Source organism: Nerophis ophidion, linkage group LG02 (genome assembly GCF_033978795.1).
Source record: "Nerophis ophidion isolate RoL-2023_Sa linkage group LG02, RoL_Noph_v1.0, whole genome shotgun sequence".
Lineage (NCBI taxonomy): Eukaryota > Metazoa > Chordata > Actinopteri > Syngnathiformes > Syngnathidae > Nerophis > Nerophis ophidion.
In genome coordinates this window covers 44,447,769-44,519,857 of record NC_084612.1, presented here as the reverse complement: position 1 = coordinate 44,519,857, position 72,089 = coordinate 44,447,769, and the positions used below count along the sequence as shown (strand labels likewise).

General features: G+C 41.4%; 1 pseudogene; it reads left to right on the top strand.

Moving 5' to 3' along the window:
- The first annotated feature begins 46,960 nt into the window (after positions 1-46,960).
- Positions 46,961-68,797, top strand: LOC133548242 (uncharacterized; annotated as a pseudogene).
- Positions 68,798-72,089: the final 3,292 nt, after the last annotated feature.

Genomic DNA, 72,089 nt, shown 5'->3' with positions numbered 1-72,089 from the left:
CCCGCGCTTTCCCCGGGCGCACCAGCTGACCGTCCACAAAATCGAGCTGATCCCAGGCCTCGCGCACAGTTTCATCACGGGCCTGTTCGAGGGGAAAATCCTCCATAGGTTGCCATCGGGGGACCGGGGGGGCCTCCCGCGAAGCCCCCACCGGTTCCCGCTCGGCTTTCCCGGATGAAACCGCGTCGCCGCTGAGAACTGCGCGGATACTCCCCTTGCCTACTGTCCCGTGAACGCACCCCCACACAACGTGTCACCAATTGATTGAATCCCGGCCAATTTGTTCCCAAAATTATAGGGTGCGCAAGTTGCGAGCTTACTGCAACCTTTACTTATGCTTTTGGGTTTCATATATAATTTCCAGTGGCACAGTTGGATATTCGTGTATATCCCCATGCACACACTTGATTCTTATCCGTGTTGCATGCCTCAACGCCTCGGGATTAACCAGGTTCGGGTGGATCATGGAGTGCTCTGCAGCCTGAATCCACCATTGCCCGGTATGTACCCCCTTGTATCCTTACCGGTACGTAGTACGTCTCTCCTTGATCGGGGGCGGGTGCTGGAGGCCCGACAACCTGCAACACCTGCCCCACCTCCATCACGGCGCACTCCCGGCGTACGTGTCCAGGTTGTCCGCAGCCCAGCACACCGGCCCTGGCCCCTGAGGTGCAATCTGTGAGGGAAGCCCCTGTTAGCAGCACTGGAAACCTGGAATACACGGAAAGGCATTTCATTATTACCCCGTGTTCCCCCCCGTGATGTGTGTGTGTGTGTTGTGTTGTTGACTGTTTGGGTGAAAAACCTGCTCGTTGGCCCCGGTAGTCCGGTCATGGGCCTTGTTTGGTTGATGGATGTCCTGTTCCCCGTCCCCCATAACGGGGCGAGCCGTCGCCGGGGCCCCGGGGTTTTTTTTTTCCGTCGATGTCGTCGCAGTTTCTCGGTGGACCGCCAGGTGCTCCTCCGCCAGCTTTACTGCTGCCTTCACGTCAGGCGGGCTGTGGTACCGTACCCACGCAGATGTTCTCGCCGGGATGCCGTCAAGGAACTGCTCCAGGACGATCGCCTCCAGCATCTCCTGGTCCTGCCCGTTGGCTGAAGCCATCTGATCGCTGCATCCCTTAGTCGATGAGAGAACACGAACGGCCGGCCCTCCGGTCTCCAATTTCATGGCCCGGAATTGTCGGCGGTGGTCTTCGGGGCTGCTGCTTACTCGGTCCAGGATGGCGTGCCTTTGGTTGATGTAGTGTGCGCGGGCCGACGCTGGGAGACTCAACGCCGCCCGCTGCGCCTCCCCCGCCAAGAGTGGCAGCAGCCGCGCGCCCCATTCTTTCTCCGGCCACTTGCTAGAGGGTCGCCCGTGGTCTCGAAGACTTCCAAAAAAGTTTGTGGGTCCTCCCCCTCCACCATGCGCTTCATGGCAGATGACCCACCAGCTGTCTCCGCTCGGCCCATCCAATGCCTGCAGCACTTTGGTCTGTTGTCGGCTCGCCACAGACACTTCCGACAGGACTTGGCCCAGCGCTTCCAGGGGGTTGGTTCCGACATCTTCGTGATCTGTGTGGGGTGCCACTGTAGCAAGATCCTGCTTGTTCTTCTGGGAGCACAGGGAAAGGAGCAGCACACTCGAGCAGGTTTACACTTTTTAATTACTGTTTGTTCACACAATTGTCAGTTTTGGCTTTCAGCCCGTACTTGCAATCCACAATGTTTTTAGTTATTTCTTCACTTCGGCTTTTCAGTCGATCGTCCTCCGCTCCGCCTGTGTCCTCTCTCCCTCAAGGTTTCCCGCGCCGCTAATAAAGGAACAGGTGATTAGATAACTCGTTCCAGCTGAGCTCATCTACTCACCTGTCAACAGCTTCATGGCCGATTCGCTGCACACACCCCGCCCGTAGGGAACGCGTGGACACGCCCCTGCCACAGCATTCCACTGTGTGGTGGCAAAATGTAGAATGCATTTTTTCCATGAGAGTTTTGAATTTGGGGGGACAAGGTCCTGAGGAACTCCCTCTTGTGTAGTATCTGTGACCAACACTTACCATATTTTTCGGAGTATAAGTCGCTCCGGAGTATAATCGCACCTGCCGAAAATGCATAATAAAGAAGGGAAAAACATATATAAGTCACACCAGAGTATAAGTCGCATTTTTGGGGGAAATGTATTTGATAAAACCCAACACCAAGAATAGACATTTGAAAGGCAATTTAAAATAAATAAAGAATAGTGAACAACAGGCTGAAAAAGTGTACGTTATATGACGCATAAATAACCAACTGAAAAAGTGCCTGGTATGTAAATGTAACATATTATAACAGTAAGAGTCATTCAAATAACTATAACATATAGAACATGCTATACGTTTACCAAACAATCTGTCACTCCTAATTGCTAAATCCCATGAATCTAATACGTCTAGTCTCTTACGTGAATGAGTTAAATAATATTATTGGATATTTTACGGTAATGTGTTAATAATTTCACACATAAGTCGCTCCTAAGTATAGGTGGCAACCCCGGCCAAACTATGAAAAAAAATGCAACTTATAGTCTGAAAAATACGGTACTCTGGTGAAATAGTTTCGACAGGTACTTGGGGACAGTTTCTCTGAGTATTTTGAATACCAGGCACATTGCAATTTGCATCAAGCTTAGAGCGCAGTTTGTAAAGTGGAGCCTTAATTATCAGTGTTTTCTATCAGGCATTCATAATTTCTTTTCATGGAACATTGCAACATTACCTAGCAGCAATCCGCTACAAATACGCCTGTCTGTCTGCCAGGTCTTTGAGACATACATTCTGTGGTCACAACTGACAACGTGCAAGTACGTGACACAAGCACAAATTTAGTATTTTTAGGGCACGGTGATGCCTCGTTTAAGGAATTCCCCGTTTGAAGTTTATTTTTTGTTAAAACGAAAAATACTGCCAACATGATGCTTTGGTTAAAGTTTGTTTTTCGGTTAGTGTTCAAAATTTTGTATAATAAACTGTTGTACTTTACTTTTGTGCTTAACACCATCACTTATTTATTTGCCATCTTGAATCACTCACCCAGCACCAAATTAAGCGCTTAACTCCCATCTTGTAAGACACATTGACTTAGGAAAATAGTCCCTTTATTACTGTATTAATCCGCCATATCAAAACAAAAAAAAGTTACTTGCCTGCTGATGCACTGTCCGTGCATTTTTCTATGGAGTGGACTGCTTGTCATCAAGCATTGGGACCGAATAAAGTTTTGAGTGGCAGTGATTTTAATAATGAGAAAGGCTGAGGAACTACTGTAGATAGCGCCGAGTTGTCCATCTTGCTCAGATGTACAGAATAGGACCATAACTCTTATCCTGGCAAAGAAAAGGATTGAAGTTGTTGAGGAGTTACATTTTGATGTTCAGGCTACCTTTCCATTCTACTCTCCTATTCAAACTTACATATATTGCTATGTGTTCATTCTGCCATTAATTCCATTGTATATACAAAAATATATTAGTGTCAAAATAAGTCTGTTTACCGGTTTGTGTCCACAAGTCGAGATGTGCTTGTGCCATATCGTGTATTTAAAGTGTCCTATTTGAGAAACATTATGACACTTTTTAAATGGGTTTTGCGTGAAGAAGCACATTAAAATGTAAACTATTGAATGACAAGGCACTTCATTTAATATTTTATCCCAAACGTATTCCTGGCCACATCATGCTCTGTCACTAATCAGAATATAAGGGCTAAACATAAAATAGCAAGAAACCCATCAATAATGGATTAAGGCAGAATATGTTCTGGACCTAAAATCACTTCATATTCTCTACTGCTCGCGAGTGTTACCATATCTAAGTTATTGTGTAGAAATATGGGGAAAAAACTACAAAAGTACACTTCATTCATTAACGGTGTTACAAAAATTATCAAATAGAATAATACTTAATGTTGGCTATAAAAGAACATACAAACCCTTTATTATTAAATCACAATTATTAAAATTCGACGATTAGGTGCATTTGCAAACAGCTAAAAGTATGTATAAAGCAAACTATAACCTGCTATTCAAGCATGTACAACAATTCTTCACAACAATAGAGGATAAATATAACCTTAGAGGAAAAAACTAATTTAAAACATTTGTATGCTCGTACAACACTCAAACCTTTAGTATATCAATATGTGAAATTAAATTATGAAATGGATTAACCGGCAGCTTACTATTTATTCATTATTATTTGTTCACTGTTCTGTTACAGAGAACAAGGAAATTGGAATAAAATGGCTATGGTATGAAAAGGAGTAGAATTAAATAAGCTCTGCTTCTCCCTACTCCTTTCGGACGTGCTGTATTGAAACAACTGGAATTGTGTGATGCAATACATTGTATCGTATGCATGTTCAAAATAAACTGAAACTGACTGAACTTCTGCGATGAGGTGGCGACTTGTCCAGGGTTTACCCCGCCTTCCGCCGATTGTAGCTGAGATAGGCGCCAGCGCCCCCCGCAACCCCAAAAGGGAATAAGCGGTAGGAAATGGATGGATGGATGGAACTGAACTTAATTGAAATTTCCTTCATTACGTCTGTCGTCTCCATGGTCGACTTCATTAGTGCCTACATTACAAAGTAGAAAGTTATGGGTTCAAATCTCTGGAGAGGATGAAAATGTGTTATGTTGAAATTGTTTAATACGCTAAACTGCAACATTATAAAAACAATTAATTGTTCATGCTTATTACCAAAGATGTAGCCGAGTAATAGATAGTTCTACCTCAATGAAAGGTTTTGTTTTTCTGGCATTTAATTGTGTTGCTCTAGGTCAGCGGTTCTCAACCTTTTTTTTACAGAGATAAAGAAGTAAAATACAGCACTATGTCATCAGTTTCTGATCCATTAAATTGTATAACAGTCCAAAATATTGCTCATTTGTAGTGTTTTTTCTTGAACTATTTGAAAAAATATATATACAAATAACTAAAAACTTAGTGAAAAATAAACTCGCTAAATCTAGCTGTCAACACTGAATATTGCATTGTTTTATTTCTTTTCACAGTTTATGAACTTACATTCATATTTTTTAAAGTATTATTCAATAAATATATTTATAAAGATTTTTGAATTGTTGCTATTTTTTAGAATATTTAAAAAAAAATATCACGTACCCCTTGGCATATCTTCTAGTACCCCCAGGGGTATGCGTACCCCCATTTGAGAACCACTGCTCTAGGTAATATAATTTATATGGTGCTGGGATACCCATGATTTCAGCATTTCAAAGTTCCTCTCGGACAACCAATTTTTGACCTCGGTATTTGTAAAATCCTAGTTATGGCCCTGTGAGTCATTACTATAGTAACATACCCAGCAGCCCACCGGTATGGTCCTGCACTTTTAAAAGGTTTAATATTAAATTTGGTGCCGCAGGGCCGGCTATAAATGTGTTATCAACAGAGCTCAACTGGCATGCTGCAAAGTCTTGTAAGCATGTTTAGTTAATTTGTTGGACTGCCTGGTGGTGGTTTGCATCCAGAGTTTACGCCAATGTTTTGCTAATGCTGCCAGAGCCATCTCACTTCTGTATTCCCCGTTGGATAAAAAAACATGTTTCACTCGGAGACAGATCAAAGTATGGGAGCTTGGATCAAAGCGCAGCATCACGCCGCTTTGGTCACATCTGTGTTGTTTACATGAATGCTAAAGGCAATTATATTAAATATTACTAACTTTGAAAGATGTATGTCTGAATCAAAGTATTTCCATGTCACTTTTGAAGTACATCAGTGCATTTAGGGATATCTCAATTTCACAACAATTTGGTAAGCCCTCGACAAGATGTTGCCCCCCTTTAGGTATCTCTCCAAACAGCTTAACAGCATTCATAGCAGTCACACGATGGACTGAACTCCACCGGATCAAACATTTTCCATCACTCCTTCTTCACATCAGATAGGAAAATATTGAAATATCAGTCCAAAAGGATAAATGCTATATCTCTCTCAGGCTGTTGTTTATCTTGACCTCAGCTATCACCTGCTTGAATTTTCCCAAAGGGGTCTGCAATGCGGGATGGAGAAGTAGGGGTTCAACGACCTGTAAACTGGCCTGCTGTTACTGGCTGGCGGCTAAACACCCACACTTTTACCTCCAACCAGTTTTAGACTCAACTTGCAAGATCGTCTTTCCAACATCACTACCTAACCCAACCAGGTCTATTGAATCCTTAAAGTCCAATCATAGAAGATGTGTTCCAAACCACAACATTTAGTGTTTTTTTTTGTTTTTTTATAAAATACAGTGGGCTGTCATACGCCTCACTTTTCATATTATTTGAGTTTCGCCTCAAAATTTCCCCAAAGGTTCGCCCCGTTTTCGATATACCTTGATGGTTGTCTACGACCAAACAAATATTTTTGCCCGCATATCTGTTCGAGGAATGGAGCGAACAAACAAAAAATTCCACTCATTGGGGACTCAGTTGCTGCCCATTTTATATTGCCTACGACTGAACAATAATCTGCCCTAAGACCAAAAATAGTTATTGAAATGAATTTAAATCAATTTTGAACCATTTTAACACTTAACATACCTTTTACAAAGATATACCAACTTTCAGATAAGAAATGTTGTATCATAAACTACAGTAAAATGTACTATACCAACTGGAGTAGTTTATAAAATAATGTAATAATAATGTACAGCATATAAAGGGGCTGTATGCAACTTACTCAAATTTTTAAAAAGCAAAAAATATAACAAGAACACCATTGCCTATCCAATCCAATCCAATCCACTTTATTTATATAGCACATTTAAACAAAAAAATGTTTCCAAAGTGCTGCACAACAATATTAAAAACAACATTCAAATACTATCCTGAGCTCCAACAGTGACTGAATAAAAACAAAAAATAAAAATAAATACATATAAAACCAATATGAAAACAATATAAGATAAATACGATTAAAAACAATTTTAAGGATGAAGCCAATTAAAACAGTAAATAGAAATCAACATTTTAAAACACAGAGGGCAACAGAGGACCACACAACTTACGTAGTGTTAAAAGCCAGAGAATAAAAGTGGGTCTTAAGACAAGACTTAAAACACTCCACTGTGGAAGCAGTTTGAACATGGAGGGGCAGAGTGTTCCACAGCTTAGGGCCGACCACAGAGAAGGCCCTGTCTCCCCTGGTTTTAAGTCTGGTCTTGGGCACCAAGAGCTGGAGCTGGCTCTCGGACCTCAGAGCACGCGCAGGATTGTAAGTTTGGATGAGGTCCGACATATAATGGGGTGCCAGTCCAATTAAAGATTTAAAAACAAAGAGCAAGGTATTAAATCTATTCTAAAATGAACAGGGAGCCAGTGCAAACTCTCAAGGATTGGGGTTAAAAGCTGGCGTTTCGTGGCCCCTGTTAAAAGTCGTGCTGCCGCGTTCTGGACTAACTGCAACCGGGAGAGAGCTTTTTGGCTAATGCCAGTTAATGCCTAACCTATATTACCATTAGTTTAACAGTACACATACGTGTTAAAACGGGCTATATTTCTCACAATTACTAAGTTTGTGTAGTAAAAATTTTACCGGCCCAAATAAAATGGTTGGTGTATACGACGATCACTCACCCAGTCTCGTCAGCATGTATGTGCAGAGAGCGTGTGCACACATACAAAACAGTCCAAAAGAAGCAATGAACAATATACATTCAATGACAGCTAACACTCACTATTCAAATTGCTATTATTAGCTAACAAGACCCAAGGATACCCAGAAAAGGGTGGAATGCCATCTCGGGGTTGGGGAGGAGACCTTGCCCCAAGTGGAAGAGTTCAAGTACCTCGGAGTCTTGTTCGCGAGTGAGGGAAGAGTGGATGGTGAGATCGACAGGCGGATCGGTGCGGTGTCTTCCGTAATACGGATGCTGTATCGATCCGTTGTGGTGAAGAAGGAGATGAGCCGGAAGGCAAAGCTCTCAATTTACCGGTCGATCTACGTTCCCATCCTCACCTATGGTCATGAGCTTTGGGTTATGACCAAAAGGATAAGATCACGGGTACAAGTGGCTGAAATGAGATTCCTCCGACGGGTGGCGGGGCTCTCCCTTTGAGATAGGGTGAGAAGCTCTGCCATTCGAGAGACGCTCAAAGTAAAGCCGCTGCTCCTCCACATCAACAGGACCCAGATGAGGTGGTTCGGGCATCTTGGTCAGGATGTCACCCGAACGCTTCCCTGGGCAGGTGTTTCAGGCACGTCCGACCAGTAGGAGGACACGGGGAAGACCCAGGACGCGTTTGTAAGACTATCTCTCCCTGATGGCCTGGGAACGCCTCGGGATCCCCCAAGAGGCGCTGTAATGCTGACGAAGCCGTATTAATGGTAAGAAGTATTTTATTTATTGTTGGTTAGCTTCAGAATGATAATGTTATTAAAAAGAATAAGAGACTTATTATACTGTAAACATATTGGTCTTACTTAAAAATGCACGCATTTAGTTGTATTCAGTCTTAAAAAAAATATTATATGGCTCTCACAGAAATACTTTAAAATATTTGGCTTGTATGGCTCTCTCAGCCAAAAAGGTTCCCAACCCCTGCCTTAACTCAACAATGAGTAGATGAGTGTTATGTGTGTAAATAAATGAACACTGAAATTCAGGTATTTATCGTATATATATATATATATATATATATATATATATATATATACATATATATATATATATATATATATATATATATATATATATGTATATATATATATATGAAATACTTGACTTGGGGAATTGTAACTGTAAGTTTACTCCTCCCCTCTTAACCACGCCCCGCCCACGACCACGCCCACCACCCGGAGGCTTCAAGGTTGGCAAGTAATGAGGAGAGGGAAGTCTGGGCTTCCCTGCTTATGCTGCTGCCCCCGCGACCCAACCTCAGATAAGCAGAAGAAGATTGATGGATGGATGAACACAGGGGCATCACTAGACCTAATACTGTACTGGGGCACACCTGGGGCACAAATAATTCATGTGAGCGTGCAAAGCGTGCAAGCAAAAACATTTTTAGCACTTATTTATCATAAAAAATACATAAATAGTGCTTTAAACTATGAAATCATATCAGATTATGTTGTATGGATATTTGATTAACCACCTGAAATTAACTAATGCATTTGACCTACTTGTGCACTTCTAAACTGCTACTGGTAAAAGCAAAAAGGAAGAGCAATGAATCTTTTTGAAATATTTATTGCAGTAATCATCTGCAAATTTAACATCTACAAAAGTAAAACAAAAAATAAAGCACCCCTACATCTCTGGGTTCTTTTAGATTATTTAATTTCCATTTATGGCAATGTGGCTAATCCTATTTCAGATACACAAAACTATAAAATTTACACAAAACAATAAAGCCACAGTAGTAGAATAAATGAACAACTCTTGTGTGTCTGTTCAGGGAATCATTTTCTGAGAAGTAAACTGTAACGTCTCCTTTTCATTTTTGCAAAGTGGTCAATCACTCTGGACAGACATGGAAATATTACAGTAACTGTTATACAGTTGACCAGTGGTTCCCAACTGCTGGGTCGTGACATAAAAGTGGATTGTGTGTCATTTTCAGTGAGTCGCAGTCAGATGTGTGCATGAAAAAAAAAAGTGTAAGGAGAAAAAAATCTAATTGTGGCAACAAAACCTGATATTTTTAGCCATTTTTCTAGTGACTATTAGTGAGTATTTTAGCAAAAGGCAAACCGACTAACAAGTTGGAGGACGACTCAGGACAGACATGGAAATATATATATTTTTAAATCTAAATGGGGCAACAAAACCCGATATTTTCAGCCATTTTTCTGAAAACAAATACAGAAATGTTACTATTTTTTCTGGAAACAAAACCAGATGCTTTAGCTGTAGCCATTTTTCTGGTGACAAAACAAGATTATTTTAGTCAAAGTCGCACCGATTAACAAGACAAGTCTACTGTGCTATTTTTCTGTGAAATAAACTTGAATGATTTAAAAATGTGGCTCACGACTTGATGATATGGAAAAATGTTTTTCTTCCTGAAGATAAACCATTTGAAAAGCACTCAACTCACACATGCTTACTCCAAATCATCATTGATGCAGAACCAGCAGACAATAACCAGCATTATGTTTCATGTTCATTGGAAATTCCCCCGACAGCTCGTACAGCAAATGAATATGTTTGTCTTGATAGAAGGAATAACGTTATCTACCTTAGCATCAACTTAAGACAATGATGTTGCCTAGCTAGCTAGGACTTCACTTACATCTCTCATTCCTGCTGCTTCTTCTCTGCTGCGGGCGAATAACTTTCTGATATCCATCTAGGAGTTACAGTTTGAGTCAAATTAAAATCAAAATAATGTAATTAACAAATTGTTGTTGGCTAACGTTACCTACCTCACGCAGTGATTTGCAGCCCCTCTCTCTCTCTCTCTCTCTCTCTCTCTCTCTCTCTCTCTCTCTCTCAACCGAAGTCTCGATCCACACATGAATAAATTACCATATTAATCAGCCATGTGCTCATTGTTAGTGGAGTGAATACAGTAGCAATCAATTACCATACTAAGTAGAATGAACGCTGTTGTCTATGTTATGTAGACTTAAAACTCTGAAGCGTTTTTTTTTATTGGTGAATTTTTTACTGGGGCACTGCAGATCAACAGTGGGGCACGTGCCCCAGTGAAATATGTCTGGCGACGCCCCTGGATGAACACCCAAGGATAATCGACGTTCATGTGTTACGTACGTTTGTAGTTACATGATTACGTCCAAGAAGCAAGAAGACAGCGAGATATAAGGTGTAAAATACATTGGAAAGTTAGCACCCTCTGAACATCTGTATAAATGTTGCAAACAGCCCCATCACCTTGAAAAGCTGCCTCACGCTTTTCCGTCAAACACACAAGCAGCAGCTTTTCCATATTTTCATGGATAAACGTCCGCTGCCTCGATATTTCTTCAACATTGTTGGCTAGGGTTATGGACTCATTCTGCTTTAGTATGGTACAAACCTGCAGTCCTATGCTCCAACTGCTTCACCACGTCATGTTTTTGATGAATAAATGAATATCATCCATTAATTCTCCTCAGAACTGTCCCTCACACTCACTTTCTTCCTTCCAATGATTGGAATACAAAGTTATGTCAATTTCTAGCTATAAGCTAATTTTAGCAAGTAGGACCAGGGGTCTCATGTATGAAGCATGCGTATGCACAAAAACCAGGCATAAGCCCTTCGTCACGGCAAAGTTAAAATGCATCCAGAGTGAACTGAACGTGAAAATGTGCAGTGCCTCACGCCGATGTCATGGCACTTTCTACATTCTGTGGATTATTTGGCGACACACAGAGGTGGTCGTTCAGGCTTTGCCAAAATGTGATGTCAACAATGTAAAAGGTTGAGGTAAGGACTAAATTTAACTTTTCTGGAAATGCATTTAATGCTTTATATTCATATTCATATTGGTTACTCCGTTACGTCTACTTGAGTAACTTTTGGGATGAATTGTACTTCTAAGAGTAGTATCAATGCAATATACTTTTACTTTTACTTGAGTATATTTATAGAGAAGAAACTCTACTTTTACTCCGCTCCATTTATCTACATTCAGCTCGCTACTCGCTACTGATTTTTATCGATCTGTTAATCCATGCTTTGTTTGTTTTGGTTTGTCAGACAGACCTTCAAAGTATGATCTATCACATGCCTGTGTTTCACCAATCAAATGCAGTCACTGGTGACGTTTGACTCCGTTTCACCAATCAAATGCAGTCACTGGTGACGTTTGACTCCGTTTCACCAATCAAATGCAGTCACTGGTGACGTTTGACTCCGTTTCACCAATCAAATACAGTCACTGGTGATGTTTGACTCCGTTTCACCAATCAAACAAGCAAACAAACAAATTAACTGCACTTTTTTTTTTTAAACCTTTATTTATAAATTTCAACATTTACAAACAGTTGAAAATAATAATCAAAGTAAGTACAAAACAGTCTAAAAACCGTACAAAACAGCTGCAGGGGGTTGTAAATTCAAAGTAACTAAAATAGAATGCAAAAAATATACATATATAAAATAAACAAAGTGCAAAGCCATAGGCTCACTCAATCTCAGTAAATAACTTAAATTTGGAACACGGCATCATCGTTTTGACAGATTTTTGGTTGTTAGAGGTAGAGTGTTTTAATATGGAGTTCTAAATCTTTTTTAAAGGCACAAAAAAAAGGTCGGGTATTGAGAAACTTACATTTATAAATATAAAACTTAGCTAATAGTATAATGAGGTTGCTGTTACGTTTGCGCGGCATCGTGGATGCGCGGGGAGTGTCGCCTCTCGATGCGCAGGATCACAGCAGGCAGGAATGAAGGTATGAACAGCCTTTTAATATGAAGTTACAAAAGAACACTGGTACAAAAGAGCAAATCAAAGGCGTGTCTGAGCACAGAAAACTAAATGCTAATATACACAGAAGACAGAGTTCGAAGTCCATAAAGCGCGAGCCAAGCGCGCGGAGGCAAGCTACATTTAGCAAGCAGAAAAATAATCAGAGACCACTCACGTAACGGTTGCAGGTGCAAACAAACTGGCGAGAGCGAACTAGGTAGCAGAGGGGCTTAAATACAGAAAACATAATTACAAACCGGTGTGTGAATGAGCCATGCAGGAGGAGCAAATAAGTTGTCATGGTGATGAATGTAAATAAGGAAGTGCGCTAACAAACGGGATCGGTAGAGTCCAAAACATGATCAAAACATAGTAGGACAATACAAAAAAGACAAACATGCTAGAGATGTGTGATCCGGAAGCCGGATCACAATAGTTGCAAAGGTAAAATTCATTTTCAAATTTTTTTTCAATACAGTGTAAAACCAAATATATATTATTTAATATATATTATTGTTTTAGTTGCTAAAGAGATATTCCTGGCTCTGAATTTGTTCGTTGCTATTTTTATGTTTTTGTGCATTACTTGTTGCCGTCATCATTAAACGAACAGGTTACTCATCAGTTACTCAGTACTCGAGTAGTTTTTTCACAACATACTTTTTACTTTTACTCAAGTAAATATTTTGGTGACAACTCCTTACTTTTACTTGAGTAATCAATCTCTAAAGTATCAGTACTCTTACTTGAGTACAATTTCTGGCTACTCTACCCACCTCTGTTGGTGAGGACTCCTATCAATTCATCCAAGCAATCATTTTACCACCTGTAGCTGTCACAATGTGTTCCTGAGACTCCAGCACAGCCTGGCCAGTCGGGCAGACAGCTGCAGCTGGTGGTTGCGGCACATTGATGGCACCGGAGACGGTTGAGTAATGGTCTGACTTTGTGTCACGTGGCTGCTACCACATGTAGCTCTCTGTGTTGAGTAATCAAACAAAAGTCAATGTATTTTTGAAATGCTGGCATGTTTAAATTTAATATATTTAACTGATTTTCACGTGAAACTATTATCTGGCTGTGAGCAGGCTACTGTAGAAACACATTCTGTGGTAAGTTACACAAATCATATTTAAATTGGTGGTAATTAGAGTCACCCACGTGCTCCCACCTGTTCCAAAGTTTTACATATCAATGCGGTGACTATCTTTTCAAACGGGGTGAGCACTACTTCATTTGTGGTACTCTGGCCTGTTTTGGCCACAACCATCTTCTTCTTCTTCACCTTCTTCCTGATGTACTACCACTTATTCATTATTTGTTGCTGTATGCGGTTCTCTGATTCAGCACTGACAGCCTTGCGCACTTTATCCCACTAAACCCTTTTTTGCTCTCTGAAAAGGCAGGAGGACGCCCTTCACTTCACCAAGAAGCACCTCCTACTCCTTGTCTGTAAATTCTGATTGTACAAAGTGTGGGATTTCAGGCGCATTGCTAATTTATATACAAATTGTGTATTTGAATGTGGGTGGGAACAGGGAAGGGCAGGCTGCATTCCAACTTGTGCGCTCAATTCCACGTTAATTGGGATGTAAAAAAGAAATGCATTTTGGATTTGAGTGTACACCATTTTTCTCTAGGAAATCCATGCAAATCTTAATACTTGACGCCCGAGATGTTTTGGTCGGGACTTGCGCGGTTCATTGTGACATTTGCTAAACCATCTAATTGCAGGGATGCTTGTAACTCAAATTTCTGCTCACAACTTAAAGCATAACAATTACCCGAGTCACAGCTCTTACCTAAAAACACTACTGTTAAATTAAGGTGTATTTCCTATGAGAAAATGTATTTGATTATGTAAAGTGAAACCCCACATACTTGTGATATAGTGTTTGCTTACCACCACTTCCTTCAATCCATCGTCTTTCATTACCATTTATTAGTGGTGAGTACATAAACATGTTATCATTTAAAATGTGTTTAATACGTGTGTGAGGCATATTTTGGGCCTGTCTATTTCAAATTAGAGGAGAACATTAAACTAGCAGGATATTTTGGAGGTGGAGGATTGAGATGATCAAAAAAATAAATTTTTTGAATGTTTCAATTAAATGCTTGTATTGCAAGGGTAGTATCGGATTGCAACCCCCGTGAAGTGCATTCAAATAGTGAGCTGGTTTACCTGACACACTGCCATTTTGGGGGATATTTTGGGATAGTCACATGACTGCAAACCTGTCCCAAATGTTTTCTATATGTCACTTAGGGCAGTGGTCCCCAACCTTTTTGTAGCTGCGGACCGGGAGGGTTCATACAGAAATACAATTATGTGTGCTTACGGACTGTATCCCTGCAGACTGTATTGATCTATAATGATATATAATGTATATGTTGTGTTTTTATGTTGATTTAATAATAACAAAAATAAAAAAATAAAAAAATAAAATATATATATATATATATATATATATATATATATATATATATAATTTATTTATTTATTTATTTATTATTATTTCTTGTGCGGCCCGGTGGTTGGGGACCACTGACTTATGGGACTTAATGGGTTCGGGTGCAAAAATACATTGATCTTGTTAAAATACATACAAATTTTAACAAGTGGCAGCACGGTGGTGGAAGAGGGGTTAGTGCACGTGCCTCACAATACGAACGTCCTGAGTAGTCCTGGGTTCAATCCCGGGATTGAGATCTTTCTGTGTGGAGTTTGCATGTTCTCCCCCTGACTGCGTGGGTTCCCTCCGGGTACTCCGGCTTCCTCCCACCTCCAAAGACATGCACCTGGGGATAGGTTGATTGACAACTCTAAATTGGCCCTAATGTGAGAATGTGAGTGTGAATGTTGTCTGTCTATCTGTGTTGGTCTTGCGATGAGGTGGCGACTTGTCCAGGGTGTACCCCGCCTTCCGCCGGATTGTAGCTGAGATAAGCGCCAGCGACCCCAAAAAAAGGGAATAAGCGGTAGAAATGGATGGATGGATGTGAAAACACTCCAGGTTACTAGAAAACGTCCTCCTTTCGAAGTTCTTCTCCCTTCCCTCCAGAAAGAGTGCACTTCATAGGAATGTCTACTCCACCTCCCCTCTTTTAACCCGAACCTCCATGTCCGTTTCTCTGTCCCTCGGCCAGCAGCTGACCCCTGACATAGTTGAATGTGTTGGAGATAAGTATGTCAGGACTCGGGAGGAATGTGCGCCTGATCAGCAGCGTCTGGCTCAAGTACAGCTGTAAGAACTCACCAGCAGGAGCAAAAATCTATCTACACAAAACAAACGTGAATGTGCACATACATGCGTACACTTGGGGTGGGCGAATCCATCCAAATGATCCAGAAAGAAACGATATGACGGTTTTTAAAAGTACTGCATCGATAGTACTGTGGTGAAAGGATGATATAATTTACAAATTAAAGGAAAATTCCAAATTCAAGAATCAAGAGTCTTGAAAATTATCGGTATCGGCAATACTGGCCCGTGTATTTACTTATCAAAAAAACCCTAGTGTGCACAGATGAACTACGCTTTTCAATACACTTTAATTAGGTGCAGTGCATGGCAGATACAGTTCACCTCCATCAGACCTGAACCTCTGCATTTAAATTACTCACAGACATAGGGATGTAACGATACGATAATTGTGATTATTGGGACCAAAAGCGTCACAGTTATAAATATCATGTATGGACTATGGTCAAAAAGTACACACGCTTTTGACCAAGTTTTATATTATTTAATTTTTTAATTTTGGAATTTTGGAAACCTTTTGGTGCTGTCTTGTGCTTTTTCCTATGAAGAACACTGTACCAATAATGAAAAACTGCGTATTTGTCTCTGAAAAGTGCTCCTCTTTATTATAGAGGCATTTGTGGTGTTGGGGGCATTCAATGACCTTGCCACAGGGCTGTTGGTCTGAGCTTCACATACTCTACGGTTATCAATGGGGTGGTTACTGGTTTTATAGGGGAACTGCATTTTAGGGGGAATTGTGCCTATTTTTCACAATCATTATAAAAGACATGACGTTGGATGGATTTTTTTTTTTCAATGTATTTTAAATAATAAATAAATGCGATCAAAAGTCCGCTTACAATGGAGCTTATGGGAGCCGTTTAATTCTGCCTATACAGCCCCTAAAAAAACATTCAAAAACCTCCATTAGGGTTTTATTTACATGATTTAAGTATATATGTAATGTAAAAATTGGCATTTTTTATCATACAATTTAATATTTATGCATGTTATAATTGTATGTATTTATGTAATTTATAACACCATAATGTTTTAGTTTAACAAAGAAGTAAATTAACTAAAACTCATCAAACAACTCGAACAACTCCTAAAAACTCTCGTATACAGGTTGTGTGCAACGTTCTAAAACATGTTGTTATTTAGTTTTAAGCTCCTGCCTACTTGTATTTGTTTGTTGTTTAAATCTTACTTAGAAGTGTCTTTTTATCAATTATTTATGTTGTAAACTTATTCAGCCATTAGTAAATGCATTGATTTTTGTTTCTTTTACAAAAAAAACTTTGATGTCTCTTCAGTTGAAGGTTTAGCAGTTGTAGACTACATGAATGACTGCATTTCATCATTTATTCAGTAAAAATTCAGTTATTTTTTGTTCTTAATTTTTTTTTAAAAACTTAGGCTTTACTTTCACCATGTTCTATTACATTTTGTTTAAATAATGTTCTGCTCTAAAGTAATTTTCTCTTTTTTTCATTAAAGGCATTTAAAATGAACACATTTTAGAGCTGTAATTACAATACCACACCGTGAAACTGTAATATTTCTGCCAAAAGTTATTATTCCCCATACCGGCCCCTTCCTATATCCACATTACTGATTGGATATTAATGAATACACTAATACAATTCACTTTTAGTAATACACTGTCAATGCATGATATAATTGATGTTGAAGCCGGTGGAGCAAATTATATATTTTTCAGTTTTTTTTATTCATTGTAGTCTTTGAAATTTGGAGAAATCAGAAAAGTTGAATAGTCAGATCAGGAAGAAGGGGTGAGCTCTCGGAGTGATAGGTTTATCGTGTAACATGGAGGCAAGAAGCAATAATGTATGTGTTGACGATATATTGGACAAACGGTGGGGAAGAGGGCAGTGCAGTACAGTTCACCAAGCAGGTCAGTACTGGAAGGTCCTCTGGTGGCTGACTGACAGTTTGCTCTCACAGGGCTGAGAGGCCGGAGCATTTCATGTGTGAACCACAGCTCGTCTGGATAGTTTCATACGCCATCCAGAAGAGTTAAAACAGAGCGACCAGCCTCAACAGATGCAATACGACACTTCCAGGCCCTGCAGCCCAAGACCCAATCCAAGTGCTTGTTCAGGCAGCCGGAAGAGGTGACAAAACGCATCAGGTAACGTTGTCTTCCGGATGGTACCCACTCTATCTTGCTACGGCTGTAAGAGTCCTGTACGTGTTCACATCAGTAACAGTCATTGAAAGCGACAGCACGCCGTGAGTACGTAGGACATGTTGTGTAACACATTACTGGTGTTAACTGGTCCAGCAGATGATAACTGGGAGCTGGAGAAAAACATCTGTAAACACTGGTGTGGTAGCCTCATTGAAGGACATTCCCACAAATACTGAGTGCTGAACTGAACTCAAATGCTGTATGAAACATGGGGAATTACAGGACATTGATGTCTAGAAATTTTTAGCCAAAATGTTGTTGGAATTTTTTGATGATATAAAGTATGTATTTGTATATATATTCTGTGTAAACAGTGGGGCAAAAAAGTATTTAGTCCGCCACCAATTGTGCAAGTTCTCCCACTTAAAATTATGACAGAGGTCTGTAATTTTCATCATAGGTACACTTCAACTGTGAGAGACAGAATGTGAAAAAAAAATCCAGGAATTCACATCGTAGGAATTTTAAATAATTTATTTCTAAATTATGGTGGAAAATAAGTATTTGGTCAACCATTCAAAGCTCTCACTGATGGAAGGAGGTTTTAGCGCAAAATCTCACGATATATGGCCCCATTCATTCTTTCCTTAACACGGATCAATCGTCCTGTCCCCTTAGCAGAAAAACAGCCCCAAAGCATGATGTTTCCATCCCCATGCTTCACAGTAGGTATGGTGTTCTTGGGATGCAACTCAGTATTCTTCTTCCTTCAAACACGACGAGTTGAGTTTATACCAAAAAGTTCTATTTTGGTTTCATCTGACCACATGACATTCTCCCAATCCTCTGCTGTATCATCCATGTATCCATTTTGGTATAAACTCAACTTGCATCCCAAGAACACCAAACCTACTGTGAAGCATGGGGGTGGAAACATCATGCTTTGGGGCGGTTTTTCTGCTAAGGGGACAGGACGATTGATCTGTGTTAGGAAAGAATGAATGGGGCCATGTATCGTGAAATTTTGAGCCAAAACCTCCTTCCATCAGTGAGAGCTTTGAATGGTTGACCAAATACTTATTTTCCACCATAATTTACAAATAAATTATTAAAAATTCCTACAATGTGAATTCCTGGATTTTTTTTTCACATTCTGTCTCTCACAGTTGAAGTGTAGCTATGATGAAAATTGCAGACCTCTGTCATCATTTTAAGTGGGAGAACTTGCACAATCGGTGGCTGACTAAATACTTTTTTGCCCCACTGTGTATATATAAATATATATCTATATAACATCGTCATATGTATGACCCTATGATAGTTTTGATTTGAAATGATGCATATATTTTTCTTAAAAGTGTAAACAAATGTTTTATGTATACCGTATTTTTCGGATTATAAATCACTCCAGAGTATACGTCCCACCGGCCAAAAATGCATAATAAAGAAGGAAAAAAACATATATACGTCGCACTGGAGTATAAGTCGCATTTTTTAGGGGAACTTTATTTGATAAAATCCAACACCAAGAATAGACATTTGGAAGGCAATTTAAAATAAAGAAAGAATAGTGAACAACAGGCTGAATAAGTGTATGTTATATGACGCATAAATAACCAACTGAGAACGTGCCTGGTATGTTAACGTAACATATTATGGTAAGAGTCATTCAAATAACTATAACATATAGAACATGCTAAACGTTTACCAAACAATCTGTCACACCTAATCGATAAATCCCATGAAATCTTCTCCCTCGATGTCGCTTCTAAACAACTCTGCCAACTCCAAAGGTATGCGCCGCTTCCTTTTGTCGTTTTCTGCTTCATATTTCACTACGTCCATCTTGTAATCTGCAGTACATGATTTCCCTTTCAGTGCCATTTTTGTTCAGCCCTTCTCAGTTTTTATAAGTTACGGCCAACGTTTAAATGATCCATTTTAATAGCTACGGCAGTAGCATATAGCATATAGCATTCCATGACCAACAATGAATTTCTGCCATGACCCTACTCCGCCGAATTCTTATTGGCTGACGTGTGTGTGACGATTGCTGACAGTTTCTCCATCTCTTCCACAAATTAGGTAGATAATATTATTTGATATTTTAAGGTAATGTTTTAATAATTTCACACATAAGTTGCTCCGGAGTATATGTCGCACCCCCGGCCAAAATATGAAAAAAACTGCGACTTATAGTCCGAAAAATACAGTATTTAAAAAAAATATTATTGTTATTAGTTATTAATAAAAACATAAATAAAAATAATAATAAAATATTATTTCTTGTATTTTCAGACGAAGAATCACAATCAAATTAATTGGCCAAGTACGTTGTTACTTATTGGCCTAAGTAACACACAATGAATTTGACCTGGTAGACTGCTGTGCGCTCTTTGTTCAAAGCAATTTCAATTGTTGCTGCTTCTTGTAAAAGGTAACACAGGCTACACTATATTCTGCCCTACCTGAATGTTGCAATTTAGTTTGCCAAATATGTAAACAATCCTTTTACATGGATATGAAAAAAATAACTTAAGGAGTTCTCCACACTGTACAACTAAGCACACTGAAGAAAGTACATTACATACACACGTGAAGTGCACAGAACATGTAGGAATCACTTTAAATAATTAATATAGTTTGGAATATACTAAAAAGGCAATACAATTTGCCAGGATTAAGTTTGAGCTCTAATGCAAATAGCTTAAAGGCCTACTGAAATGAGATTTTCTTATTTAAACGGGGATAGCAGGTCCATTCTATGTGTCATACTTGATCATTTCGCGATATTGCCATATTTTTGCTGAAAGGATTTAGTAGAGAACATTCACGATAAAGTTCGCAACTGGAGAAAAGCCCTGCCTCTACCGGAAGTCGCAGACGATGATGTCACATGTTGATGGCTCCTCACATTTTCACATTGATTTTAATGGGAGCCTCCAACAAAAACAGCTATTCGGACCGAGAAAACGACAATTTCCCCATTGCTTTGAGCGAAGATGAAAGATTTGTGTTTGAGGATATTGATAGCGACGGACTAGAAAAAAAACAAAAAAACAAACGCGATTGCAACCGGGTTGCATTAAGACGGATTCATATGTTTTTAGAGACATTTACTAGGATAATTCTGGGAAATCCCTTAACTTTCTATTGTGTTGCTAGTGTTTTAGTGAGTTTAACAGTACCTGATAGTCGGAAATGTACGTCCACAGCCGGGTGTTGACACGCAGTGTCTCAGGGAAGTCGACGGCAGCTGTACGGGAGGCAGAAACTGAGCTGATATCCGGTAAGAGGCAACTTTTTAACCACAGTTTTCTCCTGCTGGTTGACATTCGGTTGGGATCCATGGCTGCTGTGATCCATAGTAAAGTTTCACCTCCATGAATTTTAAACAAGGAATCACCGTGTGTTTGTGTGGCTAAAGGCTAAGGCTTCCCAACTCCGTCTTTCTACTTTGACTTCTCCAATAATAATTGAACAAATTGCAAAAGACTCAGCAACACAGAAGTCCAAAATACTGTGTAATTATGCCGTTAAAGCAGACAACTTTTAACTGTGTGTGTGTGCAGCGCTCATATTCATAACAGCCCCTGACGTCACGCGTACACGTCATCGTTACGCGATGTTTTCAAGAAAAAAGTCCCGGGAAACTTAAAATTGTAATTTAGTAAACTAAAAAGGTCGTATTGGCATGTGTTGCAATGTTAATATTTCATCATTGATATATAAACTATCAGACTGCGTGGTGGGTAGTAGTGGGTTTCAGTAGGCCTTTAAAGGGGAACTGCACTTTTTTTCAGAAGTTTGCCTATCGTTCACAATTGTTATGAAAGACATGACGATGGTTGTATTTTTTTGTAATACTTTGTAACTCCTAAATAAACGTAAATAAAAGTCAGCTTATAACGGAGTCAAAGGGAGGTCCTTTATTCCAGTGTTTTTCAACCACTGTGCCGCGGCACATTAGTATCCCGTGAGATGCAGTCTGGTGTGCGTGAGAGATTATCTAATTTCACCTTCTTGGGTTAAAGATATTTTTTACAAACCAGTAATTATAGTCTGCAAGTGATGAAACTAGTGAGCATCCTGGATGATGCCAGTCACCCTCTGCATAGCGTTATCAGTAGCCAGAGGAGCCTGTTCAGTGCTAGACTGCTTCATCCCAAGTGCAGGCCTAATAGACTCAAAAACTCCTTTGTCCAACACGCCATTAGACTGTACAACTCCTCTCTGGGGTGGGGGACGGGGGGTATTAGAATGACAGGGGATGCAAAACATTAACAGTACAATACGTTCTCATAACATGGTCACTACTGCCTACTTTGTCTTGTTATATTCTTATTTTACTGTTATATTGTTATTCCCATTGTTTTTATTCTTTTTGTAATATTTCTCTATTGTGTTTCCTTTTAAACCCCCATTATTTACTATTTACTTTTTTAAATTCATCTCAACTCTGTACACTGCTGCTGGAATTTTAATTTTCCTGAAGGAACTCTCCTGAAGGAATCAATAAAGTACTATCTATCTATCCATCTATCTATCTATCTATCTATCTATCTATCTATCTATCTATCTATCTATCTATCTATCTATCTATCTATCTATCTATCTATCTATCTATCTATCTATCTATGTGTTGTTGTTGAGTGTCGGTGCTGTCTAGAGCTCGGCAGAGTAACCGTGTAATACTATTCCATGTCAGTAGGTAGCTGGCAGTAGCTAATTGCTTTGTAGATGTCGGAAACAGCGGGAGGCAGAGTGCAGGTAAAAAGGTATTTAATGCTTAAACCAAAAAAAAAAAAAAAGGTGAGTGCCCTTAAGAAAAGGCATTGAAGCTTAGGGAAGGCTATGCAGAACAAAACTAAAACTGAACTGGCTAGAAAGTAAACAAAAAGAGAATGCTGGACGACAGCAAAGACTTACTGTGGAGCAGAGACGGCATCCACAATGTACATCCGAACATGACATGACAATCAACAATGTCCCCACAAAGAAGGATAAAAACAACTGAAATATTCTTGATGGCTAAATCAAAGTAGATGCAGAAATATCGCTCAAAGAAAAACATGAAACTGCTACAGGAAAATACCACCAAAATAGAAGCGCAAGACAAAAACTAAAACTCTACACACAGGAAAACAGCAAAAAACTCATTATTTAGGGCGTGATGTGACAGGTGGTGACATTACACCTACTTTGAGACAGGAGCTATAGTGATGCATGCTTGGTTATGCTTTAAAATCATATCCATCAATTGCGACAACGACTTTTTACTGTCAACTGAGTTAAATTGTTTTAATGATTTCTGCTGGTGGTGTGCCTCTGGATTTTTTAAACGCAAGAAATGTGCTGTGGCTCAAAAAAGGTTGAAAAACACTGCTTTATTCAACTCACACATTCCTCTAAAAAACATCCAAAAAGCGGAAAAATACTCCACTTATATTTTGTGACTGACTATTGACCAAGTATTAGCCATATTGTTATTATAAGCGCTAACACAGATTAACTATTTTTAGAGGCCCTGTGATCAGAGGGAGCTAACAGCGTGTGCTGTTCTATAAAAATCAGCGGCTGCGGTGAGCGGCGGCTCTGGGTTTAAAAGTGTATCGTGGATCATAAATAATACCTCTCACCTGGATAATAGAAGGATGAAGACATAATTTGGCTATTTGGTCAACTTTGGCATCCAATTTAGACCCAAAAAAAGCGTGAAAGACAGAAAAGACTGGTGGGAGATTGATTAATATAGTAATTATTTATATCTGTCATAACAAATATAAAAAACATTATATCTGTTATAGTGTCGTTGTGGCTTGTGCAGCCCTTTGAGACACTTTTGATTTAGGGCTATATAAATAAACATTGATTGATTGATGTGTGAATGTGAGTGTGAATGTTGTCTGTCTATCTGTCTTGGCCCTGCGAGGAGGTGGCGACTTGTCCAGGGTGTACACCGCCTTCCGCCCGATTGTAGCTGAGACAGGCACCAGCGCCCCCCGTGACCCCAATGGGAATAAGCGGCAGAAAATGGATGGATGGATGATTTATTGAAAGACGTTTGGTCTGCGCTTGGTTGCACCTTCTGTTTTCTTTGCGAGGATTATGAGTAATTTTTCGTCTAAATGACGACTTATAAATATGCAAGCAGTCGGCATCCTAATGACAGCAGACATAGTACAGTAAGTGAAGTTTGATTATGTTTGTTGGCTCTCATGAAGTCTGCGGTGAGTGTAAATCAGTGACGTTGAAAAAAAAATTACATTTTGATGCATTTTTCTTTAAATTAATGCGCCGCAGAATGCTTAAATTGATCAAAATAGGTAAATATGACATGTTATTGTAAATGTGCCTGTTACTACATTATATATATGCTTACAGTGTGTACATAAAACCGTGATGGAAGAGTTTGGATGTTTTTTAGAGCGCTTTATAGGCAGCATAGAGCGACTCCCATAGGCTGTATTGTGAACTGACTTTTGATAGCATTTATTTATTATTAAGAATGCATAAAAAAAGAAAAACATACATATTCTTGTCTCACATAAGGATTGTGAATTATGGACAAAATTCCAAAATAGCGCAGTTCCCCTTTAATGCTAACGTACAATGGACTAGCTCATAGATAAGCACACTCAAATTAAGTGAGGGCACATATAGACAAACAATCATTCACACTAACATTCATCTGTACGGATAATTTGCAGTCTACAATAAACCTAACATGCATATTTTTGGAATGTGTGAGGAAACTGGAGTGTTCGGAGGAAACCCAAACATGCACGGGGACAAATGCACATTCCACAGAGTCAAAAGCTCTAAGACGCACACGGCTTAAAGTTAAACGTTATTGTCGGTAGTAATGTCAAAAGAATTAGGGTGGTTTACAAAGGCTTGAACAAAACATTTAATAATCAACCCAAGAAATACATTCATTCACGGGAAATACCTTCCTCTTCAACTTTTTTTCCTTACTTTTGCTGGGTGTCAACTCCGTTTCGGTGTGCGACCAGCCTTCGCGTCCCCTACAGGCGATTTGGATTAACATTTTAGTTTTTCAAAATAAAGCAGTGGGGAACATTTTTATGATATTTGAGATGTTGTTGGAACTTTTTATAGCCAATAGTATGCATATAATAGACCAGGGGTCGGGAACCTTTTTGGCTGAGAGAGCCATGAAAGCCAAATATATCACAATGTATTTCCGTCAGAGCCATATAACATTTTTCAACACTGAATACAACTAAATTCGTGCATTTTTAAGTATGACCAAAATTTGTAGAGTATAATAAGTATCTTATTCTTTTTAACAACATTGTTATGATAAAAGTTAACCAATAATACATTTAATACTTCTTACCATTAATGCGACATCTTGAACAGGTGCAGTAGAAAACGGATGGTTGGATTAAAATGCATGACAATGTTTTATAATTTTAACATTATTTTTGAAACTGTGATTACCAGCGGAATTATTCATTACTTATCGTGTTAAGCAATGTCAGCTAAGATTTATCTGAGAGCCATATGCAGTCATCTGGCTCTAGAGCCATAGGTCCCCTACCCCTGGAACATGTCCACAAAAATATCTAGCTGTCAACACAGAATAGTGCATTGTTGCATTTTTTTTTTCAGTTTTTGAACTTACATTAATATTTTGTTGAAGTATTATTCAATAAATTTATTTATCAAGGATTTTTGAATTGTTGCTATTTTTCTTGTTGTTGTATTTTACCATTCATAATGCGCCACACATTTTCGATGGGAGACAGGTCTGGACTGCAGGCGGGCCAGCAAAGTACCTGCACTCTTTTACTACGAAGCCACGCTGTTGTAACACGTGGCTTTGCTTGTTTTGCTAAAATAAGCAGGGGCATTCATGATAACGTTGCTCGGATGACAGCATATGTTGCTCCAAAACCTGTATGGACCATTCAGCATTAATGGTGCCATCACAGATGTTGTAGTTACCCATGCCTTGGGCACTAATACACCCCCATACCATCACAGATGCTGGCTTTTGAACTTTGCGCCTATAACAATCCGGATGGGTATTTTCCTCTTTGTCCAGGAGGACACCACGTCCACAGTTTCCAAATATAATTTGAAATGTGGACTCGTCAGACCAAAGAACACTTTCCCACTTTGCATCAGTCCATCTTAGATGAGCTCGGTCCCAGCCAAGCCGGCAGCATTCCTTGGTGTTGTTGATAAATGGATTTCGCTTTGCATTGTAGAGTTTTAACTTGCACTTACAGATGTACCGACCAACTGTAGTTACTGACAGTGGTTTTATGAAGTGTTCCTGAGCCCATGTGGTGATATCCTTTGCACAGTGATGTCGGTTTTTGATGCAATACCGCCTGTGGGTTTAAAGGTCCGTGATATCATCGCTTACGTGCAGTGATTTCTCCAGATTCTCTGAACCTTTTGATGATTTTACGGACCGTAGTTGGTAAAATCCCTAAATTCCTTGCAATAATTCGTTGAGAAACGTTGTTCTAAAACTGTTCGACAATTTGCTTACAAATTGGTGACCCCCGCCTCATCCTTGTTTGTGAATTACTTAGCATTTCATGGAAAATGCTTTTATACCCAATCAAGGCACCCACCTGTTCCCAATTAGCCTGCACACCTGTGGGATGTTCCAAATAAGTGTTTGATGAGCATTCCTCAACTTTATCAGTATTTATTGCCACCTTTCCCAACATCTTTGTCACGTGTTGCTGGCATCAAATTCTAAAGTTAATGATTATTTGCAAAAAATATATATTTATCAGTTTTAACATCAAATATGTTGTCTTTGTAGCATATGCAACTGAAGATGGGTTGAAAATGATTTGCAAATCATTGTATTCCGATGGGCTTCACGGTGGCAGAGGGGTTAGTGCGTCTGCCTCACAATACGAAGGTCCTGCAGTCCTGGGTTCAAATCCAGCCTCGGGATCTTTCTGTGCGGAGTTTGCATGTCCTCCCCGTGAATGCGTGGGTTCCCTCCGGGTACTCCGGCTTCCTCCCACTTCCAAAGACATGCACCTGGGGATAGGTTGATTGGCAACACTAAATTGGCCCTAGTGTGTGAATGTGAGTGTGAATGTTGTCTGTCTATCTGTGTTGGCCCTGCGATGAGGTGGCGACTTGTCCAGGGTGTACCCCGCCTTCCGCCCGATTGTAGCTGAGATAGGCGCCAGCGCCCCCCGCGACCCCAAAAGGGAATAAGCGGTAGAAAATGGATGGATGGGATGTATTCCGATGTAACACAATTTCTCAACTCATATGGAGACGGGGTTTGTAAATTTGTACTCCACCTCTGTTTGATAGCTTTATTTAATGTCTAAATAAGTGTTTCTACTGGCGTAGCTAGACTGCAACCAGAGGCATCTAAAACGGCGTGCGAGCTCATGCTGAAATGCATTAACCTTATGATTTGACGGTTTGGAAATGTTTATCATGGATATCCAACTTTGTAACAACATTTATAAATCAGAAAATACTTAGTTCATCATACTGTAGGTCCCCATTAGCAGTTTGTTCACTAGAAATGATCTTTTATTTCGCCACTTTGCAGCTATAGAAATGAATGCATTTGGTTTTCAGGTTCCACACCCCAAAAGCGCAGGGAGCGACCCTGCTTTGCATAGCCCAAAGACAGCCAGGGGCCCAACATACGAATCATCTCGCATTTGTTCTTATCTGAGACGTGAACATCAGTATTTCATCGTTGTCGCAGTTGGTGGCATTAGACTGAAATATGAACGACTTCTCTGCCGTATCCGGATTTTTATGCATTGCGGCATATTTTGTGTGCGTGCTCAGAAATATTCTAGCATAATTCATATTTTAGAGTTTGACACCTTGACATTTTGGCACCACTGTATTGAATTTCAGCATGCGGTTTGACATGTTTGTATTAATAACATTGTGATCTCAGAGGGCCATGGCCTCAGGCTACTTGAACAAGACTACTAAAGGAAGGGATTTCAAAAGGAATTGTAGAGCAGCCTTGGGACTCGTCAAAATCTGCCCTGATGCTGCTGCCCTGATAAAAATCCATTACCCGCAAATGTGAGGGGGGATGGGTTGTGTATGTGTGTGTGTGTGTGTGTGTGTGTGTGTGTGTGTGTGTGTGTGTGTGTACGTAAGCGCTGCGTTGTATGCACTTGTGTGCTTTCCTTAGAAGAATGTGGCATCACAATGTGCTCCTGATGCTGCGTCATTATTTTACATTATCCAAATGAGTTTAAAAACTCTCGCTGTATTTGCCATTGTAACTTATGCTTACATTTTTATATTTATAAGAATTCAAATATTGAAATAATTATTATTTCTTTCATTTTGATCAAAGTAAAAATCCACTTTACTGACTAAATTGTATGATTAATTTGTGTCATGTGTGGAATTTGTGTAATTTGTGTTAAATTGTATACTTTTAAAAGGCTTTAGTAATTTAATAATCAAAATCGCATTTAATTTGAATAACATACTTTTATATTTGACAGAAGTTATTTTATTTCAAGAAGATTGTGTACGACAGGGGTGTCCAAACTTTTTGCACTGAGTGCCACACACAGAAAAACTAAAGCATGTGGGGGCCATTTTTATATTTTTATTTTCAAACGATAACAAAATATATGTATTTTTTAAATGTATTTTACCTTTAGGGGTCCCGAGGACCATAAAGGGTCTCAGTCATTAAAATGTTAAGAATAAGTCAAAATATTGTTATTTTTTTACTATTATTTAACACTTACAGTAAATCTTTATATTAACTTCAAATTGACATAAATAATAAAAAATAATTTAAAAAAAAGGTTTAATGGCTTTTTTTGTCAAAAACAACTTTGTTTTTTATAGTAAAACTGAAATATGCAGTGTTTAGTAATTGGAGCCCTAAAAGATCAATAATGCAGGACACAATTGATTTTAATTATGTAATATTTTCGAGTAATCACAGTGAAAAGATTAATAAAATACCACTAAATATATTTGGGATCCAAAAGGTGCCCCATTCATAAAGTGATACATTTTTATTAGGTTTTTCTTTTACTTTCAACACTTAAGTTACGAGATCAATTTAGGATATATCTGTCGATTTAACGTTTGAACTATTATTTTGTTTGTTTTATGCGCTTTTGTCAAAGAAAACGTATATGTTTTTATATGGCAACTACGCAATATATGCAATATTTACCACATAAAACATTTTAAAGTGAAATATTTGAAGTAATTGGAGCCCTGAAAACAATTCATTATAACATGGATTTTTTTTGTCCTTATTTTTTTGGGAGCCATGGGAAAAAAAAGAAAAAGAAAGTAAGACAAAAGGAAAAAAACAGCTTGCATGGCAGCTTTGTCAACATTGCAACTTTTTCTCCTTAGATTTCACCTAATTCCACTTTTTTTATTGTTCTTTTTTATTTTTGCAATAGCATTTCCAGAATGTAGACGGGCCGGTAAACAATTAGCTGCGGGCCACACTTTGGACACACCTGGTGTACGACAACTGAAGTAACGAAGAAACAAACAGTAATAATTCTATTTTGAACTAACAATATTCATAAGACATTTTCAATGATTTTTGGGAAATTCAAGTACTTTGAATGCCTTGTAAACTAAGCTTGGCATTTGTACGGCCCTACGTGCGTTAATTAAGATACTATTCATTTGCGGCACCCTATTTTGTTCCATGGAAGGAGGTCTACAGTTAACTGAAATCTATTTTGTGTTAATTTTGTTCATTTGTAAGATGTGAGCTTACTCATCTTTGCTCTGGACCCCATCATCAAGTGCTATTGTACTCTTCTTTTGATTCAAAACCTTTCTTTATTGTTTTGTGTTTTAAAGGATATTTCTCACCTGAAGTCTCCAGACAGATGGTATAAGGCAACTAAATAATAACAGTCAAATGCATAGCCTAAAATTAGTTTTGAGCAGCACAGTGGTGCTTATTGTTGTTTATTGCTAGCAGGTCTCACAAGCAGGTAATTATGGTTTTTGACATACTACTCCCCAAACTCAAATTCACAGTCACAATGTATTCCGAGAAGAAAATTTAAAACAGTCTTATGGAAAGCAAATCGGTATAGCACAAAGAAGCCACTTCATGATTACATATTGGTATTAGCACTACAGTGAGGGTGGGAACGAAACCCTTGACTTCTGGTGCCAACATAAGCGGCAGTAGTCAGGCCGTACATAAATCTCTTCCTCATATTGCTGCTGCAGTCTGAACGCAAATAAAAAGGTGAAAAAATTTGAATATGCTGTATTTCACCTGAACCCACAAGTTTCTGGATGACATCTCTAGCATCTGAACCATGCCGCCGCATATTACATTACACATTATGCACCAATGACATCAGGGGGGAACAAGGTTGCATTCACGAAAACCCCAGAATTTTGAGCTGCAAAATTACAAACCAAGCAAGACTCCCGGTTGAGTATAGACGGTGGTTCCCGTTGCCCCGTGTTGGGCACTCCTCTGGTGGCCTGGGGCGGGCCTCATCGTGCTCTCCAAGGGGAAGGGGGGCTGTTGGGGCCTGGTTGCTGGTGGAGCGGGGGCGAGGCATCCCGCCTTTCTGCCCGCGTGGATTGTGGTCTATTGCTGACTTAAGGGGCTGGCTGTCCCCTGCTTCTCTTGTGCCTTGTCCTCTGCCAGGTGCGTCTGTCTATGGCCTGCTGCTGGCCCTTCCAGGCAGCACTGGCTCTGGGGTTCCTGTCGCTGTACACTGTACATATACAAGTACATATACATACATACACTCATGCATATAATCACGTTTCATCAAACATATATTAACGTTGTTTCCCTAAGGCAGGGATCTCAGACAAGCGGCCGGCGGGCCAATTGCTGCCCGTGGGACGTTATTTTGCGGCCCCCACCTGAAGATGAAAGTTTAATGTTAGTGCGGCCCACAAGTTTTATATGAATGGCGCTTGACAGCGTTGTGTTATTTGGGTCCAAAATGGCTCTGTCAACGTTCTGCAGGGTTTCCCACACATTCATTTATTTGTAGCGGCCCGCCACGAAATAATTACTGCCGCCACAAATAAAAATAAAAAAATAAAAATGTTATTTTTTCTTTTGGGCTTTGTACTCACTAGACCGCTCATAAAAGCAATGAGACTCTGTTTGTGAATGGAGTTTGTAGTTACATATTATACAAATATGTAAATATTATATAAATACGTACATAAAGTGTTATAATTATATTCCAACTCCGCGTTCTTCTTGGTCATCGCCCCCCCATTATACAACTAGACATGCTGAGGAGTATGCAACATTCTTTTTAAGAAATCTTTTCTGGCGGCCCAGCCTCCCCCTGACTCTGCGTCCAGTGGCCCCCAGGTAAATTGAGTTTGAGACCCCTGCCCTAAGGGAAACTGAGTAACACATGGCACACTGACAAAACTTAACCTATTGTTACTATCACAATTGACAAGGTTAATACAGTTTGTTTCTATTTGTTCCCCTCCATTTGTCTGCTTTATTTTATATTTCAAGTTATCATCACATATACCGTAATTTCCGGACTATAAGCCGCACCTGACTATAAGCTGCACCAGCTAAATTTAGGGGAAAATACAGATTGCTCCATATATAAGCCGACTATAAGCCGCAGGCGTTTTAATGTGTAATTACCGTAGTATATAGGGGTTCCTGCTACCACGGAGGGAATTGTCGGGACAGAGATGATTGTTTGGAAACGCAAACATTTATTAACAGTAAATCTTTCAATCATTCAATCAAACTTTCACATCTTTGACATGGCGAACAGCATTCGTGCAGAGTACAAATAATACAACAGTGCAAAGTAATACAAAGTGCTCGCCTGTAACACGGCAGTAAAAGTGCAGTCCAACGGCCGTTTACGTCATCAAAATAACATATATGAAAAGTCAGTCTTTAATCATTGTCATCGTCTTCCTCCTGCGTACTAAAACCACCGAAATCCTCTTTGTGATGGTCCACCTCTAAAATCTTCAATATTCATTTATTTGGCGGTTGTTTGGGCTTTCAGTCGGATCTGCACGGTGGAAACACCCCGGCCGTATGCTCCCTGTGTGTTCACCCAGTCCTCAAGAAAGTTTTCATGTTCCGGCCATCTGCTTTTATTATCTCTGAAGGATTTTTTTGTCTTTTTGCATTGAATCAGTTCTTCATGCTGCCGTCTCCAACGTCTCACCTTTGATTCATTGATGTCAAAGGTACGTGCAGCAGCTCTGTTTCCTTTTTTGACTGCCAGTTTGATTGCCTTTAACTTAAAAGCAGCATCATATGCACTTCTCCGTTTATTTTCCATATTGAGGGTGTTTGCATGAACACTTCCTTCGCGCAAACTGTCGCTGACGCTCTCTTACTCTTTGTCTACTTCCGGGGTCATGATTAATACAGACGTTTTGTCAACGCTATATTATAAAAATACAGACGTTTTGTTAACGCTATATTATAAAAAATGAGAAAAAAATTATAAAAACAATTTACAAACACAAGCTACGGGATGACGCATTTACTTCCGGGGTCACGTTTCCTCTTACGTCATCCCATAGCTTGTGTTTGTAAATAGTTTTTTTTAATTTTTATTTTTATTTTTTATAACATAGCATCTGTATCAATCATGACCACGGAAGTAAATGGGGGGGAAGGTTTTTGTAGGGGGGAAAAAATTTGGCGTGACAGCGCCAGATGTCTACCTCGGTCTCGCGCATCCTCGGTGGTGCGCGCCCCTGGTTACCGTAAGCCGCACCGTTTTATAAGCCACAGGGACCAGAACGAGGGAAAAAAGTAGCGGCTTATAGTCCGGAAATTATGGTATATATATATATATATATATATATATATATATATATATAATGATAATGATAATGAGCATAACTTCCGGTTCCGGGTCAACGTGAATGACTGCTCGCTGACTGCTCTTGTTGCAAAAAAGCTAAGTATCGTTCTATCTGTGTGATTTTAACTGTTTTGCAGCTTTATTTACAACTTATCGAACATATTTAATAGTTCAATTTAACTTGCAAATCACCCGATCTCTGTCTCACCACTTCGCCCTCAGCTAGCTAGCTGCTAAGCTAACGAGGCTAGCGGAGAAAGGCAGCGCCGGTCTGAAGGAAGCTACTCCCCCGCCACCGTGACCACCACTTCCCGAAGACAGCTGGCACTCCACTCGGCGACGGAAAGTTTCTGTGAGTATGGCTTCCTGCGCTTCGTGCACTTTACTCATGGATAGGTTGGCTTTGCTAGAGAGCCGTGTCCGCCAGTTAGAGCAGTGTAATTTCGTAACTTTAGATGTTGCGGACACATCTGCTAGCGTTAGCTGTAGCGAGCTAACTAGCCCAGCTTGTAGCAGCCCTAAGCGGCCTACAAGCTACGGTGTACCGGTTGAGACGCATAATAGATTTAGCCCTTTAGCTAGTCCCACACCCCAGTCTACCGGGCACCACACTTTAGTTATAGGGGACTCCATCACCCGAAACATAAAGCTTAGCAAACCAGCCACAATTAAGTGTATTCCCGGGGGCAGAGCACCTGACATTGAAGCTAATCTTAGGGAGCTAACTCGCAACAGGTCTAGTAAGCACGTACGGCAGGCTAACCGCACCACTATCCATCCATCCATCCATCCATTTTCTACCGCTTATTCCCTTTCGGGGTCGCGGGGGGCGCTGGCGCCTATCTCAGCTACAATCTAGTTATGCGAATATAGTAATACACGTTGGCTCCAATGACGTTAGGATGAGACAATCAGAGATTACAAAGAGAAACATAGCCAGGGCTTGTAATCTCGCCAGAAAGATGTCCAGGCATCGAGTAATTGTCTCTGGCCCCCTGCCTGGGAGAGGCAATGATGAGAGATATAGCAGATTAGTCTCTCTTAACAGGTGGCTGGATAGCTTCTGCAGACAACAGGGATTTACGTTTATTGATAATTGGCCCTCTTTCTGGGGCAAACCTGGCTTGCTGAGGAGAGACGGCCTTCACCCTAACCAGGAAGGCGCTATCCTCTTGTCTCGGAACATAGACTTCGCATTGAGCCACATTTGACTAACTGCACTAGAGCAAGCCCGGTCACAGGCAATTACAGAGCCTGCTAGCCTGGGTATGGAGTCAGTTAAGTTAGAACTAGCCAGCGCCAGGCTGGATGATCCCTGTACACATAGCAATTTTCGTAGAATAATACACAACTCACAAAATGTTTTTTCTACTGTGTCTATGACTTCGTCAGAGTTAGACATGCGTTCTACTGAGGTGGCAAATTATGATGCGTTCAGTTTATCGCAGCGCCAAGTAGATAATCTGAAAATTCCCGTCATATCAATTCCTAGATATGGTCGTAATTATTTTAAGTACACTGCGCATAATAAACGCAACATTATTAATATTGCTACTACGGATAATTTTATCAACAACTCCTTAAAACAGCCCACTACCTATAATATGGGCTTTCTAAACATCAGATCTTTGTCTCCCAAAACGTTATTAGTCAATGAGGTCATTAGAGACAACAACCTTAACGTCATCGGTCTTAGCGAAACCTGGCTTAAACCAGACGACTTTTTTGCGATAAATGAGGCATCCCCTCCTAACTATACGAATGCGCATATTGCCCGTCACCTCAAAAGGGGAGGGGGTGTCGCACTAATATACAACGAAAACTTTAACTTTAGTCCTAACTTAAATAATAAATATAAATCGTTTGAGGTGCTTTCTATGAAGTCTGCCACACCTCTGCCTCTGTGCCTGGCCGTTATCTACCGCCCCCCAGGGCCCTATTCGGACTTTATTAGTGAATTCTCAGAGTTTGTTGCTGATCTAGTGACGCACGCCGATAATATAATTATAATGGGGGACTTTAATATCCATATGAATACCCCATTGGACCCACCGTGCGTGGCGCTCCAGACTATAATTGATAGCTGTGGTCTTACACAAATAATAAATGAACCGACGCATCGCAGCGGTAATACGATAGACCTAGTGCTTGTCAGAGGTATCACCGTCTCAAAAGTTACGATACTCCCGTATACTAAAGTAATGTCCGATCATTACCTTATAAAATTCGAAGTTCAGACTCATGTTCGGCAAGCTAATAATAATAATAACTGCTATAGCAGCCGCAACATTAATGCTGCCACAACGACGACTCTTGCGGACCTACTGCCCTCGGTAATGGCACCGTTCCCAAAGTATGTGGGCTCTATTGATAACCTCACTAACAACTTTAACAACGCCCTGCGCGAAACCATTGATAGTATAGCACCGCTGAAGTTAAAAAAGGCTCCAAAAAGGCGTACGCCATGGTTTACTGAAGAAACTAGAGCTCAGAAATTATTATGTAGAAAGCTGGAACGCAAATGGCGCACGACTAAACTTGAGGTGCACCATCAAGCATGGAGTGATAGTTTAATAACTTATAAACGCATGCTTACCTTAGCTAAAACTAATTATTACTCAAATCTCATCCGCATTAATAAAAACGATCCAAAATTTTTGTTTAGTACAGTAGCATCGCTAACCCAACAAGGGACTCCTTCCAGTAGCTCCACCCATTCGGCAGATGACTTTATGAAGTTCTTTAATAAGAAAATTGAACTTATTAGAAAGGAGATTAAAGACAATGCGTCCCAGCTACAACGGGGTTATAGTAACACAGATACGATTGTATATACGGCGGATACTGCAAATATCCAAAATAGTTTCTTTCGTTTTGATGAAATAACATTAGAAGGATTGTTACAACGTGTAAATGGAATAAAACAAACAACATGTTTACTTGACCCACTTCCTGGGAAACTTATCAAGGAACTTTTTGTATTATTAGGTCCATCAGTGCTAAATATTATAAACTTATCACTTTCCTCGGGCACTGTTCCCGTTGCATTCAAAAAAGCGGTTATTCATCCTCTCCTTAAAAGACCTAACCTCGATCCAGACCTCATGGTAAACTACCGACCGGTGTCTCACCTTCCCTTTATTTCGAAAATCCTCGAAAAAATTGTTGCAGAGCAGCTAAATGAGCACTTAGCGTTTAACAATCTATGTGAAACCTTTCAATCCGGTTTCAGGGCAAATCACTCGACTGAGACAGCCCTCGCAAAACTGACTAATGATCTATTGCTAACGATGGACTCTGATGCGTCATCTATGTTGCTGCTCCTCGATCTTAGCGCTGCTTTCGATACCGTCGATCATAATATTTTATTAGAGCGTATCAAAATACGAATTGGTATTTCAGACTCAGCCCTGTCATGGTTTAACTCTTATCTTACTGATAGGATGCAGTGCGTCTCCTATAACAGTGTGACCTCGGACTATGTTAAGGTAACGTGTGGAGTTCCCCAGGGTTCGGTCCTTGGCCCTGTACTCTTCAGCATCTACATGCTGCCGCTAGGTGACGTCATACGCAAATACGGTATTAGCTTTCACTGTTATGCTGATGACACCCAACTTTACATGCCCCTAAAGCTGACCAACACGCCGGACTGTAGTCAGTTGGAAGCGTGTCTTAATGAAATTAAACAATGGATGTCCGCTAACTTTTTGCAACTTAATGCCAAAAAAACGGAAATGCTGATTATCGGTCCTGCTAGACACCGACCTCTATTTAATAATACAACTTTAACATTTGACAACCAAATAATAAAACAAGGTGACTCTGTAAAAAATCTGGGTATTATCTTCGACCCAACTCTCTCCTTTGAGTCACACATTAAAAGCGTTACTAAAACGGCCTTCTTTCATCTCCGTAATATCGCTAAAATTCGCTCCATTTTGTCCACTAAAGACGCCGAGATCATTATCCATGCGTTTGTTACGTCTCGTCTCGATTACTGTAACGTATTATTTTCGGGTCTCCCAATGTCTAGCATTAAAAGATTACAGTTGGTACAAAATGCGGCTGCTAGACTTTTGACAAGAACAAGAAAGTTTGATCATATTACGCCTGTACTGGCTCACCTGCACTGGCTTCCTGTGCACTTAAGATGTGACTTTAAGGTTTTACTACTTACGTATAAAATACTACACGGTCTAGCTCCAGCCTATCTTGCCGATTGTATTGTACCGTATGTCCCGGCAAGAAATCTGCGTTCAAAAGACTCCGGCTTATTAGTGATTCCTAGAGCTCAAAAAAAGTCTGCGGGCTATAGAGCGTTTTCCGTTCGGGCTCCAGTACTCTGGAATGCCCTCCCGGTAACAGTTCGAGATGCTACCTCAGTAGAAGCATTTAAGTCTCATCTTAAAACTCATCTGTATACTCTAGCCTTTAAATAGACCTCCTTTTTAGACCAGTTGATCTGCCGCTTCTTTTCTTTCTCCTATGTCCCCCCCTCCCTTGTGGAGGGGGTCCGGTCCGATGACCATGGATGAAGTACTGACTGTCCAGAGTCGAGACCCAGGATGGACCGCTCGTCGGGACCCAGGATGGACCGCTCGCCTGTATCGGTTGGGGACATCTCTACGCTGCTGATCCGCTTGAGATGGTTTCCTGTGGACGGGACTCTCACTGCTGTCTTGGAGCCACTATGGATTGAACTTTCACAGTATCATGTTAGACCCGCTCGACATCCATTGCTTTCGGTCCCCTAGAGGGGGGGGGGTTGCCCACATCTGAGGTCCTCTCCAAGGTTTCTCATAGTCAGCATTGTCGCTGGCGTCCCACTGAATGTGAATTCTCCCTGCCCACTGGGTGTGAGTTTTCCTTGCCCTTTTGTGGGTTCTTCCGAGGATGTTGTAGTCGTAATGATTTGTGCAGTCCTTTGAGACATTTGTGATTTGGGGCTATATAAATAAACATTGATTGATTGATTGATTGATATATATATATGTATATATATATATATATATATATTGATTGATATATATATATATATATACATATATATATATACATATATATATATATATATATATGTATATATCTATATATATACATATATATATATATATAAATGTATATATATATAAATGTATATATATAGATATAGATATAAATATATATATATGTATGTATATATATATATATCCATCCATCCATCCATTTTCTACCGCTTATTCCCTTTTGGGGTTGCGGGGGGCGCTGGCGCCAATCTCAGCTACAATCGGGCGGAAGGCAGGGTACACCCTGGACAAGTTGCCACCTCATCGCAGGGCCAACGCAGACAGACAACATTCACACTCACATTCACACACTAGGGCCAATTCAGTGTTGCCAATCAACCTATCCCCAGGTGCATGTCTTTGGAGGTGGGAGGAAGCCGGAGTACCCGGAGGGAACCCACGCATTCACGGGTAAAACATGCAAACTCCACACAGAAAGATCCCGAGCCTGGATTTGAACCCAGGACTGCAGGAACTTCGTTTTATATATATATATATATATATATATATATATATAGGGGCTTCACGGTGGCAATATATATAAACCCCTCTGCCACCGTGAAGCCCCTATATATATATATATATATATATATAGGGGCTTCACGGTGGCAGAGGAAGCCCCTATATATATATATATATATATATATATAGGGGCTTCACGGTGGCAGAGGGGTTTATATATATTGTTGTATTTGAAACGATTGAATTGTTGACAATAGAGGTAATTATTGTTATTATTCATTATCAATATTGCTATTGGTGTTTGTATTGCGCCATTTGTAGCATAATAATGTTGCTTGTCATTTCTGTGTTATTAATATCTACTTCACTAACTGGTTCTATGCTATAACTTTTCCTATCATTTTTGTACATATCGTAGTTGCTGATACTGTTCTCTTGTCCCCACAATTTCTCCCCGTGTGTCCAGTGGAGTTATCCCAGATTTGATCTGGGAGGCATGCTTGCATGCTAGCTGGCCACAACATTTTTGAGCTTGAGGACTACAAATCCCACAAGCGTGAGATGTCTGGCCTTTTTTTCATCGATTATGTTCTACCTTCGGCAGCACGGTGATAGAGGGGTTAGTGCATCTGCCTCACAATACGAAGGTCCTGAGCAGTCCTGGGTTCAATCCCTGGTTTCAGATCTTTCTGTGTGGAGATTGCATGTTCTCCCCGTGACTGCGTGGGTTCCCTCCGGGTACTCCGGCTCCCTCCCACCTCCAAAGACATGCACCTGGGGATAGGTTGATTGGCAACACTAAATTGGCCCTAGTGTGTGAATGTGAGTGTGAATGTTGTCTGTCTATATGTGTTGGCCCTGTGATGAGGTGGCGACTTGTCCAGGGTGTACCCCGCCTACCGCCCGAATGCAGCTGAGATAGGCTTCAGCGACCACCCACGACCCCAAAAGGGAAAAGCGGTAGGAAATGGATGGATGGATGAATGTTCTATCTTATTCAGAAGGTATACTTCCAGTGTTCTGTCAAAATTACTACTCTGTATTTTTTGTATTACGGTATCTTTTTGGGCTTCATGGTGGAAGAGGGGTTAGTGCGTCTGCCTTACAATACGAAGGTCCTGAGCAGTCCTGGGTTTAATACCGGGCTCTGGATCTTTCTGTCTGGAGTTTGAATGTGCTCCCCGTGACTGCGTCGGTTCCCTCCGGGTACTCCGGCTTCCTCCCACTTCCAAAGACATGCACCTGGGGATAGGTTGATTGGCAACACTAAATTGGCCCTAGTGTGTGAATGTGAGTGTGAATGTTGTCCGTCTATCTGTGTTGGCCCTGCGATTAGGTGACGACTTGTCCAGGGTGTACACCGCCTACCGCCAAAATGCAGCTGAGATAGGCTTCAGCGACCACCCGCGACCCCAAAAGGAAAAAGCGGTAGGAAATGGATGGATGGATGGATGGATGTTTTACCTTTTTCAGAAGGTATAGTTCCAGTGTTCTGTCAAAATTACTACTCTGTATTTTTTGTATTACGGTATCTTATTGGGCTTCACGGTGAAAGAGGGGTTAGTGCGTCTGCTCCTCACAATACCAAGGTCCTGAGTAGTCCTGGGTTCAATCCCAGGCTCGGGATCTTTCTGTGTGGAGTTTGCATGTCCTCCCCGTCAATGCGTGGGTTCCCTCCGAATACTCCGGCTTCTTCCCACTTCCAAAGACATGCACCTGGGGATAGGTTGGTTGGCCCCAACACTAAATTGGCCCTAGTGTGTGATTGTGAGTGTGAATGTTGTCTGTCTATCTGTGTTGGCCCTGCAATGAAGTGGCGACTTGTCCAGGGTGCAGGGGCACATTTTTGATAGGAGACAGGTCTGGACTGCAGGCGGGCCAGGAAAGTACCCGCACTCTTTTACTACGAAACCATGCTGTTGTAACACGTGGCTTGGCATTGTCTTGCTGAAATAAGCAGGGGCGTCCATGATAAAGTTGCTTGGATGACAACATATGTTGCTCCAAAATCTGTATGGACCTTTCAGCATTAATGGTGCCTTCACAGATGTGTAAGTTACCCATGCCTTGGGCACTAATACACCCCCATACCATCACAGATGCTGGCTTTTGAACTTTGCGCCTATAACAATCCGGATGGTTATTTTCCTCTTTGTTCTGGAGGACACCACGTCCGCTGTTTCCAAATATAATTTGAAATGTGGACTTGTCAGACCACAAAATGCCTTTCCACTTTGCATCCGTCCATCTTAGATGAGCTCGGGCCCAGCGAAGCCGGCGGCGTTCCTTGGTGTTGTTTATAAATGAGTTTGGCTTTGCATAGTAGAGTTTTAACTTGCACTTACCGATGTAGCAACCAACTGTAGTTACTGACAGTGGTTTTATGAAGTGTTCCTGAGCCCATGTGGTGATATATCCTTTACACACTGATGTCGGTTATTGATGCAATACCGCCTGAGGGATCAAAAGTCCGAAATATTATCGCTTACGTGCAGTGATTTCTCCAGATTCTCTGAACTTTTTGATGATTTTATGGACCATAGATGGTAAAATCCCTAAATTCCTTGTAATAGCTTGTTGAGAAATGTTGTTCTAAAGGTGTTTGACAATTTCCTTACAAAGTGGTGACGCTCACCCCATCCTTGTTTATGAATCACTTAGCATTTCATGGAAGCTGCTTTTATACCCAATCATGGCACCCACCTGTTCCCAATTAGCCTGCACACCTGTGGGATGCTCCATATAAGTGTTTGATGGGCATTCCTCAACTTTATCAGTATGTATTGCCACCTTTCCCAACTTCTTTGTCACGTGTTGCTGACATCAAATTCTAAAGTTAATGATTATTTGAAAAAAAAAAAAAGGTTTATCAGTTTGAACATCAAATATGTTGTCTTTGTAGCTTATTCAACTGAATATGGGTTGAAAATGATTTGCAAATCATTGTATTCCGTTTATATTTACATCTAACACAATTTCCCAACTCATATGGAAACGGGGTTTGTATATCTATGTGCAAATAAGACACAATTGTTATCACTGATCATGGTGCCAGTTTCAATAGATTTACTCTTTAAAAACCTGACAACCTCACGTGCGCTACGGCGTCTAAATATATAATTACTTTTAAATGAGGACTTTGTGGATTTTGTTTCACGTCAAATAGATTTTTTGTGCTCTTTAACAAAAATCCTGGGACGTTGGCCTCTGTACTCTGGGAGGCCCCGAAGGCATACATTGCGGGAAGATAATATCCTACACAAGTTGAGGAAAAAATTAAGAAGAATAAATTGACTAGTTTGACACAACGCATATCTCTGTTGGATTACTTGTACTCTGCCTTTCAAAACAAAGACACTTATTAGGGAAAGGCTCTCTCCACACGCAAAACTTCCGACAGACCATGCTACTGAACAAATGCTCCGTTCAAGATCTCATTTCTGTAAACATGGTGATAAAGCTAGTAAACTATTAGCTCATCAACTACGCCAGATAACAGCCCATCCATCCATCTTCTTCCGCTTATTCAAGGTCGGGTCGCAGGGGCAGCAGCCTAAGTAAGGAAGCCCAGACTTACTTCTCCCCAGCCACTTCGTCCAGCCCTTCCTGGGGGTCCCGAGGCGTTCCCAGGCCAGCTGGGAGACATAGTCTTCCAAACATGTCCTGGGTCTCCCCCATGGCCTCCTATCGGTCAGACGTGCCTCAAACACCTCCCTAAAGAGTCATTCGGGTGGCATCCTGACCGTTTGCTCGAACCACCTCATCTGGCCCCTCTCGATGTGGAGGAGCAGCGGCTTTACTTTGAGGGCCTCCCAGATAACAGAGCTTCTCACCCTATCTCTAAGGGAGATCCCTGCCACCCAGCGGAGGAAAATCATTTTAGCTGCTTGTACCTGTGATTTTGTCCTTTCGGTCATAACCCAAAGCTCATGATCATAGGTGAGGGTGGTAATATAGATCGCCCAGTAAACTGAGAGTTTTGCATTCCGGCTCAGCTCCTTCTTCACCACAACGGATCGCTACAGCGTCCGCATTACTGAAGACGCCGCACCAATCCGCCTGTCGATCTCACAATCGACTCTTCACACACTCGTAAACAAGACTCAGAGGTACTTGAACTCCTCCACTTGGGGCAGGGTCTCCTCCCCAACCCGGGATGGCACTTCACCCTTTTCCGGGCGAGAACCATGGACTCGGACTTGGAGGTGCTGATTCTCATTCCGGTCGCTTCACACTCGGCTGCGAACCGATCCAGTGAGAGCTGAAGATCCCGGTCAGATGAAGCCATCAGGACCACATCATCTGCAAAAAGCAAAGACCTAATCCTGCGGTTACCAAACCGGAACCCCTCAACGCCTTGACTGCGCCTAGAAATTCTGTCCATAAAAGTTATGAACAGAATCGGTGACAAAGGACAGCCTTGGCGGAGTCCAACCCTCACTGGAAATGTGTTCGACTTACTGCCGGCAATGCGGACCAAGCTCTGGCACTGATCTTACAGGGACCGGACCGCCAAAATAAGACGATACCCCATACTCTCTGAGCACTCCCCCACAGGCCTTCCCGAGGGACAGGGTCGAATGCCTTCTCTAAGTCCACAAAACACAACTAGACTGATTGGGCAAACTCCCATGCACCCTCAAGGACCCTGCCAAGAGTATAGAGCTGGTCCACAGTTCCACAACCAGGACGAAAACCACACTGTTCCTCCTGAATCCGAGGTACGACTATCCAGCGTAGCCTTCTCTCCAGTACACCTGAATAGACCTTACCGGGAAAGTTGAGGAGTATGATCCCACGATAGTTGGAGCACACCCTCCGGTTCCCCTTCTTAAAAAGAGGAACCACCACCCTGGTCTGCCAATCCAGAGGTACCGCCCTCGATGTCCACTCGATGCTGCAGAGTCTTGTCAACCAAGACATCCCCACAGCATCCAGAGCCTTAACGAACTCCGGACGGATCTCATCCACCCCCGGGGCCTTGCCACCGAGAATATTTTTAAATACCTCAGCAACCTCATCCCCAGAAATTGGAGAGCCCACCACAGATTCCCCAGGCACTGCTTCCTCATAGGAAGACATGTTGGTGGGATTGAGGAGGTCTTTGAAGTATTCCCTCCACCGATCCACAACATCTGCGGTTGAGGTGAGCAGAACACCATCCTCACCATTCACGGTGTTGACAGTGCACTGGTCCGGAATCGCTTCGATGCTGTCCGGAAGTCATTTTCTATCGCTTCCCCGAACTCCTCCCATGTCCGAGTTTTTGCCTCCGCGACCGCTGAAGCCGCATACCGTTTGGCCTGTCGGTACCTGTCCGCTGCTGCCTCCGGAGTCCTATGAGCCCAAAGAACCCAATAGGACTCTTTCTTCAGCTTGACCAGATGCTAGAACCTGTCCACCAACAGGTTCTAGGATCACCACCACGACAGGTGCCAACTACCTTGTGGCCACAGCTCTAATCAGCCGCCTCGACAATAGAGGTGCCAGACTCGATGTCCAGCACCTCCCTCGTGACATGTTCAAAGTTCTTCCGGAGGTGGGAATTGAAACTCTTTCTGACAGGAGACTCTGCTAGACGTTCACAATGCGTTTGTACCTGCCAGGTCTGTCCGGCATCCTCCCCCACCATTGCAGGCAACTCACCACTGGTCGAAAGCTCCGTGCCTCTTTTCACCTGAGTGTCCAAAACATCAGGCCGCAAATCCAATGACACAACTACAAAGTCGATCATGGAACCGTGGCCTAAGGTGTCCTGGTGCTAAGTGCACATATGGACACCCTTATGTTTGAACATGGTGTTTTTTATGGACAATCTGCAATGAGGACAAAAGTCCAATATATCAAAACACTGCTTGGGTTCAGATACGGGCGGCCATTCTTTCCGATCACGCCTCTCCAGGTTTCACTGCCGTTGCCAACATGAGCGTTGAAGTCCCCCAGTAGGACAAGGGAATCCCCCGGGGGAGCACTTTCCAGTTCTCTCTCGAGTGTACCCAAAAAGGGTGGTTATTCTGAACTGCTGTTTGGTGCGTAAACACAAACAACAGTCAGGACCCTACCCCCCACCAGAAGGCGTAGCGAAGCTAACCTCTAGTCCAGTGGTCCCCAACCTTTTTGTAGCTGCGAGGGGGAATTATTTTTTTTTTTGGCATGAAAAAAGTAAAATAATAAACGTGAATCCACTGTGTACTCATATGGACCTTTATTAGCACATTACGCCAACAACTATTTGTAAGTGCATCTTGTGTTTTTTATGTTGATTTCATAAAAAAAATAAAATAAAAAAAATAAATAAAATAAATAAATATAAAATATCTATAAAAAATTATTCCGCGGCCCGGTACCACTGCTCTAGTACACTGGGTTGAACTCCAACTTGCAGGCTTTAAGCCGGGGGGCAACAAGAATTTCTACCACAGCCCGTCGCCTCTCACTGTGTGTATCGCCAGTGCGGAAGAGAGAGAACTGGTTCCAGAGCCCGTGCTGTGCGTCGAAGTGAGTCCGACTATATCCAGCCGGAACTTCTCCACCATGCGCACTAGCTCATGCTCCTTCACCTCCAGCGAGGTGACGTTCCACGTCCCAAGAGCTAGCTTACGTAGCCGAGGATCGGACCGCCAAGTGCCCTGCTTTCAGCTCCCGCCCAGCTCACAACGCACCCGACCTCTATGGCCCCTCCCATGATTGGTGAGCCCATTGGAGGCGGGACCCATGTTGCCTCTTCGGGCATGGGGACAGGCTTGGCCACCAAGCACTCGCCATCGTGCCCCAACTCCAGGCCTGGCTCCAGAGGGGGGCCCCGGTGATTCGCGTCCGGGCCAGGGAAATCTGAGTCTCAGTTCTTGTAATTCCATAGATGTATGATCCCTCACCTCGGACCTGTTTGTCTTGGGAGACCCTACCAGGGGGCATGGAATCCCCGGGACAACATAGCTCTTAGGATCATTGTGACACGCAAACTCCTCTACCACGATAAGGTGGCAGCTCAGCGAGGAGGCGGGATAACAGCATTCCAATATATTCCGCAGATTCAATCCGATTCAGGTATAGTTACGGATTATCTTGAGATCAATAATGTATTCAAGAATTATATGCGTCCCTCTACTCATTTGCTTATTGTTCTACCCCTGGGCTCAACATTTTTTTTGCCAATCTGGACATCTCCTTGGTTGATCAGTCTGCTGCGGTAGAGATAGAGAGAGCAATTACTGCTGCGGAATTAAAAGTTGCAGCGTTAGCACGACAACACTGAAAATTTATAGGACCAAATGGCTATTCTCGCAAATTTTAAATTTGGCATAAGATAGCCCCCTATTACAGGACATGTACATGACATGTGTCTGGTGAGCCACAACGAAACCTATCTTACATCCATGCCACACCGATGCAGTGCAAGGCAAGCTCTATTATCCATAACTGCACACATCATCCTCTACGCAGTGAATTCCAGCTCCTTTGCTCTTTTCGGCAAGTCGTTGTTCCTGTTTGTAGGACTAAACAACATAAGAATACTTTTATATATATATATATATATATATATATATATATATATATATATATATATATATATATAATGCTGCCATCACACTTTTAAATAAGGCTATCACATGGTGATTTTATTTAATCAATTATGCCGTAGCACTTTAATCACAATGATTTCATTGGTTTGTTTGGTGTCATGTTTTTTTTTTTTGTTCTACCGTGTGCCTGTATATTAGTGATCATTTGTGATTTCTTGTAATGTTTCTATGTTTTATATGATTTGTGTTTGCTTGTTTCATTCTGTCTTGATGCTTAATTACAAATGTCTGCATAACTATTTTACCTCTGGGTACCATAAAAAAAACCTTGACCTTGATGTACAATTAATTGTTTAAATCTGGCCCCCTCCTGCAAATGCTCAAACAAGCTTAAATTTCTCTCTTCTTGAAAAAAGGCAAGGACCCCTTTGTCTTACATTTTGTATTGTCCTATTAGCCTGTTAAATATGTAGTTTACATTCTTATCCAAACTGCTGGTTTTACGTCTGGACTATTCTCCCATCTAATATTAATGCAGATCAAACCGGGTTCATTCGGAATAGGAACTCTTTTTGTAATCTTCGATATATTTTCAACATATTGTTCGATTTGCTTGCTCTTAAAACTGTAGCGGCAGTAGTATCTATGGATGTTGAAAAGGCATTCGACCAAGTGGAGGGTAATTATCTATTAAATGTCCTGGAGAGTTTTGGGTTTAGTAGCAGTTTTATTACACGGATTAAGCTCCTTAATTAATCTCCTGAAGCCTCTGCCAGGGTAGGTAATATTCAATTTGAATATTTTCGCATTAACCGTTCCACACTGCAGGGTTGCCCCCCGAAATCATTGCTTTTTGATCTTGCTATTGAGTCTGTCAATAGTGTTTTATACCAACCTGCTTACTACGTGCATTTGTAGACACAATGTGCTCTCACTGCAGATGACCTTCTTCCATAATTGTACTCTCCAAGATTTTGGATATGTGTCTGGTTATAAATTTAATGTGAGGATAAGTAAAATATTTTCTATAAATTCTGCTGCTCAGAAATATCCACTGCACAATTGTCCTTTTAAAATTGCCTCGCAAAGTTTCACATACATGGGTGTCCAGGTCACGCATGAGCTTAGAGAGCTTTATAAAGCCAACTTTGTGTCACTGTTGTCCAGAATCTGGGGAAATTTTTGATCATTGGTCCCTACTTAATGTATCTACAGCAGGGGTGTCAAACTCACTTTAGTTCAGGGGCCGCACGGAGTAAAAGGTATTTCCACTGGTATGATTGTATTACATCCGGAGATGCTTTCCTCTACATTCACCTTAGGTGAATGGAGCCTTGGCCAGGAGGACTTGATATCATCAGACGGTATCCAGCGGTCATTGGGTGTTTCGACCCTGAACCGCAACACCCTACTGCTGGTGGGCCGGCGGTGGTGGCCAAGTCACTGCCTATCTCCTCCTCCTGGCTTCCAGCTCATCTCTTCTCTCCTGCTCCATAACCAGCAAGAGGCTCTCTCTGTTGCCTCCCCCATCCTGCGAGCTGCTGTTTTTCTCTCCTTTCCTGTTATTCCCAAGGCTGTGAGCATTCTCCATACCGACTGGGCAGGGAATCCTCTGCAGCCGACCTCGACCGGGAACAGCCATGCCTGCCATCCTTTTCCCCTGCAGTCATTCAAAAGGTCCTGGTATTTAGAAATGTTTCTTTCAAAGGCTTGGACGCAACCTTCTTCCCATGGGACTGTGAGTTCTATGAGAATTATCTTCTTTGCCTGTAGAATTATGGCATGATAATTTAAAAATGAAGACAATTTCAAAATTGTATTCTGTGTCGGACTTCATCAAAAATAGAACAAGCAAATTCTGAAAATGTGCGACTTACAAAAAACACTCTTGGCAAAACACAAAATTGGTGCAGTTTCTCTAACACTTTGAACTTAGACTTTGTCTTATTGTATTATAAAGCCATTAAAATTTAAGCACTTCTTGTCTAGCATTCTCATTTTAGCAGTTCGCCATTAAAGAGGTGTCTGGAAAAGCAACAGAGTGTTTTTGCAAACCGCCACATTGGTGACATCTACAACTGCCACAACACATCATTCAAATCTTACAATTATAGTCAAAACAATCGTCAAAATGACACCATCATAGCCAAAATAAAGGTAACATAACAACAAAAATAACCAATGTGAACATGGTAAATTTAAGCATAATATAAAATAGAACAAACAGTAAACGTAAAAGCACACATTTTTACAATGGAGTTCAAAGTGCACATTGTGCCATCAACAATTTGCGACCGGTGCACGGAATTTTAACTACAAAGATGATGGTAATGTCTACTTAAGTCTTTGCATCTTACCATTTTTTTATGTTATTCATTGAGTGGATAAAAGATAAAAGAAGGTAGTGTGCATCGCTGTAGCATTAGTCTGCCGCCAGCAACTACAGAAGCAGCTGTTTGTTTGCACCTGCGCTATTTGGAGTAGCGGTAGCTAATCCAAAGGGTGCTTAAAATCAGCCTACATGTCATCTTTAAACAGTGCGATGTGGATGTGGATTACACTGGAATTTCTATTGTGACATCCAGTGGACACATTTAGAAAAGCAAGGTTTTCTTTGAAAAAATTGCAGCTCATTTTTATACTCAGTTAACTCATTTTGTGGGCTAAACCTGTTTTGGTGATCTACAGAGTCTTGTGTCAACTCTGTTCAAATTAATGTATTTCTGCAACTTACACGTTTTCCTCCCTCAGTCCTTGTTTGGTAAATTAGTCAGATTTTAAACTTCAATTGGGAAAAAAAGACCTAAATCATCAGGAAGATGAGCACTACCAAATCTTAGGTTTTACTATTAGGCCACTACATTAGAATTCTTGAATATTGGCTGAAATATGAAGCATTTGATCCTCTTCCGTTATGGCTGGTTATGGAGGCAAACTCAACCAAACCAGAATCTCTTTGGGCTCTGGTTCACTCATGCATGCACTTATCAACATTCGCTTTTAAAAAAAATCTAATTGTAAAAACCTGCTTCAGGATTTTGGTTTAGTTTAAGCTTTGCATTGGCTTGTAGACTATTTAATAGGGGTGTGGGAAAAAATCGATTCGAATTTGAATCGCGATTCTCACGTTGTGCCATTCAGAATCGATTCTCATGTTCCAAAAAAATCGATTTTTTTTCAAATTTGTATTTTTATTTTTATTTTTATCAATCAAACAAAACAATACACAGCAATACCATAACAATGCAATCCAATTCCAAAACCAAACCTGACCCAGCAACACTCAGAACTGCAATAAACAGAGCAATTGAGGAGACACAAACACGACACAGAACAAACCAATAGTGAAACAAAAATGAATATTATCAACAACAGTATCAATATTAGTTATAATTTCAGCATAGCAATGATTAAAAATCCCTCATTGACATTATCATTAGACATTTATAAAAAAAAAATAAAAAAAAAAGAACGATAGTGTAACAGTGGCTTACACTTGCATCGCATCTCATAAGCTTGACAACACACTGTGTCCAATATTTTCACAAAGATAAAATAAGTCATATTTCTGGTTCGTTTAATAGTTAAAACAAATTGACATTATTGCAATCAGTTGTTAAAACATGGTCCTTTACAATTATAAAAGTTTTTTTTTTAAATCTACTACTCTGCTAGCATGTCAGCAGACTGGGGTAGATCCTGCTGAAATCCTATGTATTGGATGAATGCAGAATCGTTTTGAATCGGAAAAATATCGTTTTTGAATCGAGAATCGCGTTGAATTGAAAAGAATCGATATATTATCGAATCGCGACCCCAAAAATAGATATTGAATCGAATTGTGGGACACCCAAAGATTCGGAGCCCTACTATTTATAGTCTTGCACCTATCACTGCTAATCATGCTTTCCACCCCTCTCTTGTCAATAGTGCCTTTTTAAGATAGTCAAGTCTGGGGATCAACAACATTAATGATTTATACATTAATGATTTATACATTGACAACACTTTTGCCTTTTTCCAACAACTTTGTGATAAATGTTCATTCCCTAATCAATACTTTTTAGATATCTACAGTGATTTAAATATGTGCACAAGATGCAAGCACTAGACGTATTAGCCAGAACACAGGCTTTTATTGGCAGCATTGCAATTTACAAATCCCACTCTCCACAACCCTTCCTGCAGTCCATCCAGGCTGGCCTCAAATGAGCTTCCATGCACTAACAGGTCGTTGACGTAGACCAAGCACTTTTGACTAAGGACCCCAGCTAAAACACTGTCCATCAACCTCTCAAATGTGATAGGGGCATTACACAGGCCAATGCTCATTACCTTAAACTTTCAGTGGAGAAGAAGGCCGTCTTTGGCTTGGACTCGGGTGAGAGTGAGATTTGCCAGTACCCACTCCTGATTCAAGTGAGGAAAACCATGCAGACTCTGCCACCAAGTCCAGGGACTCGTCAATCCTGAGCAGGGGATACAAGTCCTTTCTAGTAATTTTGTTCGGCGGTCTGTAGTTGACACAAAAACGCATCCTCGAACTGTTACGGCATTCAGGGGGTTTTATCATGCCGGCTTTCAGCATCTCGTCCAGCTCCCTGTCAGCAGCCTCCTGGCCAGCAAGGGGAAGACAATGCAGACACTCCTTCATGGGCTGAGCCTCTCCAGTGTACAGTATATGGTGTGTTGCACCAAGTGAATCAAGCCCACTTCACTTTCTTTCAGAGCAAAATATTATGATCCGTTGCCCGGATCATAGTTTGTTTCTGTTTTATGTCTTTTGTTGACTAAGTTCTGTTTCAGCACACCTGTTTTGTATCTCCTTGGTTGCCATGTTTTTTTATTGTTTTCACCAGCCTGATTAGCGTTCAGCATGCTCACCTGCTGCCAGGTACTAACTTACCCATTCTGGTGCTTTTGTTTGTTTTACTCAACTGCTAACATTTGTTCCTTGTGTGTCTCAAGTTAAGCCTTGCCTTATGCTTTCCGTATTTGCTATTCTGTTTGCTCCCATTGCTATAGGCATTCCCTGTATGTTTGGCACGCTCTCCTTGTGTTTGCTTGTTTTGTTCATTGATCTTTTCGTGAAGGATTTATAGGAATAAATCATATCCTACCTGCACACTGTCTCCGTAGTTCGTGATGCATCATCTCGGAAGGACAGTCCGCGCATCACCATGCCTCCTCGTCCTCATCCCCGTTACACAAAAAGGTCTAAACAACAACTGCAACTGCACTCGTCCCTCCTGCTGCTGGTGATTTAGACCATCACAGTTGACTTTACCCAGATGTCTTTAATCACAGAAGCTTGCTTCTCTTTGTCTATCTGCCGTTCGACCAGCGGTGCTGATGGTGCTGATGGTGCTGATTTTGCCTCCACGGTGCGGGAGGTCACTGCAGCAGATTTTGAACATTCCGGGGGGTTGACAGTTTCACTACTTCACCCCAGGCCTTGTTTTTTGCACATCAGCCACCAATGCATTAAAAGGCACCGCTTTGCCATCCCCCACAAACTTGACACCGTCACAGTTCTCAGTTGCACCACCGTAGCCTCCAGCAAAGCTCCTGCATCACCACCATGGGTCCAGCCCACAGCAACAACTGGGCAGGGTGCCAAGGGAAGTGATGTGATGTGACTTTAAGGTTTTACTACTTACGTATAAAATACTACATGGTCTAGCTCCAGCCTATCTTACCGATTGTATTGTACCATATGTCCCGGCACGAAATCTGCGTTCAAAGGACTCCGGCTTATTAGTGATTCCCAGAGCCCAAAAAAAGTCTGCGGGCTATAGAGCGTTTTCCACTCGGGCTCCAGGACTCTGGAATGCCCTCCCGGTAACAGTTCGAGATGCCACCTCAGTAGAAACATTTAAGTCTCATCTTAAAACTAATTTGTATACTCTAGCCTTCAAATAGACTCCCTTTTTGGACCAGTTGATCTGCCGTTTCTTTTCTTTTTCTCCTATGTCCCACTCTCCCTTGTGGAGGGGGTCCGGTCCGATGTCCATGGATAAAGTTCTGGCTTTCCAGAGTCGGGACCCAGGATGGACCACTCCTCTGGAGTCGGGACCCAGGATGGACCGCTCGCCTGTGTATCGGCTGGGGACATCTCTACGCTGCTGATCCGCCTCCGCTTGGGATGGTTTCCTGCTGGCTCCGCTGTGGACGGGACTCTCGCTGCTGTGTTGGATCCGCTTTGGACTGGACTCTTGCGGTTGTGTTAGATTCACTATGGACTGAACTTTTCACAGTATCATGTTAGACCCGCTCGACATCCATTGCGTTCGGTCCCCTGGAGGGGGGACCGAAACTCTCCAAGTTTCTCATAGTCCTCATTGTCACCGACGTCCCACTGGGTGTGAGTTTTCCTTGCCCTTATGTGGGCCTACCGAGGATGTGGTAGTGGTTTGTGTTGTGGTTTGTGCAGCCCTTTGAGACACTAGTGATTTAGGGCTATATAAATGAACATTGATTGATTGATTGATGTGTGGGTTCTTGTCATATGGACGTGTGTATCCCCACCTACATGGGCCTGTGGCCGTTTCCCTGCACTGCTGTGAGTCTGGGGCACTGTCTCAGGAAGTGTCCTGTTTCACCACATCCCCAGCAGGTTTGTGGTGGATGATGCCGTGTGAGGATGGTCCTTGGCCCTTCCGGCTGTGTATAAATAACTTCTTAACTTTCTGTGAGGGGTTTGAGCCACTATCGTGGCTCTTCTGTCTGTTCTGGCCAATCGCTGGTTGTCGCTAACCCTCTAACCACTAAACCCTCATCACTCTTCCTAGAGTCTTCACCCAGCATTTCCCTCTTAATTGCCAGCTCCTGAGCCTCACTGAGTGTGGGCAGCTGAGCAAGTTGGGTCTGGATGCACAACTCTTTGGGGCAGAGAGTTGGCAAAAACGGGTCCCTTGCTAGGTCCACACGCACTGACAGTGGCATTTTGTCATACGCCCTCCTGCAGAGGCACTCTATGTCATGTGCTAGCACATGCTGGCATTCCCCTGGCCGTCTGTGTCTGTTCTGGAATTCAGAGCAAAGCAGTACAGGTTAGTTATATCGACCAAACATCCTCTGTAGCCCCTCACTAAAGAGTTATAGTCTTTGTGACTCATCAGGAGCTGGCATTCAGTTGCCTTGTCAGACAAGCAAAGAGCTTTCTGACGCCAGTGTAACACTCTGTGCAAGACTCAAGAACCAGATGTAGTAGCTGGAACGCAGGCTTTTAGTGGCAAAGTTGCAATTTCCAAATTGGCACACAAACCCCTATTATGCAAAACCAACTTTTGCTGTTTTTGTGTGTTTGTGATCTGCGTAAATAAAATTTATAAAACAGACTTGCCTACCTTCATACTTCCTCTAAATGAGCCATTTGGAATTTGACCCATTAGCGATTTTTTTTCCCTTTTGGGACGTCAGCGGATTTCTCCATTTTTGGTTAAGTTTTAATCGAAGAACTTTGCAGTAGTCTGACGTTATACTCAATAAGTTGCTTATTTTTCTCCTTCCTCTTATCGTGTAGTCGATTGGCACATACATGCAGATGCATCCTCCGCTGTTGCCATTTCTAAAACAAAAGCCGCGTATAGTTCTAACTTACATGTCTAAACTTGATATGAAAGTGCTTAAAACTACAACATGTCCGATGTGGAGAATATGCCATATCGAAGAGAAGACACATACCCTGTAAATAAGACCGCCCACAAAAAGGCGTATCCTGAAGAGACGGTCAGAAAGTGGCTTAAAAACGGTCTATAAAACATAATCCATGCAAAATTGGGATCAAAGAACCTTTACATTTTATGCAGACCAAAATAGGGTGTTATAAAAGTGGAAAAATATCATAGTATGACCCCTTTAGAAAAAAATATTACAAGAGCGGACATGTATCCATGACAATAAAAAGAAGCTGATGATGGTTGTTTGATAAAGAAACAGCTTGAGGAATATACTGTAGAAGTCTGCACTCCAAGGTAAATACTGGATGTAAATAGGTATTGTTTTTACATTACTTCATAAAACTACTGTATTTGTTTGTAATACATTATATTCTATTGTTTTTTAAAAAAAAAATCCAAAATGCTCAGTGTTTTTTAAGCTTTTAACTTTTAATATCGTGCTGTTTTTTGGGTCAAATGGCAAGCATGGAATGAAAATATTTTAATTAATGTCAATTTGTGAGATTGTTTTACATGACTATTTTGAGGTAAGATTGATGTATATCCGATGTATTTCCTTGCATTCATTGCAGTGATGTCTCGGTTTTCAGACTGCCCACTTTTTGTGTGGTTTGGTTTTTGACATCCCCAAAATTTTAACCCAAAAGTCTGCCTCATTAGTAAAGAGCCCACCTTTATTCACGACTTACGCACTTATGCCTTTCTTACGCAGGGTGGGCGTGTCCAATCTCTGGATAGGAGAAAAAAGATAAGAGGAAAGTGCGTAACTTCAAGCGCGTAAAAAAACACTTGGGAAAATAGGGCCCAAAGGTACTAACTGTTATACAAGCTGTACTGACTTCACCAACATTTAATACCTTGGCGACTTTACTGTAGTAATATTCATCATACCAACAAAGTATCGATGGGATGTGCTGCCAAAAGTCGCGTGTAGGAGATTGCTTATTCTTTCCTGTTTGTAGAATATATCAACTGATCGACAGTTGTATTTTGATTAGGGCTGGGCAACGATTAAAAATTTTAATCGAAGTTAATCACATTATTTCTCAGATTAATCGCGATTAACTGCATTGTATACGCAAACCCCAATAATGAATTCAAAAGTAGTGTGTAGTGCACCTTTATTGGAATATTCTCCCACATGAACAAAAGCGCCAAAACATTTGTTGTGCAAACACAATTTAAATCAGTCCTTGTTAAACAGTAGCAGTTAAATAGCATATTTTATGAAAATCAACTCAAAAAATGTAAATACAAACATTTAAGCTTATTGCCACTGCCAGGGTATTTAAGTTATCCTGTTTGTTATGGAAAATAAATATAATCTACATACAAATCTCTGAGCCACAATCATAACATCCGAACAGGCAATTTCTGAGGTAACAGCAGAAACATTTTTTTTATCAGGGATCTTATGTTTAAGAAACCTATATTATAGGTAGTGGGCTGTTTTAGGGAATTTTTGATCAAATTATCTGTAGTAGCAATATTAATAATGTTGTGTTTATTCTGCGTAGTGCACTTAAAATAATTATGACAATATCTAGGAATTGATACGATGGGAATTTTCCGATTGTTTGCTTGGTGCTTTGATAAACTGAACGCATCATATACATGGTACTATATTGTGATGTTATGAGGCTGGGGAAAAAAAGAACTACCCTACCCAGCATGCAACAGGAGTGACGAGCATGCGCGGTAGCCCGGTTTAGGTTGTGTCGCCATGACGCATCTTGTATGTTGTGATATGCACGCTATGAAAGCAAACGTTAAGAACTCAGCCAACACTCCTCGTCTGCATTATAAATAGACAGACAAAAAATATACTCCGCTGCTTCACAGGCCGCTGGATGTAGCAGGCAAAGTATTCCCATGCTAGCTAGCCGGTCTAGCAAGCACGCGTCATTCAGTCCAAAACGGCCCGATCCATCCACATTCAGAATTGTCTGGCGGCCGTAAGTGATCACGGAGTGACCACGCTTTAAGCCAGCCATGAAATTTGCAGAATTGTCCGGTATTTTTGCCAAATGTTGCATCTTTACCAAGAGCCCCTCGACACCGAAGCTTTTCCGGGCGACGCCATCTTGTTAAGAAAAGGGGTTAACAAAATAAAAGCATGTAAACAACATACGCAAATGTGCGATAAAATAATTGTCGGCGTTAATAGATTGATGAGTTAACGGGTAATTAACGCAATTATTTGCCCACTCCTAATTTTGATATTTTAAAATATAGCTTAAATCTGAGGGCATCCGGTAGATTGCTTTCATTGAATCTAGAGTGTCATCCTGTCCGAGTCACCAGAGTAGAGATAATTCCCTTATCCACATCAATGCCAGCCCTCTGCTGGGCCCGGGGAAGGGGGCTGTGGACCTGCTGTTTGCTGGCAGGATCTGCCACAATCAATTACCCAAGCCTTGTTAAATACCCGCATGATTTCCTGACTCTACTCATCCCACACCAACACTGAACCCAGTCAAAGGACCAAAAATCAGCAGACGAGACAAATAAGCAGCCTGATTTAGACTTTTAAGATGGCTTAAGCTGGCTGAAATAATGCCATGACATGCTGAACTTCCTCATTGATGTGAACTGTCTTGCAGCCGGCCAGGGGTCTGACGAGGAGCTCCGAGAGTTCATACCAAGCCGACCCAGCTGGGGGCAACTTTCATCTTGCCTGCTGACCCACAGTGTCCTGATGCCAACATGCTTGGCTGGCCGCACACTCGGTTAGTGTTACTTTTTAAATGCAACAATTCATTTACTGAAGATGTCCCTGAAATGATGTAGATATGTGCCACATGTGGAAACCAAGACCATTTAATAAGTTGTGGAGCTCATGGAAAGGAAAAATATGTAAAAAAAAATTTTCTGTTCCACACTTTCCTACAACAACAGAGGTCTCGAATTCACGGCCTGCGGGCAACATTGTTGACCTCAACTTAACTTCATAGTTTAGTATAATTGCGGTCGGTGCACTCGAGGTGGCTTAAAGTTAAAAAAATGATGGTAATCTTGAATCCCACATGACACAAACTACAATAAAAATACACAGCAAAAAACACACATTGGTCAACACATTGAGTAACTTTCCTTTGAACCAGTTCAAGTGTTTCTCCCCATCTCCAGGGGGGGGCGCAACAATGTCAAAATATAACATTCCTACTTACAATTTTGCATTTAAAATGTTTTGAAGGGGATTTATGATGGTTTTAATCTGCATATAGCACACTTCCTTGTGGTCTAGAGCAGGGGTCCCCAACCACCGGGCCGTGGCCCGATTGGTACCGGGCCGCAGAAGAATTTTTTATTCATTTTTATTTAAAAAAAAAAATAAATAAATAAATATTTATTTTTTATTTTTATTTTTTTATTAAATCAACATAAAAAACACAATATACAATTACAATTAGTGCACCAACCACAAAAACCTCCCTTTTTCATGACAAAAACGTCCCTTTTTCATGACAAATAAAAAAAAAAAAAAGGATTCCCCCCGGGGCGCGGGACAAATTATTAGGTTTACCGGTCCGCAAATACAAAAAGGTTGGGGACCACTGGTCTAGAGCACCGATCTTCAACAGGGGGTCCGTGACCTAGAGGTGTCCGCAGATGTACTGAAGATTTACAACAGTGGGGGATGTGAAATTTTGGGTTGATTAGACTTTTCATAGAAAAAAAAATTTATATTTCACATACACCTTTTCCACAAATTTAAATGCATTTACATAAATATTATCCTATTTTTCGGAGTATAAGTCGCTCCGGAGTATAAAGTAGCACCTGCCGAAAATGCATAATAAAGAACGAAAAAAACATATATAAGTCGCATTTTTGGGGGAAATTTATTTGATAAAACCCGACCCCAAAAATAGAAATTTGAAAGGCAATTTAAAATAAATAAAGAATAGTGAACAACAGGCTGAATAAGTGTATGTTATATGAGGCATAAATAACCAACTGAGAAGGTGCCTGGTATGTTAACGTAACTTATTATGGTAAGAGTCATTCAAATAACTATAACATATAGAACATGCTATACGTTTACCAAACAATCTGTCACTCCTAATTGCTAAATCCCATGAAATATTATACGTCTAGTCCCTTACGTGAATGAGTTAAATAATATTATTGGATATTTTACGGTAATGTGTTAATAATTTCACACATAAGTCGCTCCTGAGTATAAGTCGCACCCCCGGCCAAACTATGAAAAAAACTGCGACTTATAGTCTGAAAAATACGGTATACACTCACATATATCCATCCATTCATCCATCCATTTTCTACCGCTTGTCCCTTTTTGGGATGGCAGGGGGTCACTGGAGCCTATCTCAGCTGTATTCGGGCGGAAGGCATATATATCAATAATAATAATTAAAATAAATAATTATTGCATGTTTTTAAAACCAAAAAAACATGAATAGATAAATCTCTGTGTTATTTTGCTATATTAGTATTGAACAATAATGGTAGTTGTTGTGTGGCCATGAATCTTGATGATTGGCTTTCTTGTCTGGTCATCAGGGTGTTGTTCTGGCTTCTTTGGAGCCATGTTGTTTTTATTTGTGTGTTTGAATTAATAAATGAATGAATGAATGAAATAAGTTTATTTCGGTCATATTATCAATCAAATCAATCAACCATTCTGTGTAATCAGTTTTACAGTACATGTTATATGTGTACAATTATGCACATTTACACTCGAAAGAAAAGAAAAAGAATGACCCAAAAAGGAAATGGCTGAAGCCAAAGCTTATATTTGCCTATCCTATACCTTCACTGAAAACTAGATTGCCTGGAACATCAACGTTAAAAAAAAAAAATCAATGGGATAAAAGTAATTGTTACTATATTTTATAATTTTCAATTATTTCATCTTTCAAGGTTTTCTTGAACCTTACCAAGCTTGTTCCACCATTTAACTCCAAAAACTGTAATACATTTGTATTTTATATTCGTTCTCGCATTACCTATTTCAAAAATCAATATCCCCCGTAAATTATAGTTTTCTCCTCTTAAATGAAGTAGCCCAAGAATACAAGCTGGAAGGCTGTTGTTCTTTACTCGAAACATAATTTCCATTGTTTTTAAAAACACAATGTCTAAAAATGTTAATACATTTGAACTTATAAATAATGGATTGGTATGTTCATAGTAGCGCACTTTGTGTATTATTCTAATGACCCTTTTTTGAAGTTTTATTATTGGGTCTATGTTTGTTTTATAAACATTTCCCCAAATTTCAACACAATACGTTAAATATGGAAAAATAAAAGAGTAATACAACATATTGGATGTGTTGTCTTCCTCCGTTTTGTTTTCTTAAGTTTTGGAGCGCCTTTTTTTTTTTGGTGTGGGTGCTGTGGCTCGTTAGTTTGGGCGATGAGCTTTGTGCGGGTTGGATTGGAGAGTGGAGTTTCTTGTTGGGGGTGACGTTGATACCCCATATTTGCATGTTGGCGTTTGGGCTGGCTAGCGGACTGGCGCTGGTTGGTGTCCATTGTCTTGTCGGCTTGTGGTTGTTGGTCGCGGTCGTGCTGGCTGTCGGAGGTTTTGCAGATGTTGTCTTTGCTGCTGTTTGTTTATGGGGCGGGCTCGCGGACTTGACAGCTTCGTTCCCATATGTTGTCATGTTGGTTGGCTTGTTGGATTTTTACATATATGTATATATAGACTATATATACATACATATTTTCCAATATACAGTATATATAAAGTATATTTTTGTATCTATTGTTATTATTTATATTTGAGGGGGTTGGCAACTGGTGTCAACCTTTTATTCTGCTTGCCCCACAGGAATCAGCGTCTCGGACTGCTGCAGTTGGGCTGCATGTCTTGGGCCCCTGAACCCCGCTGCCCACCCCTTCCTGCTGGGTCTGATGCCCATGCAAAGTCTGAGATGCTGCAGTGTTTCGCAGCGGCCAGCTGCTGGGGAAGTGGCCTTGTGTGTCAACGTGTCTGTAATTTCCTCTTTCGCTCCTTTTTTCTTTTTCTCTCTCTTCCCTCAATGGGATCCTATGCTGGGGCTGTTGCTTGATGTTCCATCTCCATCATTAGGGTCCCTGCAGGTGGGGCGAGTGGTTCCCGTGGCCCCATGCTGGGCGGTCCTGCTGTGGCCGACTTGAGTGGGGTGGCACCATCGTGCTTTCCTGGGGGGTTGGGCTCTTGGGGGCCTGGCTGCCTGAGGAGCGGGGCGGTCTTCCCGTCCAGCTGCGGGAGTCTCTGGGCCCCTCGGGTGGGGAGTCCCGTCTATAAGACTAATATGGGTCCGCTCCTCTTTCTCCCCCTTAATATACCTGCTTTCTTTTGTATTTCAAGTTATCATTACATATATGTATTGCTGCATTTGAAGCAATTGTATTGTTGATAATAGAGATAATCATTATAATTATTCATTATCAATAGGGTTATTTGTATTGGTAATTTTATTGTTCCATTTGTAGTGTAACAATGTTCATTGTCATTTCTCTGTTATACTATCTACTTTGGTAACTGGTTCTTTTCTATAATTTTTCGTACAATATTTGTACATTACATATATGCTAAAGTTGTTTTGTTGTTTTTTGTTGTTGTTGTTGTTGTTGTTGTCTATGTGTTATCCCCCTCTGCTCCCTGCAATTTCCCCCTTTGTCTTTTTTTTCCTTCTTTCTATCCCCTCCTGCTTCGACCAGGCCAAACATTAAATATGTCCATTTAATAAGTCAAATAGTATCTTTTGTAAAGTAAATCTTTACAGCAGGTATGGGCATATACAAACCCCGTTTCCATATGAGTTGGGAAATTGTGTTAGATGTAAATATCAACGGAATACAACGATTTGCTAATCCTTTTTAACCCATATGCAATTGAATGCACTACAAAGACCTGATATTTGACGTTCAAACTCAGTAACTTTTTATTTTTTTGCAAATAATAATTAACTTAGAATTTCATGGCTGCAACACGTGCCAAAGTAGTTGAGAAAGGACATGTTCACCACTGTGTTACATCACCTTTTCTTTTAACAAGACTCAATAAACGTTTGGGAACTAAGGAAACTAATTGTTGAAGCTTTGAAAGTGGAATTATTTTCCATTCTTGTTTTATGTTGAGCTTCAGTCGTTCAACAGTCTGGGGTCTCCACTGTCGTATTTTACGCTTCATAATGCGCCACACATTTTCGATGGGAGACAGGTCTGGACTGCAGGCGGGCCAGGAAAGTACCCGCACTCTTTTTTTACGAAGCCACACTGTTGTAACACTTGTCTTGCTGAAATAAGCATGGGCGTCCATGATAACCTTGCTTGGATGACAATATATGTTGCTCCAAAACCTGTATGGACCTTTCAGCATTAATTGTGCCTTCACAGATGTGTAAGTTACCAATACCACAGAACACCTTTGCACTTTGCATCAGTCTATCTTAGGTGAGCTCGGGCCCAGCCAAGCCGGCGGTGTTTCAGGATATACGTGATAAATAGGTTTGGCTTTGCATAGTAGAGTTTTAACTTGCACTTACAGATGTAGCGACCAATGTAGTTACTGACAGTGGTTTTATGAAGTGTTCCTGAGCCCATGTGGTGATATTCTTTACACACTGATGTCGGTTTTTGAAGCAGTACCGCCTGAGGGATCAAAAGTCCGTAATATCATCGCTTACGTGCAGTGATTTATCCAGATTCTCTGAAATTTTTGATGATTTTACGGACCGTAGATGGTAAAATCCCTAAATTCCTTGCAATAGCTCGTCGAGAAATGTTGTTCTAAAACTGTTCGGCAATTTGCTTACAAAGTGGTGACCCTCGCCCCATCCTTGTTTGTGAATTACTTAGCATTTCATGGAAGCTGCTTTTATACCTAATCATGGCACCCAACTGTTCGCAATTAGCCTGCACACCTGTAGGATGTTCCATATAAGTGTTTGATGAGCATTCCTCAACTTTATCAGTATTTATTGCCACCTTTCCCAACTTCTTTGTCACGTGTTGCTGGCATCAAATTCTAAAGTTAATGATTATTTGCAAAAAAAAAATGTTTATCAGTTTGAACATCAAATATGTTGTCTTTGTAGTGCATTCAATTGAATATGGGTTGAAAATGATTTGCAAATCATTGTATTCCGTTTATATTTACATCTAACACAATTTCCCAACTTATACAGAAACAGGGTTTGTACCAGGGGCGTCACTAGACCTAATACTGTACTGGGCCACACCTGGGGCACAAATAATTCATGTGAGCGTGCAAAGCGCGCTAGCAAAAACATTTTTAGCACTTATTTATCATAAAAAATACATAAATAGTGCTTTAAAATATGAAATCATATCAGATTATGTTGTATGGATCTTTGATTAACCACCTGAAATTAACTAATGCATTTGACCTACTTGTGCACTTTTTTACTCCAGACTTCTAAACTGCTACTGGTAAAAGCAAAAAAGAAGAGCAATGAATTTTTTTGAAATATTTATTGCAGTAATCATCTGCAAATGTAACATCTACAAAAGTAAAACAAAAAATAAAGCACCCCTACATCTCTGGGTTCTTTTATATTATTCAATTTCCATTTATGGCAATGTGGCTAATCCTATTTCAGATACACAAAACTATAAAATATACACAAAACAATAAAGCCACAGTAGTAGAATAAATGAACAACTGTTGTGTGTCTGTTCAGGGAATCATTTTCTGAGAAGTAAACTGTAACGTCTCCTTTTCATTCTTGCAAAGTGGTCAATCACTATAAACAGACATGGAAATATTACAGTAACTGTTATACAGTTGACCAGTGGTTCCCAACTGCTGGGTCGTGACATAAAAGTGGATTGTGTGTCATTTTCAGTTAGTCGCAGTCAGATGTGTGCATGGAAAAAAAAAGTTTAGGGAGAAAAAAATCAAATTGTGGCAACAAAACCAAATATTTTTAGCCATTTTTCTAGTGACTATTAGTGAGTATTTTAGCAAAAGGCAAACCAATTAACAAGTTGGAGGAGGACTCAGGACAGACATGGAAATATATATTTTTTAAATCTAAATGGGGCAACAAAACCCGATATTTTCAGACATCTTTCTGGTAACAAATAAAGAAATGTTACTATTTTTTCTGGAAACATAACCAGATGCTTTAGCTGTAGCCATTTTTCTGGTGACAAAACAAGATTATTTTAGTCAAAGTCGCACCGATTAACAAGACAAGTCTACTGTGCTATTTTTCTGTGAAATAAAATTGAATGATTTAAAAATTTGGCTCACGACTTGATGATACAGAAAAATGTTTTTCTTCCTGAAGATAAACCATTTGAGAAGCACTCAACTCACACATGCTTACTCCAAATCATCATTGATGCAGAAGCAGCAGACAATAACCAACATTATGTTTCATGTTCATTGGAAATCCCCCCGACAGCTCGTACAGCAAATAAATATGTTTGTCTTGATACAAGGAATAACGTTATCTACCTTAGCATCAACTTAAGACAATGATGTTGCCTAGCTAGCTAGGACTTCACTTACATCTCTCATTCCTGCTGCTTCTTTTCTGCTGAGGGCGAATAACTTTCTTAAATCCATCTAGGAGTTACAGTTTGAGTCAAATCAATATCAAAATAATGTAATTAGCAAATTGTTGTTGGCTAACGTTACCTACCGCAGTGATTCTCTCTCTCTCTCTCTCTCTCTCTCTCTCTCTCTCTCTCTCTCCCTCTCTCTCTCTCCCTCTCTCTGTCTCTCTCTCTCTCTCAACCGAAGTCTCGATCCACACGTGAATAAATTACCATATTAAGTAGCCATGTGCTCTTTGTTTCGTGGAGTGAATACAGTAGCAATCAATTACCATACTAAGTAGTATGTGCGCTGTTGTCTATGTTATGTGGACTTAAAACTCTGAAGCGTTTTTTTTTATTGGTGAAATTTTTACTGGGGCACTGCAGATCAACAGTGGGGCACGTGCCCCAGTGAAATCTGTCTGGCGACGCCCCTGGTTTGTACTATAGAGTAAATTTTGTATATATTTTCCTAAGCTGTCACATTTATATCCTGCTGTCTGAGTAATTCTGCAAACTGTTCGTGTGTGTAGGATTTAGTTTGCAAATTAAATCTTCCACCCCTCCCTCTCTCCAAAAGTTTCAGAATGAATCTTTTGAAAATGTACCCTGGTCAAATTTACACCTTAAAGGCGAACATCAAAACATTTTTTTTTCCGTCACGGTAATAATAATCTACATAAATAGGGTTGTTGGTTTACATGACACACAACATTAGAATACCTTACTTTATCCATTAAGCAGATTTCAGGTTATAAGTGATATACATGTAGTATTTTACAGAGGAGCAGAGGTATTGATTATTAATAGGATGCGCAGCACTAACCATTCTTACTAAAGGTGTCAGATTACCACCAAAAGTGGAAATAATTTATAGCATGACACCATCTTATGTGCAAGTACATGTAAGTGCAAAATACCACATTAAACACTGTGTGAAGTCACAATTTAAACAACAACGCAAGATGGCAAACACGCATGCTCAGACTTACATATGAAATACTGTCGCTCACCAGTTACGTTGCATTTAGGGATTGTCAGAAAATAGACCACTCCAAGCAGGAATGAACAAAAACAAACATGGATGTTTTCAAAAATGCACATTTTGATCACACGAGTGTGGGGTAAAAAGTAAATCGACACAAGAAGACTTCTTTTTTTAGGTCTGCCCACCTAAAAACACGGCTGTCAAAAATATTTTGTCCAAAACAGAAAAAGCAACAACATGATGACTTCTTCATAACACTCCTCAATCTTTAAAATCTGCGCACACTTGGAGACAGGAGTTTGTGGGTCTTTTTAACCACCGTGCGTGTTATACCACACATGTACACTCATGAATTGAGGGGTGTCAATTAGTCCTGTTAGGCCTGACGTTTGAAGTGTGCTTTGAATTTTGGTTCCCTGTGTGATTGAGTTTGGTCCTTTTGTTTCCTTGTTTTTGATAATTACCAGCTGATTATTTCGTCCTACGCTTGTCCTTTACTATGCGTAGCTGCGGCACTTCAAAGTAACAGTAGAGTGGAAAAACATGTTGCCTCTATGTTGAAGATATTATTATCTAATTTATGACACCAAAAGATTTCAAAAGTTTCCGGATAAATAGATATGATCAAAACAGTATCAACCATTTTTAGAGATAATGAGGAAGCCAGTCATGCGATTGCATGACACCATGCTAGGAACCACAGAGCCCTTCCCCATCAACAACAATGCTAATCAAGCAGACTTTGTGAGAGCCAACAACAAATACTTTTGGAAAAATTATGATCCAGGACCTTATATTTTTGAGCCCGAACACAAAGAGGATGAGCAATACGTTTTAGAAGCCGAGTGATGGATGCAGAATTATTGTGATACTGTAGTATTCGCAGCATTACTAGGTGCTAAAGTACAAACTAACAAACCAAAATAAACACAAACGTGTGGTGGGCACTAGGACCATTCTCACACCCAGCAGAATGGGTGTGGTTCGTTCTCCTGGGAGACACTTTAAAACTGCATGCTGTGTTGTGTTTGTGAGATTTCTCATGTTGGCAGTCTACAATAAAGACCTGAAAGAAACAACCCTGTGTTTCTTGCATTTGCCACATTGGTGACCCCAACAATGTTTCGCGCAGAAGAGGTGTCTTCATCGGCCATGTCGCCCCATCTCCAGCAACCTGTGACTCCATCTACCTGCGTGCTTCCGGAGTTCTGGCAGAGCGACCCGGCCTCATGGTTTCAGCACGTCGAGTCCCTCTTCAACATGCGAGGGACAACCGGCGACGACTCCCGGTATCACTTGGTTGTGACATCACTCGACCAGGCAACCACTTGCCGCGCGATGCAGCTTTTGCGAAACCCTCCACGGAGCGGCAAGTACCCCACCCTCAAGAACTTCCTGCTTTGGAGGTTCACACTGTCTGACGCTGAGAGGGCGGATAGACTTCTTTCCCTGCCGGGTCTGGGCGATGGCACTGCCGTGGATTTATCGGACAGTATGCTGTCGCTGCTGGGCTCCGAGGAGGGCGGGTTCATTTTCCCGCATCTTTTCTCACGGCAGCTTCCACCTGCAGCCCGTGCGGTGCTTGCTAACTCCACTTCCCTGGCCTCCTGCGGTTACCGGGGCTTTGCTGAAGAAGCTGACCGGGTGCTGGTGGCTTCCGGACGGTTTGCCGTGCAGAGCGTGGAAGCGCCCCCGCTGCAGACGACGGAGAACGCGGACTCAGCGGTAGTGACGGGAGTCGCTACCCGGGAAAGGCGCGAAGCAAGCCACTGCTTCTTCCATCAACGTTTTGGCGCCAAAGCCCGACGGTGTGTCCCTCCTTGTTCCTTCTCGGCCCCAGGAAAGCTCCATCGCCACCGTTCAGTGGCGGCTGTGGGCGCTGGCGAAGCATGTGAGCGGCTTTTCATCGCTGACTCGTCGTCAAGGAGACGTTTCCTGGTGGACTCCGGTTCGCAAGTCAGCCTGCTACCTGCCACAGACGCGGACAAGGCGACAGGTGGCTGCAGGCCGCTGCTGAGTGCCGCCAACGGCTCATCAATCGACACTTTCGGCTCCAGGTTGGTGACTGTGTGCTTCAACGGACGCAATTTCCAGTGGAATTTTATCATCGCCGCCATCACGGTCCCCATTATTGGCGCGGATTTTCTGTGTGCTAATGGACTGCTTGTTGATATTGCTAACCGCCGATTGATTGATGCTGTGTCTTTTTCATCTTTTACATGTAAGGCAGGGGGACTTGGACCATTTACACACGCTAATTATTCGGTATCTGGTGACGTTTTTCAGCGTTTGCTGGCGGATTTTCCGTCATTAACCACTCCCGCTTTTTTCCACCGCGGACACTAAACACGGCGTCGAAAATTTTATTCCCACGGTAGGCCCGCCAGTTTTTGTGCGCGCGCGCCGTCTTGACGCGGCTAAATCGACCATCGCTAAAGAGGAGTTTGCTACTATGGAGCGTTTAGGCATCGTTAGGCGTTCTAACAGCCCGTGGGCTTCGTCCTTGCACATGGTGCCTAAGTCAGACGGTTCCTGGCGCCCTTGTGGGGATTTTCGCCGCCTTAACAACATCACAACGCACGACCGCTACCCTATTCCGCACATCCAGGACTTTTCGGCGCGCCTGGCTGGTGCCGCCATTTTTTCAAAGGTAAACCTAGTTCGCGGTTATCACCAGGTTCCGGTGCGCGCCGAGGACGTGCCCAAGACCGCAGTAATAACCCCGTTTGGGCTTTTTGAGTTCCTGCGTATGCCTTTTGGCCTGAAGGGGGCAGCACAAAAACCTTTCAAAGTTTAATGGACTCAGTGTTGCGCGGGCTCAAATTTGTATTTGTTTATCTTGACGACATTTTGGTGGCGAGTCCTTCAGCTGAGGAGCACCAGTCACATCTAACACAGGTGTTCAAACGTCTTGACGAGCACGGCCTGATTGTCAATCCTTCTAAATGTCAGGTTGGGATGTCGGAGATTGATTTTTTTGGTCACCGTATTTCGTCGCAGGGTGCCATTCCTTTGCCTTCGAAGGTGCAGGCAGTGGCGGATTTTCCTCGTATTCCACTGTCAAAGCTCTACAGGAGTTTTTGGGCATGATTAATTTTTATAATCGGTTCCTTCCGCGCGCTGCCCACCTCCTGCAGCCTCTTTATGGTGCCCTACGTAACAAAAAGGCTAACGATTCCCTTGAATGGACTCCTCAGCAGGTCCAAGCTTTTCAGAGGGCTAAATCCGCACTCGCAGGGGCTACTCTTCTCGCCCACCCTGTTTCAACGGCGCCCGTGGCTTTAACGACGGATGCGTCTGATGTCGCCGTGGGTGCTGTGGTTGAGCAGCGGGTGGCGAATGTGTGTCAGCCTCTTGCGTTCTTCAGTCGCAAACTGCGAGATAACGAGCGGAAGTACAGTGTATTTGACCGTGAATTGTTAGCACTGTGTCTCGCGACACGCCATTTTCGTTTTCTGTTGGAGGGTCGATCTTTTACGGCTTTTGTTGATCACAAACCCCTGACGTTTGCCATGTCAAAGGTCACGGAGCCGTGGTCAGCCCGTCAGCAGCGTCACTTGTCGTCCATCTCGGAGTTCACTACGGACATTCAGCATGTGGCCGGTAAGGCCAACCCTGTGGCTGACTGTCTCTCACGCGTACTCGTGCGCCCCGTGCAGCTCGGTTTAGATTTTTCGGGAATGGCCACTGACCAGCCCGCAGACCCCGGCATCCGCGCACTCAAAGTTGAAGGTACGGCACTTGCGCTCAAGGAGGTGGTGGTGCAGGACGGCGGTCCCTCCCTCCTCTGCGATGTGTCCACTGGCCGCCCTCGACCTGTCGTCCCGGTAGACTGGCGCCGCCAGGTTTTTGACGCAATACACTCCCTGTCACAGCCTGGCGTTCGTGCTTCCGTCAAGTTAGTTGGTGCCAAGTTTGTTTGGGCTGGCCTTAGGAAGGATGTTAGGCAGTGGGCTGCCGCATGCGTGGCATGTCAGCGTGCCAAGGTCCACCGGCACACTAAGGCGCCCCTCGAACCATTTACGATTCCGGTCAGGCGGTTTGACCACGCGCATGTGGACTTAGTTGGCCCCCTCCCTCCGTCGCAGGGTTATACATACTTGCTAACGATGGTAGATCGTACCACCAGATGGCCTGAAGCGGTTCCTCTCTCCTCCACTGCCTCTGTAGACGTTGCCCATGCGTTTCTGTCGGCCTGGGTTGCGCGTTTTGGCACGCCGTCCGATATCACCTCGGACAGGGGATCCCAATTTGTGTCGGAGCTTTGGTCAGCGTTGGCGCAGTCATTGGGTGTACAGGTGCACCGTACTACAGCCTACCATCCCCAAGCTAACGGTTTATGTGAACGTTTTCACCGGTCGCTTAAGGCGGCTTTGCGTGCGGCGCTCGTGGATAGCAATTGGGTTGACCGTTTACCTTGGGTTATGCTCGGGTTGCGGTCAGCCCCTAAAGAGGATCTCGCTGCAGCCCCCGCTGAATTGGTGTTTGGTCAACCACTCCGTGTTCCGGGTAAATTTTTACCTGAGGGTGGTGCCCCGCGATCGTTTCCCTTTTGGCCGAGGGAGTCCTTAGCTCCTGGCCCGGTCCACCACTGTTTCCCTAAATCTTTTGTGCCATCGGAGCTTAAAAATGACCGTTTTGTTTTTTGTTCGTCACGACGCCCACCGTTCGCCCCTCCAACCCCCTTACAATGGCCCATTTAGGGTGCTGGAACACGGTCCTAAAACCTTTGTGCTGGATATGGGCGGGCGCAGGGAATGCGTTTCCATAGACAGGCTTAAACCGGCGCATTGTGTTGCGGGTGAAGAAGTACTGCCGGGCCAAGTCCCCCGCCGAGGTCGCCCTCCAAATCCTGTTAGGGTTGATTGTCCTTCGCCTCCACCAGGCCCTGTTATTTGTTCTTCCCCACAGGGTACACCCGCTCCCCCGCGGGATAGACGTTTTACCCGTTGTGGCAGACAAGTGAGGCCCCCGGTAATGTTTTCCCCATAACTTGCTGTCTGGGTGTTCGGGGAGGGGGGGGCTGTGTGGCGGGCACTAGGACCATTCTCACACCCAGCAGAAAGGGTGTGGTCCGTTTTCCTGGGAGACACTTTAAAACTGCATGTTGTGTTGTGTTTGTGAGATTTCTCATGTTGGCAGTCTACAATAAAGACCTGAAAGAAACAACCCTGTGTTTCTTGCATTTGCCACAACATACTGTAACTTTCCTAGTCTCGCTGGGATGCCGACCACCGGACCTTCACATATTTCAGTTTTTAGATGAAGAATCAGTGACAATCCTTCCAAAAGATTAAAAAGGGTTCCTGCAGGAAGCGCTTTTTGGGGTATATTTCGCCATCTTGGGGACGTGAAAGTCGACCAGCCTGTGGGCCCATGGCCACATTTGTCTACTGGGAGGGGAAATGTGTAAATTTTAATCTACAATTTACTTTTAGCAAGTTTAAGGCAAAGCAGAAGCAAGCGTTGGCTAAGTGTGTCAACAATAGCAGCGTAAGCTAGCATTAGCTCACTGCTATCAATGCGTCGTTAAAATAGTCCGCCAGCGTTGGTGCCTATAATAACAATATCAATCATATCAATTATACTCCGGACCTGGGCTGATCGCTGCTCCGACCCTCTGGAACTCTCTTCCCAAACCCATCCTTGACTGCTCCAGACCTTCCCACCTTCAAAAGCCTTCTCAAAACACACCTATTCAGATCTGCTTTTAACCTGTAATTAGTGTTCTGTGTCCTGTAATGTCTCATCTTGTAATTGTCCTGTGTTATTATGTATTTTACAATGTACTGCTTTTATATTTCCCTGTATTTTATATTGTTACTTTGAACTATTTTCTATTTTAATTTTTTATCCTGTAAAGCGTCTTTGAGTACTCTGAAAAGCGCTATACCAAATAAAATGTATTATTATTAATATTATTATTATTATATTTGTATAGATTTCAGGTCACGACATGAAAATGGAGTGTTGTTGCCGCTTTCTAGATGTTTTTAGAGAGAGTATAACGAGCGCAACAGAGGACCCTTGAACTGTTGACAACATTTTTTACTACTTTTTTGCGATTTCGAATGCGTAAAAAAGCCAATATAACTGATCTGATAACATGGTCCATCCGTCCGTAAATACTGTACTGTAAGGTAGGGCTCAGACAGATTCCCTTTTTGTCTTTCTTTATTGCACAAAATGCAACCTTGTCGTACAACGGGCTCAATCTCCATGTCTTGCTCTCTTTTCCGGCAACTTTCCTTTCCCCTTTTACTTCATAACACACATCACTTCCCATCCTTGTCCCGGATGTTCCACCCGTCAGTCAAGCCTTTGGCTAGGTGTTGTCATTCATCACGTTATTGTTATTTACTTGGTAGTCAACTGATCAATTGGCTTAGAAGACCTTTGGCCTCTCATCTGAGTAGTTAAAGCAGTGGTTCTTAACCTGGGTTCAATCGAACCCTAGGGGTTCGGTGAGTTGGCCTCAGGGGTTCGGTGGAGCCTTTTCGTGTAAATAAAAACTTCTCCCTATCAGCGTATTATGGATACAATGTTCCCAATAATGTTCCATCTGATTTGCAGGAGTGTAATTAGTTGTGAGTTCATCCACTATGTTGGTTTTGTTCTTGGAACAAGGTGATGTTCATGCACAGTTCATTTTGTGCAGCAGTAAAAAAATCATATAACTTTGTCTTGAATTTGAAAAAATATATATATATTTTTCACTAAAGAAGGGTCCGGTGAATGCGCATATGAAACTGCTGGGGTTCGGTACTTCCAACAAGGTTAAGAACCACTGAGTTAAAGTTAAAGCAGTTAAAGCTCATAGACTTACTTGGGACAGATATAGTCTGAACTATTCATCCTCTAACACAGACCTGGGCAAATTAAGGCCCGGGGCCAAATGCGGCCCATTAAGTTTTTCAATCTGGCCCGCCGGACATTCCCAAATAAGATTTTTAGATCTTTAAGATGTAAACTGTTGTTGCAATTATGATGTGCAGTGATTTTCTTTCTAATGACCGTAAGTCTTCAACTATACTGTACAACATATTTCAATTGTCGGAATCTACACTTTTGCATGATATACTAATGAAAGTACTATGGTAATCTAATAACTTACTGTGGTCATCTAATAGGCAGGAGAATACATTGCTAAAATTTTTACACTGAGGAACACCAAAGTCTCTTTGGTGTTTTTAGTTAACTTTTTTTCCTTAATGATGTAAAGTGAAATTAAACATGGTAATAAAATGTTCACAATATGTAGAAATCAACGTTGGTTAGTGGTCGGAAAAAATATCAATATGGTAATATGGATCATTTTCGTAACAATATTATATTGATTTTTAGTGTTTTAATATTGATTTTTTTTGGAGTGGGGAATAAAATGGAATAAATAATATGGTACAGAATGAATATTTCTAAGTCATGTTTTGGGACAATTGTAACTCAGGGACAACTTCTGCACCATTGCTTCACAAAATGTTGCTCTACTGCTAAATTCCTTGTGCAGGGTTATTGGTGAGTAAGACAGTTCAAGAATTTGACAGTTAAGATGTTGAGGGCATTTTTTTTTCATCTCAGGGGCAAGAAACTTGACCCACTTTCTGTACAATTGCAATAAATACAAATGGATCATTTTAAGCACATTTAGATTTGATTCAGTTTGTTCAATGAATTATTACTGTCATCTACTGTACATATGTAAAACTTCGAAAGTCACGATCATCCTTAAGGATAGATATGGTATCTTTGAACATGGGAATGAAACTGTTCCAATGCTATGAACAAGGATATCTAAGCAGCATAGGGGTCTCATTATTCCAATGTCCTGTCACTTCCTTTCTTGGAACACTCCTTCCAGTATGCAAAACAACCATAGCAATAAAAGTGGGGAATTGTTCTATTTTGCATTATAATTTAATTGAATTCTTGTATTTTTTCTTTTTTTGTTACTGTATTTTATAAGTGCTTCATGTGTTGTGTGTAGAGTGTACCTAACTTAGCTGTTAATTTAGTTAAAACTCATGACTTACACTAAAACTTGACTTACTTCACATAGTCAATGGAACAGAACTTGTGCGTAGACCGTGGACCTTTGTTATTTGCTAATGACTTTGAAAACAATACAATCTGTTGTTGGATAAATAAGAACATTAATCAGTTACCTATTTTCAAATTTATGAGAACAAAAATTACAGTGAGGGACTTACTGAAAGATGAAGTCACACAATA